The sequence below is a fragment of the Anabrus simplex genome, chromosome 4, assembly GCF_040414725.1.
Source record: "Anabrus simplex isolate iqAnaSimp1 chromosome 4, ASM4041472v1, whole genome shotgun sequence".
Lineage (NCBI taxonomy): Eukaryota > Metazoa > Arthropoda > Insecta > Orthoptera > Tettigoniidae > Anabrus > Anabrus simplex.
The window spans coordinates 139,616,295-139,676,446 of record NC_090268.1 but is presented as its reverse complement, the minus strand read 5'-3'; the positions used below and the strand labels follow the sequence as shown (position 1 = coordinate 139,676,446).

The 60,152-nt window shown below is 40.0% G+C and overlaps 1 protein-coding gene across 1 annotated transcript; it reads left to right on the top strand.

Annotated features, from left to right (window-relative positions):
• Positions 1-4,284: 4,284 nt before the first annotated feature.
• On the top strand, positions 4,285-56,003 carry morgue (modifier of rpr and grim, ubiquitously expressed). The gene is made up of 7 exons (XM_067145220.2): positions 4,285-4,681; positions 4,915-5,043; positions 16,231-16,453; positions 21,336-21,525; positions 31,545-31,654; positions 50,438-50,751; positions 55,764-56,003. The coding sequence occupies exons 1-7, from the start codon at positions 4,514-4,516 to the stop codon at positions 55,878-55,880; spliced, it is 1,251 nt and encodes a 416-aa protein (XP_067001321.2). The 5' UTR covers positions 4,285-4,513; the 3' UTR covers positions 55,881-56,003.
• Positions 56,004-60,152: the final 4,149 nt, after the last annotated feature.

The window sequence follows — 60,152 nt, the reverse complement described above, 5'->3', positions numbered from 1 at the left end:
CATATTACCTAGGCCCATACTCATTTTATATTTCAAAGTCATAAGTAATGTGGATTGGCCCTATAACATAATTCCTGTTCTAATCATTGTGATCTGTATGTAAAGGCCGGTCTCCACTGATTAACATTAACATTTCACAATAACATGTTAAATGTTAAAAGTGTTAAATGTTAACTGGTGACACCATCAACATGTTCAATGTTAAATGTTGAATACTGTTTCATTTAACATTGTGTCCACACTTAATAAACATGTTGAACTTGACTTTCTTTGTTTATATATAGGCCCTAAGTAGTTCATCATATTTGTGGTAATACATTTAGGTGGTGTCTAGTATTTTCATATATGGACAATGGACTCAGATGAAGAGGATTTAGCCCTTTGTTATTGGAATTGCTGTTTCTTGTTATGACTTAGAAATGCAGTTTTATTAGGCACATTTCTTCCCCTTATCCTGCTCATTGCTTCAAAAGCAAACCACTTTGAAGTATAAACTTCGTCCGCTCCCGCACCCAACTTCTGATTTTTTTGCAATATTCGACTGTACTGGGAGCGGAGGGACGCTAGGTTTTATCAATGCACTCGCGGGAGCAATTATAGATAATTTAGAGTTCCTGGAAACTGTCGGTTTTCTTCACTTCATCTCTATATTCCTTTGATGAGACATCCCACAAACAAGGCCTTTCTATTATATCATTAATTAAGTACAAAGTAATCTTGCTCCACTCCATTACTGACTATAAATTTTAGTATAGTGCAGAGAGAACGACACACGTGCGCGTGCCGGTACCGGTACTGTATTTGTAGCTTATAACAAAGAGAACGAGTGTTGCGGAGTCTTGTAACTATAATCCTACTTCACGAGGAGCACGTCATTTGCGTCGTTTGCCTATCTGTTGACATGGAAACGGCAAGGAATTTGCCGAAGCTGTGCCAACATCTCACGAACAACGAATTGACTTGACATGTTTTCCACTTGGAGCGGAAAACACGCCAACATGTTAAAAGTGTTAACCTCAACATTCTGAGTTAACATACAAAGTCAATTGGAAGACATAATCACAATATACATGTCAATTGTAACATGTTAAATTTAACATGATGGTGTTAAATGTTAATCAGTGGAGACCGGCCTTAAGCTACTGGACACTGAACTGCGTTACTTTTGTTTATGTGATACCAATAACATTGTTGGAGCATACTCCTTTCCAATCCACCGTTCAGCAAATTTGAAATTACCGCGTGGCAGATTACTCGTAAGTAATTCGGAGCTCCAAATTAAAACGCTCCAAACATTCGCTCCGGAAAAAAAACCACTCCGTTTCCAGCACTATTCCAGACATATTAACATCAACGACGCGAGTTTATATCTAACCTTCTTAATGCGGGCCACCAACTGCCATTAAATGTTTCGTTTTGTTGTACCATTCGAATTAACAGCCAATTTTTTAATTGCATGTAAGAACCAAGTATAACCCTTTCCTTTCAACCAGGTATGTACATTAACATCCCAATCCTGATTTGTAGTCCGGTCTAGTTCTATGTAGTAAGCCGTCGTGATGGATTTCACAGACTTACTTGTGTCCCATTGCTTTGTGTCCTGTCTTGATAAGGCATTCCTATTAACCTAAAAAGTGACTAATTTAATCATTTCTCGATGTGAAATAGTCCCATTAAAAAGGCATCTTCCCTTTTGTTGTGCACTTATTTAAGTTGGCACCTTTGATAGCATATGCTTAATCCCAACGAGCTAGAATAACATAGAGAGGCGTAAGCGCTGCCTGGGTGAACCTAATAGAATGAACGTCCGCCATGTTTCCTGTTGTCACACAAGCAAGGAGGCATGGCCTTTAAATGACGAAAAGTGTAGAAAATGCGCATTTTATAATCGCTGGGGGAGAATTAAAGTCCGTTGCCGAAAGCTTGAAGCATGAAAGCGAATACCGCCACTTCATCATATTGCGGCACGAGGCCAACATCACGATCAGCTGATTGTAGGGTAGTTCGAAATCATCGCACAGTGACATACGAATATTCCTCGAAATCGGAACAAGAGCGTTACCCTGCTTGGCTGTTGTGCTTAAGCGTAAATTAGAATAAAAACGATGGACATAAATATTTATGACAGGAAACCTTAAAATTTTAGGGACCTATAATAGGTTACAACCTCATTCTGTTAATATTTTTAAAATTATTGCATTCTCATGAGTACTGTGTTCCTTTCTTAATCTGTTTACCCTCCCGGGTTGGTTTTTCCCACGGACTCAGCGACGGATCCCACCTCTACCACTTCAAGGACAGTGTTCTGGAGCGTGAGACATTGGGTCGGGGGATACAACTGTGAGGGAGGGCTGCACCTGCTATGCTGAACAGGGGCCTTGTGGGGGGGAGAAGGAAGCGGCCGTGGCCTTAAGTTAGGTACCATCCCGGCATTTGCCTGGAGGAGAAGTGGGAAACCACGGAAAATCACTTCGAGGATGGCTGAGGTGGGAGTCGAACCCACTTCTACTCAGTTGACCTCCCCAGGCTGATAGAATCCCGTTACAGCCCTCATGCCCCTTTTCAAATTTCGTGGCGGAGCTGGGAATCGAACCCGGGCTTCCAGGGCTGGCAGCTGCTCACGCTAACCAGTGCACCGCAGAGGCGGCCCATGAATACTTTACCACAATAATCGTTTAGTGTAATTATTTATTATAATATAGAGGGGATATCATGTTTCACCCATTACCATATCATACTGGGATTACTAGCTTGAAAGTTGTCCATTATGAAGTGTGACGTAGTTTTAAAAACCAAGGCAACAGACATCTACAATAAAGGCTGTAAGTTATACATTTCAAAAATAGCAGTTATTAAATTAATTTCGTATGGCTATTTCTAGCCGGGTGGAGCCCTTGTAAGGCAGACCCTCTAATGAGGGTGGGCGGCATCTGCCATGTGTAGGTAACTGCGTGTTATTGTGGTGGAGGATAGTGTTATGTGTGGTGTGTGAGTTGCAGGGATGTTGGGGACAGCACAAACACCCAGCCCCCGAGCCACTGGAATTAACCAATTAAGGTTAAAATCCCCGACCCGGCCGAGAATCGAACCCGGGACCCTCTGAGCCGAAGGCCAGTACGCTGACCATTCAGCCAACGAGTCGGACAAAAATAGCAGTAAAATGCTGTATTTATCATACTTGGTGTACGTTTGAACGAAAAAAGTGATTTTTTTTTTTTGTGGTAACGTTTTCTTAGTGGTGGGGCATTCCATTTCCTTTATTTGTAAAGGTGAATGAAAATTAAATAGGGCTGGAAATGTACAGAGCATAAGCAACTGAATTGAGTGGGATACCATTTATCTCTTTTCGCCCTCACAACGCATTGTTCAGTTAATTCATTGTTCTTTAAACGAAATCTGAAACAAAATTCGACAAATAATTACCGTGGCTATCCGTACTTTCGCTAAGTAAACAATAAAATGGATTTAATTACAAACAGAAATTACAAAAAGGAATCTCGGCTATAATTCAGTAATACTTACTTAAAGTACGATATATCCTTGGTTTTATTACTCCGATTAGTACAACCATACGCTGAGCTTACGGCTGGCATTCTTGAAAGCGAGAATCTATCTTTTCACTTCTTAAAACTTAGGGAATTAAATTGGCATGCACGATCTCCCTGTCACCTCAACATATGCTCTCGCGCCAATTCGCTTTGTTTTGACAACCGTTAACATGGCTGCCCCTTATCAACTTGCTTCAAGGAGGGGAGCGCTGATGTCAGGTATACAGCCCCTCTATGATATTCTAGCTCGTTGCTTAATCCACTAACCTGTGACTGCTCATTCTATCCTCTTTGGACTGAACAGCCACTGCCTGCGCGATACGCACCCAACGGTGGCGCCATTTTGATGTAGATCGAGCAGGCTGTGCTAAAAACGATATATTTCTCTTAGATAATCCTTGCGTAGAAGACGAAGAAAATTAAGTACAAGGTGCGTGAAGATATAGTACCTTGTGTCCATGTGCTTACTCCTAAGTCCATTACCCTTACACCCACAAGATATAGATTTTCACCCATACCAATGATCTTTGTACTAAAGTACTTTCTGAATAATCCTATGGTTCCATCCATACATGATAATAAACAAGAGGTTCACAGTTTTCCCAGCTCTAACACCTGTGAGATGACGTGTTTATTAGTCACCATTACTGTTTCTGAGTGTTCGGAAGTGTTTAATTTATAAAGTATTGGAACTGTGTGTTAGTTAAATACAGAGCCCAACCAAATATTAAGAGGTAGAAGAAGAAGACAAGTTGCAGGTGTGTGTGTTGGATCATCGCTATTCGCTGTCTCCTGTGTTGTTGGAAGACGCCGAGTCACGGCATTCACTTTGCGTATGCTGGAATTTGATTGTGCGATTTTGTGAAACGTCAAAAAAGGATAATCCTTATATATATGACACTATCATTCGAAGTTATAATTTATATTCGTAAGATACAATTTCTGTGGTTATAGTACTAAAAAATATGGCAGCAAAATTAGTTTTGTCGGATGTTGCTATTGCTGGTGGTAGTGAAAATGCAGGTTACTTCCAGTCACATGGAGAAGACGAAGATGTAACAGCAGTCTGTCGTGCTCCATCTTGTGCCAACGTGAATGGATTAGAAACTTTCTCTGAAGATTTTGAATATACGGTAAGCTAAACCTTGTGTGCTAACCTTATAAGTTGTTTTAAAATTTCAGTGTCAGTAGTTAAAAATGTACGTGTGTTGAATGACATTATTAAAACAAATGGTAGCCTATTAACATTAATGCAAGGCCTTTCTTGACCAGGTGGGTTATGCGGTGTCCAGTTCGAGTTGACCGTGGGAATTGTTTGCATGGATCAGATTGTGTATAACTTTCACGTACTTCAATATTGTTTCAGCATTCATCATGTTACCTTTGCAATGGATATTATGGTCCTTGCTTTGAAGAACCTGTGTGTGCTACTTGCCATGCATTCCTGTTTCCAGAGGATCTCAGCTATACAGAAGCAGTGCCCCTATTTAGTGAGGTATTCTTTCCTTTTTGTTTTTTGGATGTTAGATTCTAGTGATGGGTAGCTCGTGAATGAGTCGTTCAAAATCAATGCTTCACTTCTATGAAGTGTGAACTAACCACTCAATTTCAATGAACTGGTAGTTCAAACAATTCAGAGTTCTCAAACTTCATATCATTCACAACTCATTAGATTCGTCGGTCGCTCGCTCACTCTCCCTCTTCCCTCCTCTGACTAGCTACGTTATTCATTTCGTCCTTTACTCCCAGTCCCATCCTACATGTCAACCGTGCAATTGCACCATTAAAGATATATACGAAGACACTGACAATCAGACAGAGTGAGCACAGCAGATATGCAAATAAAATGCTTGCTTTGTGAATCTGGAAGTAAAAAATGCGCTGAATCCACACCCAAAAGAGTATCTTCCTTGCAGGAGTGTTCATCTCTTACACAACACTTCATTAATTAAACAAAACTGCACTTGGGGAATAGACTAATTAAATAATAAATCAAAATGAACAGACTTAACATTTTTAAACACCTGAAGCTGGAATTGTCTCTCCTAGCGTGATTTAAGTACGACGATACAGCTCTTCCACTAGCTTCTCGGCCATCTGTTTCACATCACGGCGAATTTCAGAGTTATTGGCAAATCTGCAACACCATCTTTTCAATGACCGAATGAGGAGTATAACTTTTGACACAGTGACCAGTCTACCACTGCTCATTTTCTCAGTACAATCTTTGAAATCTTTCAACTCTGCGCAGGCTTGTAATGTCGTCTGCAGAAGCGGTTGTATTGAAAATGGATGGGTGGACTTGAATTAAAACCGAGAGCTACTTGTTAGTGACAGCACACTATATGAAAGGTGGTGGTGGTGGTGGTGATTATTGTTTTAAGAGGAAGTACAACTAGGCAACCATCCTCTATTAAAACTACTCATAGAGAAAAAACTGCAGGGATCCGACACTTCAAAAAATGAAGGTATCGGGCAAAGGAAAACAAAGGCCACGAAGGGCGTGAAAATGAAGGACTCCCTAGGGCTCGAGTGCTCTAATAACGTCGGGGTCGGAAAAGAACACGAGTAGACCAAGGGAGGTCGGATAGGGTAGATGAAAGTGAGGAGCCTGGCACAAGTAAGTGGAAGCAATGCCAGGACTCAGCTAAGGGCCCCATAGTCGCCAACCCACGCTACAAAGTTCAGAGCCCCTGGTGCCCCTTCTAGTCGCTTCTTACGACAGGCAGGGGGATACCGTGGGTGTTATTCTACCGCCCCCACCCACAGGATGATAACTATATAAAAGAATCATCAAGGTCGATAAATAGATATTTATGGCAGTGGTAGTCATATTCATTCTACGGTATTTCGGGTTGACTTTTAAGATGAAAAATGTTATGATATGATGAATAACGTTGGTAACCCTGGTGTTTTCTGCCAGAGTACAGCTAAAACAGGTATCACGTGGCAGATAAAGACACTGTCTTATAAATTGAACCGAATGGTTCACTTGTAAGTCCAGAAAACCTTCGTCCTCCAGGCAATCGTATGCCTTCCAACAATCACTGATGATGATAGTTCCTGGCAAAACCCATTCCTGAATGACTGCCAGCAAGCTATCCTTATCACGTCTTTGAACAGGCACAACAAAAAATGGGGTTGAATCCCATAAGTTAAGATTACAAAAATACAAAAACAAAATACGCATATGTAGGCCTACACATACCGGTATTTAAAAAGTTAAAATATTTAACACATGGAGTAATGGTCTTGTGGATTTGAGTTCCAAAAATGAGACTATAGCTGGTGACGGAATTCATGTAACGTGATATTTAAAGATAATTCAGTGTAGCTGCATTCATTTTAACACTTAATCAAATGAAAGTGACAAAATGTCATTATCTAATAATTTCGCAAGAGCTAAAATTAATTAATTGTTGAGGTACATGCCGACTACTGTATAAATAAATAAAGGGTTCAATTTTCTGTAAGTTATTATATGAAGGATATCCTGATGTTTTGAAAAGCAAGTTGCATCCATCCATAAGGGCGTTAATGGGGTATATGTAAAAGAAACAAAAAATAAATTTTAATACAAATTGATGTAAAAGTTATGGGAATGCAGGCAGAAAAAGAAAGGAAAACTTACCCTTCAAGGTTGCTGTGGGTACACCTAGCACAGCTGTCAGTGTCGACAGTAGCTTTGAACTTGTGGCATGGCAGAGAAGGAGAATGCGGGGGGAGCTGTGAGATTGAGGGAAGAGAGCGGGGAAAGTTAGAAGGGGAAGGAGAGGAAAGAGGGGGAACTGTTTGGAGGACCATTTGTATGGCCCGTATCCAAATTTTGGTATAGTGCTTATATTAGAACCCCTTTCATCTGAAATAAAGTGTGGGTGAAGCCACTTCGGTTGACACGCTTTTCGGATTACACATCCTGGTAAATACACTGACTGACAGAGCAAATGCAACACCAAGAAGGAGTGGTTCGAAAGGAATGAAAGTTGGGGAAAAAACAGAGACGGCACGGACGAATAATTGATGTTTATTTCAAACCGATATGCAGGTTACACAATGCGCACGGCATCGACTCAGTAGGATGTAGGACCACCGCGAGCGGCGATGCACGCAGAAACACGTCGAGTTACAGAGTCAATAAGAGTGCGGATGGTGTCCTGAGGGATGGTTCTCCATTCTCTGTCAACCATTTGCCACAGTTGGTCGTCCGTACGAGGCTGGGGCAGAGTTTGCAAACGGCGTCCAATGAGATCCCACACGTGTTCGACTGGTGAGAGATCCGGAGAGTACGCTGGCCACGGAAGCATCTGTACACCTCGTAGAGCCTGTTGGGAGATGCGAGCAGTGTGTGGGCGGGCATTATCGTGCTGAAACAGAGCATTGGGCAGCCCCTGAAGGTACGGGAGTGCCACCGGCCGCAGCACATGCTGCACGTCGCGGTGGGCATTTAACGTGCCTTGAATACGCACTAGAGGTGACGTGGAATCATACGCAGTAGCGCCCCAAACCATGATGCCGCGTTGTCTAGCGGTAGGGCGCCCCACAGTTACTGCCGGATTTGACCTTTCTCCACGCCGACGCCACACTCGTCTGCGGTGACTATCACTGACAGAACAGAAGCGTGACTCATCGGAGAACACGAACACGACGTTCCGCCATTCCCTCATCCAAGTCGCTCTAGCCCGGCACCATGCCAGGCGTGCACGTCTATGCTGTGGAGTCAATGGTAGTCTTCTGATCGGACGCCGGGAGTGCAGGCCTCCTTCAACCAATCGACGGGAAATTGTTCTGGTCAATATTGGAACAGCCAGGGTGTCTTGCACATGCTGAAGAATGGCGGTTGACGTGGCGTGCGGGGCTGCCACCGCTTGGCGGCGGATGCGCCGATCCTCGCGTGCTGACGTCGCTCGGGCTGCGCCTGGACCCCTCGCATGTGCCACATGTCCCTGCGCCAACCATCTTCGCCACAGGCGCTGCACCGTGGACACATCCCTATGGGTATCGGCTGCGATTTGACGAAGCGACCAACCTGCCCTTCTCAGCCCGATCACCATACCCCTCGTAAAGTCGTCTGTCTGCTGGAAATGCCTCCGTTGACGGCGGCCTGGCATTCTTAGCTATACACGTGTCCTGTGGCACATGACAACACGTTCTACAATGACTGTCGGCTGAGAAATCACGGTACTAAGTGGGCCATTCGCCAACGCCGTGTCCCATTTATCGTTCGCTACGTGCGCAGCACAGCGGCGCATTTCACATCATGAGCATACCTCAGTGACGTCAGTCTACCCTGCAATTGGCATAAAGTTCTGACCACTCTTTCTTGGTGTTGCATTTGCTCTGTCAGTCAGTGTATTTTCAGAAGTTAAATGTCGAAATAAAAATGCATAAACTTCGTTACGCAAAGGTGCATACTGTATATTAAAATGTTTACATAATGTCACTCATTGTATAAAATCAGTGATTTTCTTCTGAATTTTCTTGGTGCAGCGCTTCGTGCAGCTATGTCGCGCCACCATTTAATCAACAATACATCAGCTTGTGTAGATTCATATCTTTGTTCAACAAAGCGCAAAGCAATTTGAAATAATGAAATAATTTCTTTTGTTACTATCGAACTGAATACTGTATACAGTAATTTTATTACAGTACTGTTATTAAAGGGTTTGGTACTGTATTTTAATAAAAAAGCGAAATCAGTCTTACCTTCAATCTATTAAGTCCATCATCTGCTGTAACTTGATTCTCAGAACTGCTGTTGTCAAGGTCGGAGTTATCTGCTTCATTCCTTGGCAGTAACACGGAATCCACTATTTCTTGGTCTGTTAGATCAAGTTCAGCATTATCTGATTGTAACCACTCGTTCACCTCCTGCCGGTGAACATTCTCACACCCTGCAATTTGTTTCACCATCTCTTGCAGGTTTTCATCATTTTCCTTGTCTTCCAAAAATATCCCTTCATATAGTTTGTTCCACGAATTACAAAGAGTCACTGATGTAATCTTTTCCCAGGATTGGGCATACCAATAAATCACATGTTTCATGTTCATTAGATTTCAACAAATCCGCTAGACTTTTACCGGAAAATCCACAATCGCTCAGAAAAAATCATAGCAAAAACGCACAATAATGGTATTTGAATGCTTCTGGAACACCCTGATCCATGAGTTGAACTAAGCTTCTCGCTTTAGGGGGCAGAAACCGAACATCATCACCGCTTTCCAACTTCCCTGGGTGTGCTGGGGCATTGTCAATCAACATCAATGCTTTTCTGAGCAATCCTTTAGACTTAGAAAAATATTCAATGTTTGGTACAAACTTTCGAAAGAACCATTCTTTGAAAAGTTGCGACGACATCCGGGCACTTTTTTGAGCTCTATAATAAAGTGGTAAAGCATTGGTGGCAATATTTTTAAGAGCTCTAGGGTTTGCACCACCCAAGGTACACAGACAACAATGAACACACAAGGAATGGCAAAATGAACATAAGGCACAAATATACTTACGGTACCTTGGTGGCAGCAGTATAAAACATTCAACGTGGAGGACCCAGAAGATTAAGGAATAAAGGACTGTATCTTAAATACCACTTGAGAGGTTGCCAGGTCAATATCGCTAACTACCAAATAAGAGATAATTTAAAATGTAAATAAGATGTTTACTTAAAGAGAAAAAAATTCATAGTATTTATAATTAAATATTTCTTTTTTTTAAAGTAATAAATGAAGGATAAATAAGTTGCTTTCAAAATAATGACCTACTCAATAAATAAATGAATGAAATTCATAATAATTTACAGTGGAATTAAATTAAGGGACCAATAAAATAAATAAATAAATTATTAAATCGCTAAATTATACTAAGTTAAATCAGTTGCTTGAACTATAATGCAGAAAAGGTTTGCAAGCTTGTAAATATTTATTATGAACAGATACCCATTTAAAATATTTAATTTTAAGTTTTAAGGTATACCTTTGTTATTAAAATTCTGGCCGGTAACTATGAACCTGGTTAAACAAGGTTTCAACCTTCCTTAAGTCAATCTATAGACATTACCAACTCTCTGACCAATACACACAAACCCAAAATATGTCAGAATCAGTAGCAATATTACCAATAAATTGATAGATGAACCAAATGTTAATTAGCAATTAACAGAAAAATATTCCCCGAACCAATATAACAAAGATAAGAAGAAAACATATCTAGGTAAGAATAAGACATGTGAGCGTTGATCACAATCAAATTTAAGAACTGGCAAATAATATTCACTTCTATGAGCGAGGAGTTACCAAAAATAATAATTTTATTACATGAATGATAAGTTCAAATAATTAGATTTGACATTTCCTATGTGTAATAATTTTACAGCAGACCAGGATGGTCTTTATAAATTTAAATACGAGGTGGCCTTGGAATCACGACAATAACCGCGGAAGGACCGTCACGAAAGGAATTACATTTCAAAAAATCACAAGGTTGGAATATCACACGAAATATTCAACACAATAGGCAGATTGGGAAAATAGACGGGAAGAGAAACACTCCAAGAAAGAAAATAAAAATAACAATAATGCACGCTATAAATTAAATGACATTTCTCTCACATGAAAAATTTTCACGATACTGATTTAGTTTATCAGTCGGTTACTAAATTTTCAAATACCGGATAGAGAGTCTTGATTCAGTTTTCACAATATTGGCGAAAACCCAAGATAGGCCTAAAATTTGATTTTGTTACAAAAGTTGACTTGTAAAGTCTTGTCAATGTTGTTGAAAATTCCATAATGACGGTTGTAATTAATGTTTCTTCCGAATAATTAACTGAAATAGATGATGCTCCAAAACAATTTTGAATGAATATTTACTTACATGCCGGTGGTTTCATATCCGATTTAATGTAATCCACTTTCACACACTTACATAGTTGACATTTTAGTGGTAGTATGCCTGCTTGCACCACAGGCGGTGATGAAGACACTCACATGTAGAAACAAAAAATCACTTAAGTATAAAATTATCATCACTAGGAGAACTCAACCAAATTTAAAAAGTATTAAGGCATGGCCTCAGTCTCAATTTAGTCTATCCGGGACTATTTAACTCCATTCCGGCTGCCTTTCAAAATGTCTTCCAAGGAACACCGCTAGTTGCGTCCTTCTTTGTAGACGGCTACTTCACATCTCGCTCGCTGTGAGCAGAGAGCTGCACACCGCATAGTTCGAGAGAGATCTGCGTACGCGCGCACAATCGATTTGCTTATTGAGCGAATGAGGAAAGATCGAAGCTATTGACGTAATAATTGCAGCTTACACATTTAAATAGGCATAGTTCTGTCTCACAAATTAATGGCAATTCAAACAATAGATGATGGTTGGAGATGAAATGAAATGGCGTATGGCTTTTAGTGCCGGGAGTGTCCGAAGACATGTTCGGCTTGCCAGGTCTTTCGATTTGACTCCCGTAGGTGACGTGCGCGTCATGAGGAGGATGAAATGATGGTGAATACGACACATACACCCAGTCCCCGTGGCAGAGAAATTGACCAGTGGTGGTTAAAATTCTCGACCCTGCCGGGAATCGAACCCAGGACCCCTGTGACCAAAGGCCAGCACGCTAATCATTTAGGCATGGAGCCGGACATAGTTGGAGATAACCTCCCCATACACAATAAATATGTCCAATTATTTAGGGTAGCTTTAGTTCATGTAGCAGGTTGTTTTTATTTCCCTATGCACGGTAGTGGCAGCCTATGAATACGTGACGTATTAGAAAATTTTTTTGTGACCTGGTGCAGATTTTTCTTTTATTGATGCTAAGGATGTTTTTGGAAACATTTTAAATTATAACAGAGTTTCGTCAGCATTATATACCCAATCCTTTGCCAGTCCTTCACTGATCTTTTCAAATTCTGTTTTAAAAACAACAGCCAGCAGGTCCGCGGAAAGCTTATCGCCACTTAGATGTAATTGACATATGCCATATCTATTTTTAAATCTACATAGCCATCCTGAACTAGCCTTGAAGTCCTTTCCATCATCCCCTAACTTTGTAGCCAATAATTTAGCCTTATCTTGAATTATAGCACCGAATAACAGTATTCTTTTTTCACGTTGTTGTGTAAACCAAAGAAATACCGCTTCGTTTACCTTATCATACCCACCCTTTTTCATAGTTCTGCGGTTTGGTATCTTAGAAGAATGCTCAATTAATTCAGATTTTGTCTTTACCCAATCCACCACTGTTGACACACCAACTCCATAATCCGCAGTAACATTTTGCAATATCGCCCCATTTTCTATCTCTCTCACCGCTTTGATTTTTTTCGATGTTTACAACAACACATTTTCATTTAGTTGACATTATTCAATAAGTACGCATTTGCTGCTGTACTTTTAACACAACTGATTACTGTATACTCTACCTTGCTACTGCAATTTCCAAAGAACCCAGTCCAGATGCCTGGGACAGCGTTGGTAGGATAAGAATAATATAAGATACAGTATTGTTATGAGCAGGTAGTTCATGTTGCAGTGGGATAAGTAAAGCATTGGAACTACAGTATAGAACTGCAAGGCCAGTGGAACGATGTTGGGTGAAAGAAAAAATGGAGATGGGTCGCTGGAATTCCCTGGTTTCCTAACAGAAGCTGCAGTATAGTCTGAGCAGTAAACAAGATGAAACTCCCGCAACTGAAGCAACGTTAACCACAGTCTGCATAATCTCCATGACAATACAGTAATAATAATAATAATTGTTCCGAGGTATCTGTGGAACAGCAGAGGTGAAAGAAGGTGCGGGCTGGAATAGGTCTCAACTACAGAATTGAAGTTCATTTAAAACTTTAACAAAGGTTATATTTTCTTTTCAAAATCAACAAATAGCAGATAACAACATTCAACAATTTCCACTTGGTGAAATAACAACGAAAGGCAGGTACAAAATAATTTTTCCCGTTCAGGGGTTTTTTACCAGGTTTTGGGCTTCGAGCCCCATACTCACAATCTTTGAGCGATTAGCTCAACTTTACCAAGTTACCAAATGAACAAAGGGGCAGAAAATCCCATCGTGCCAAGGAGCACTAGCTCCTAATTACAATGTTAAGGAAAAGAGCGTACCCGCTCTCATTTTTACAAGCCTCTCAAAGGCCAGAACAAACTTCACTTCTATCTGCCCTCAAGGCACACAAGGAAACAGGGGTAATTAATACCCAACCTACGGGGCCTTCACATGAAAAAAACAAAACATCAGGTTAAGTTACTGGCCCGAAGCAAAGGGGATGGAGGCGTAATTTGCACTCCTACACAAAGTTTTTGTCTTAAAACCTATGTGGCGCTAGGCCGATAATACAGGGGCTAATCCCAAGCTAGGGAGGTGACCCGTATGAAAAAACTTTACTACATTAAAGGAGAGAAGAACGGTTATGAAAACGTAATCACCTCCATTTCAAAATGAAGGGGAGTTCGAGAGGGTGAAGCACTCTCTATCCCCGCTTTACAGTGAAAGATATTTGTAGAATTTACTTAGACAGAAAAGGAATTTACATTTTAAAAAGAAGGGTTACATATTAAAGGATTCGAACCTTCTCCGAGAGTTAAACTGCTGAGCTAGCAAGAAATAAAGATGTTAACAGGCCATTACCTTGTTGGAGATCTGTTGCCCGAAGAAAGAGGCGCTTCCCGCCCCCTGCTACATATCCACACACTAAGAAAGATGTTACTGAAGTGGCCCCGAGACAAGAAAATCAGCAGTTTTTATACCCTCGTGGAAAGTTCGAGACCTTTCATGAATGATAACAACCCGCCCACAAACTTTTATTGGATACAGAAAAAACTACTACACAAGACGAGGAAGAAATTGGAGGAAAATTAATTACAGAAATTCCTGATTGGCTACATTCAAAACAGGCAGAAAGAAAGGATTTATATTGCCAACCCACAAATGACAGAATAAAATTTAGTAAAGACAAAACTTATGAATACAAACTTTCTTCAGGAGAGTACATTCCTTTACACCAGAGTGCGTAATCATAGTTTTTGGTAGAGACATCTGTTAGAGAATGTCCAAACTTCTTGATACGGAGCAAACAAACAAATCGAAATAGACACAGTTCAGAACACTTCAAAATTACCAAATTTACAGTAGTGACGTCTTCCGAGAAACGTTGAGTTAATACAGTTTGTTAAAGTTCAGGCTTTCTCCTGTAGGGGAGTTTCAACTGGCGCAATATTTGAACTAGCGCGTTGAGGTGTACCGCCCGGTACAATAATAATACCTGCTTGTTGAAGAAAAATGGAGTATGGTTAAGAGGCAGGCACGCTACCCCTACACCATGGGGCTGGCACTTAAAAAGGGAATTTATAATTTTGAATGTGTCATCCAGAAAATTAGAGACAGTAAAATTGACTGTTCCCAATGCGTATGATACAATGATTCAACCAGTAAAAAGGTCATATGCAGATACATGCATCTCCAAGAAACTGGCAGCCAAGGAAATTTGCGATACAATTATTCTCCAGGCCGGGGAACATTTTCAATTCGCCAATCATCTTCTTGTGGCAAATTTTGTTTCATGCCAATAGTTCTGAAAAATATGAAAGGCAGTTCCCATTTGTTACCTTGAAGAAAGTGTGTGAAGTTTATCCTTTTGTTGAGCAAAATAAACTAAAAACAAAACTGGAAATTCAGTATATGGGAGTAGATTTTTGTTCTGTGTCCGGTGCTGTACACCTTCAATTTTTGCTTCAAAATAACGTAGGGACCACATTTAGTGAAATACTAAAATTACTGAAACTGATCATAACAGTGCCTATGACAACATCGGAAGCTGAACGTTGTTTTTCAACGTTGAAGGTGATAAAGACTTTCTTATGTAGTTCAATGAGTGAGGAAAGACTGACCGCTCTTGCAGTGCTCTCGATTGAGAAGGAATTATTGATATGGAGGGTTTGAATGAATCTGTCATAGACAAGTATGCTGCAATGAAAGACAGAAGAATGGACTTCATGTACAAGCAGTCTGCATAGGTATTGAAATTATTGTTGCATGATTTATAATGTAGTTTGTAGCTTTCTTGACTAGATCCATAAGCTGTGTTTTGATTTTCAATATAGAACCCCTTGAGTCGAAAGCCACCAGCCACCACTGGTAACAACGTACATAAATTAGGCCTTTACGCATAGTGGTTTGCAGGACATTCAGTTATGGAGAAGAAGAAAGCTAGACAGTTTATAGATGATAAAAAATTAAAGTTTATTGAGAAAGTGAATGCTAAACTACACATGAAATGTGTGCAAATCGCCCAGATGTTGGACTTATCTGCGACAACTTTAAACATAATTGTAAGCGATGTGTATAGTTCGCATTTGTAAGAACATTTTTCCATGATGTTTTACTATGTTGAGCTCTTAAAATGTATTATTTCTTCATTTCATTAATTATAACTGTAAACACTTGTTTCTTTGTTTTTGTTGTAATTATTTTTATGTTTAAACCTAACCTTAAATTTAACAGCAAATTTGCTTTTCATTTTGTAGCACATTCCCTCCTTATGACATTTTTTTCGGTCCGCACAAAAACGTCCTAACCAGTTTTTGCCGTATATCCTTCTGTATTATATTGCCTATACAGTAATAATAATTTGTATGGATTTTTAATACATCTGAACCTATTATTATATTTCAGAAAACAGATGACGGAGATTCAGGCAATGATGAACCAACGGATCTGTATTATGCTCTGGACCGTCGTCCTAGCCAACATCCTCCAGCACCTTCACGGCCACCACCGGCTCCTGTTCCTGCTCCACCTAGACTGGAGAGTTTGTCGCAAAGGCTTGAACTCCTGAGCAGTCCACGCCAGCCAGATGATGTAAATCCAGGAGTGGTGGAATGTTTACCTCCAGAAGGTGAGTTACTTTTTTTTCCTGTTCATTTTCAAGCTGCCAATGGGAAGCAGACTGCATAATTAATATGAGACTCCAACTCTCTCCCTAACTGGCATTGATGTAGTGAACTCTGAAACAGGTTTTATAGGCAGTAGATCATCTTGAACTTAGGATAGTGCAGATTTTTCATGACTATAGTCATTGTAGTTTTGATCACTGTGAAATTTACTATCAGGACTTTGTCCCATTCATCCTGCCTGTTGGAAGAGGCAACTAAAAGGAGTCCGAGATGCTCTTAACTTGGGGAGGTTGGTAAACATCGAGCCCTTGGTTGAGCCCCGACATTGCTTCCACTTACTTGTGCCAGGCTCCTCACTATCCTACCTCCCTTGGTCAACCCTTGTTCTTATCTGACCGCGACTGTATTGCAGTATTCAATGTCTATGGAGTCTTTCATTTTCACGCCTTTCGTGGCCCTTGTCTTTCTTTCCCTGATACTGGCATTTTTCAAAGTGTCGGATCCCTTCCGTAATTCTTTCTGATTGGTGTTAATAGAGGATGGTTGCCCTGCTGTACTTCATCTTAAAACAATAAGCACCACCACCACCATCATCACTATTAGTCTCATTACTTTTACTGTATTTACTCGCATATTAGACCTCTTTTTTCCTCACTTTTACAGACAAAAAAAAAAAAAAGAGAGGGGGGGGGGGTCCAATATGGGATAACCTCAAATTTTGTGCAGTGCACACATGACTTCTAGGCTATACTGGCTACTTTTGATGGAAGGCAGTATTTCTAAATGTAAAAAGACAATAAATGGATAATAATATTTTAGGCCTAGGCCTATAAAGTAAATAATTATAGTTATTTTTAATTACTATTATATCATGTCATTCGTTACATCTCATTAATTCCTCTGATGAGGTTGACGTCAGGAAGGGCATACGGTCGTAAAAACTTGCTACGAAAATTTGTCTTGCTTCATACTCAGGTCTGCAGAGAAAAGGGATGAGGGTTCGTATTATGCAATATTGATACAAAATAACTTAATAGCCAGTTATTTTTCTCTGTGAGTTGAGCAGTAGGCTCAGTAGGTGTTGAGGAAGAATAAGAACACCATTTAACTTCAATTTCTTTCATTCTTCTCTTATTCCACTATTCCTCTTCCTCTTAATTTATTCTATCTTTTCTTTAAAAAAACAAAAAACAAAACACCTTCATTTCGGTTCTTCTCATTCATACTCAACTCCTGCCTTGTGCCGATTTCGACTACTTCAATCAAGACCTGAGTTTTTTACGTTAAAAAAAATTGCGCACTGTGCATATACGTTTTCATTTGTTTCCGGTATTGCGCTTTTTACTATTTTTTCTCTTCACAATTGTTTTTTCACGTCAACTGTTCTAAGAATTCTATAGGAGTACAATTACTTACTCAATTATATTGAATTGTATTATATTTATCTATATACTTACTTTCCCGCGACCGAGGAAAATTACTGGACCGTCAAGCTATTCTCCATTTTATTTTGGGCATTTGAAACGACAGTGCCTGATATTAAATGCATCACGCTGATCACCGGGAGCTGGCAAGTTGCTTCAATGGATCTACTCATCTTCAACTCCTGCACGATTATGGATCTTCATACGTGTTCGATTGTGATGTGACTTTATGCCTGACAATATTTAAAAACTGGCTCATTTAACCGTTCTCCGCTATTCGTGAACATTGTGGGACTTTGCCTAGTGCTGCGTGTGCTATGCTACCGCTCAGAGAATTGTGCATTGTTTTCTTTTGAGTGATTTGCATTTTACTTCTTCCAAGTTTTACAGTATCTACCCCCATTTCATTTTTATATCGCCTCTTCTACTGATCCTATGCATTGTTTTTCGTCTTAATCGGCTGATGATGACCTAGACTAGGGTCGAAACCGGTAACATTTCTACCAATTATTAAATGGGAATGTAATAATTTCTTATTCTTTTGTATTGAATAGGTTGAATCTCTTTATCAATTATTTCAATTTTAACTGTAGTAGCATATTATGCATGTGTATATCACAGATATCTGTTCCTGAGATATCCTGGCTTTGTCTTTTTGCTAGCCAATGTCCCCCCACACCTCATCACCCCCCTCACCAAGGAAGCGGCGGAGAGTTTACCTTGCTGGGAGATGCATTTCAGACAAGTATCCAGTCATGGACTTTGCTCAGCTGGCATGATTTGAAAGTCGGTATGAGTTACCAAGAGCTTCGAGATTGATAAGGGACTCCAAAAATTAGGTAGTTTAATCTGATATAAGCCTGAGGTTGGAGGTTCATTGCTCCATTGCACTATACCAGAAACCGTTACTGTTTTATACTCTATACGGTCCAGAGGTTGTTTTACCACAGGACAAAGTGCATTGACATGCAGTACTAGATAGAAACATAATACTGTATGTTGCTTGTTGTATTAAGAGCAAAGTTTATCAAATTTAATTTTTGAAAAGTTCTGACATAGTTGTGGCCTAGAACCTGTAAATACTGTAGGATATTAACCTCATTACACCATTCTAGATAATAGGACAAAACATGCTCAACCTGTTCATCAAAATCATCATACTACTACTTCCTCTTCTTCCGTACACTTGATTGTCCACTTTATAATTTCTCCACATCCTGCTAAATTTCCATGTAATTTTTCAGTAACTTTCTCTTGTAAGTGCTGGAGAAGACAGATTCGAAACAGATTTTTTTTTCAACTAGCTTATTGATTCTGTTAAGCCATGCTTAGGGGAGAGAGATTTATTAAAGAAATAAATCGTCCGTCCTCCAGTGAGGGTGACCATTTGGATCCAGAATACAGTTTCAATTTCAGTGGAGTTTAAAAATATCAAGAAATGAAGATTTAATCGTTGAAGCTGTTATCTTCTTTTTTCCCGGGGTTAGTGGGGGAGAAATGTCAATCACGTTCACAGGTACAGATGGAAGTGAATGATTTGCAGAGAGTCCCTCAGTATCTGTATTACTATTTTTTCTAAGTCTCAGAATGGAACTTTCAAATTTTGTAGGAAGTTCGATGTCTGACTAGGGAGGGCGCCTCTTGCTCCGAATAGCAGGCCTCTGACAATCCACCGATTGATAGGTATTTTATACTTAGATGAAAGGTAAGGCAAGCATGGAATATAAATAGCTTGCTTTTCTAGGTCCACATCCTGAGCCTGATCCAGGTCCCTTTCAAAGCGAATGGTGGGATCTAAGACCATCGCTTTCATGTCCTCTCTGTTGATGGCTACGATGTCCGCCCTCTGATTAGAGCCATCGGTAGAGATGCAGTGAACCTCCTCGTGCACCTCCCATCCACGCTGTCTCAAGCCTTGAGCAATCGACGATCTTACGCGGTGGTGGCGGTGGTTGCGCATTAGTTCAGTGCTCTGGCAGAATCCCAGCACATGTCCAAGGGTTTCTGTCTCGTTGCAGCCATTTTGGCGGCAACGGGTTGTGTTGAATGACCTACCGGGAACCGACTTGACTGCGGTGGGGTTGCATGTCATCTTCACTGCATTCATGCATTCAGAGGAGGACAGAGGTGATTTATGAAGTCATCCAGGAGTTTGCTTTCGGGCAGTCTGAATATAACACTACTCCTTTTCCTTTATGTGGTAGTACCCTTTCTTTGTGGCTATATGATGCAACCAACATAAACCATCAGTGGTAGTTTTGTGCTTCATGGGCAAATTGGGGACATTGTCCATTGAACGTGGTTAAGGAGGTATATTAACCCTTCCAGTACATCTTGCCATCTTTTTCAAAGATCCCTTCTTTGGCAATTTGGCATTGATCTTACTACTTGAACTCACAAGTACAATTTGAAAATTACTGTTAGATTCAACTGTCTCTGTTTTCATTTTATCTTTGCTGCTCTGCAAGCTTTCCAATCTGGTGCAAGCATGTGCTGCATCTCTGAAAAAGCAGTTGCCCTCTCTTCTTCTGATGATGTTACAAACGTTCCGTTGCATCCATCTCTATTTATGCATCTCCATGACATACCTGTTGTAAGTTTTCTGTGTTTCATGATTATAAAACCCATATATATTATAACCGTTCCGCTTTAATGCTTGAAATAAATCATGGAATGTCACTTGTGATGTAAGTTGTGCGAAGTTGCTTAGGAAACATACAAATATTAGAAATACTACTCCTTTTAATGTCAGACTTGTTAATTTTGTGTGAAAGAATGTCCCAGTGACACATTTCTTTTGTGAGACAAATTGTTCCAGTAACATATTTTTTGTGTGTGATGAAACATCCGTGGTGTGAGTTTTCAGGTATGAAAAATCCAGAAACAGGTTATGATTGCTAAAGTTGTGTTTACCCTACTTTTATTATTTATGGATGATCAAACATGTACCCAGCCTTTTATACAAGAAAATTAAAATAGTAGCCTTTTGCCTTTCAGACTTGTATTTTATTTAATATTCAAGGTGTTACTTAATATTGTTAAAGACTAAAATATAGGACTAGTTTTAGATTATTTGGTCTGCTCATCGACTGAGCGAGTTGGGCGTGCGGTTAGGGGCAGGCAGCTTTGAGCTTGCATTTGGGAGATAGTTCGAACCCCACTGTCAACAGCCCATGGTTTTCAATTTTCTGACGAGGCAAATGCTGGGGTTGTACCTTATTAAGGCCACGGCCACTTCCTTTCCTATCCTATGGTCGCCGTAAGACCTATCTATTTTGGTGTGACATAAAGCTAATTATAAAAAAGAGTCTGCTCGTCATTTATTTTAGTTCATATTTATATCTAGTAATGTGAAGAATTAGAGTCAGGATCTTATTATATTTGCCATTTTGCATTGATTTCATTTCACATATGTTATCAGTGATAATCTTCTTTAATGAGCTTATATTATTTTTTCTAGTTCTGTTGGCGGTGTTCTCCTACCTAGATGACATATCACTGTGGAGTGTGGGGAATGTGTGCAAGCGGTGGAGGCACTTAGTCCGCACACATGTGGCCTGTGATCAATGGCGTACCTACACAGTGCAACGCTGGCCTCTGTTTAAGCCTCTCTGTGCAGTTTCTGACTGGTTCAAAATATATACACAATTGTAAGTGTGAATTACTATTACTAAATTCTTCTTGGTACAAATGGGCCTACTTTGGACCACACTTGTTCAACTGTTGGGCTGTGATCTTTGCCCAGTATTGGTGCATTTTCTGCCAGTGTAACTTCTTTCTTTCATCTATCCAGGGGGTACCTTTCTTCTGGGGATTTTCCTGAAATCCATGGGATTCTTTCAGGGTATGTCGTACAGACAGTCTATCTTGGAGATCTGATATTCCCAGTTCTTTAATGTCCTTCTCAGTTTTGTTACGTAGAAGTATATTTACTTGATATATCAAATACTGATTTACAGAAAATCCAGGCAATGTGTTAGTAATATATATACCAGGCCAAGCAGAGTGCAGCGAGGTGATTTGTAGGGAAAATTACACCAGCCAAGTCATACCGAAGGGGCGTACCACTCCCCCAACTTAAGCGATTAAGCAACACCAAGCAATTAGAATGAGTATCCAAGGCATCAGCAGAGCAACGCAGAGATAGTTTACTGGGCCTTTTTCCCAAGGGTATTGCGTGGTAGGTGCATATAAAACAAAAAAAAACAAAAAAAGGGAGGGGGGAGAGATACAAAAATGACAACCCAAACAAACAAGTTTTAAATAACAGGTTGTATTGTAGGAGCATTAAAAGTTAACATCTTTACAAATTGAAGAAAAATAATCTTTGGTATATTCATATGAAAGTAAAGATGGCAATGATAAACAATCGAAGTACAAGTCATAACATTGAACTTCAGAAAGGCAAAGGTTGGGAGATATTGAATGAAAATCCTAAAATACAGGGTGGAAATACCTAGAAATTTATAACAACGAAAATGTAACAATTAAAGAAGTAAGGTATGTCCGCAAAAACCTCAAGGTGGATACGTAGAAATGAGATAATCATAGAACAAGAGCCTATTCCGCTTAATAAACACTATTCCATTTGAGAGAAGCAACACGCAGACCGTTGCACAGGCAATGAGAAAAGGCACAATCCAACTCACAGACCACTTACAATTATGAAAGGCATATAAATTGGTATTAATAGTAAAAGGGGGAAAGGGGGGGACGACGACAGATAAGGAGGAAAATACCCAAGAGGAGGAAAAGGAAATAGAGAATATTAAAAAAAAAAAAAAAGGTGAGGATGAGAAAACAGGTAGAGATTAGGCTGCAATATCCATTTTCATATCGATGACATTTCACGCTCACTAACAACACGCAGACTAAGTTCCATATCACTTGTAAAGTTCGCCAATCCATGACTCCTTTTTCTTCACTATTAGATAAAAAACCACTAGATGTTGAAGTTTGTCCAACAAATTTCGTAGTGCCCAGACTGGGCGAAAGTTCAGAATCAATAACAACAGTAATGCCAGAGAGGCAAGAAAGTGAAGAAAATGAAAGGCATAATAACACGTCTGCTCACCTGGCTCGAAGAAAATATTGAGGTAGAACAGACAGGATAAAATCAGCACGGATCAGCCGTGTGAGGAAGTTCCTGTTCCCACTGTTTTTACAAACACAATCCACACCTGATCGCCGATCGAAAGGGAGCGGCGAGTTATATAGGCAAGCGAAGCACATGCTGGAAAGTACTAGAAACAGATGACGTAATGATGTGCCGGTGAGGGAGGCGAGAGAGCAAGCAGTACTGGATGGGGCGAGCAAGCAGACGGAACAATGGCGGACCAGTACGATGTTTAGAGCAGCTGGACAACGAAATATGCAAAAGGTAAGAGCAATGTCTGTCTGCCAAGTTGTACAAATCTTCTTGTACTGCCAGAAGATGAACAGGCAGTTGGCCAGTCTTTTGGGAGGCAGTTTTACTATATGGCCATAGAATGCTACTCTCCCTTTCCCAGCACAATCAGAGAGACTTTCTGTGTGTTAGTAGAGCTCGGAATTGTGCCGACTACGAAATTCTTCATCTTCCTTTACCGGACCTAAGATCTTCCTGAGAATTCTCCTCTCTCCGACTTCCAGTTTCTCCATCAGACTTCAGTTCAGTGATAGTCATTCCATGGCATACAGAGCTTCTGGTCGAATGACTGACATGTAGTGCTTCAGTTTCAGATTGTGTGGTAGACATTTTTTGTTATAAGTGTTCTCTGTCAGTCGATAGGCTAGTTCCAGCTTGTTGACTCTCATGCATAATGATGCTCTTTCTGAGAAATACGGTTCAATTCATTCACCGAGATACTTTGATTTATCAGTCGTCTCTATTTTCCCCCATTCAAGTAGTATCTTTCTCATAGCTTCTTTGATGTTGGTGAAGAACTCTGTTTTCTCCAATGACACTTGAAGATACACTTTGGCTGCCTGTCTTCTGAGGCAATTGGTCTGTATTGTTGCTGTATCCAGCGATTTGGCAATCGGTGCCATGTTGTCAGCAAAGGCCAGGCAATCTACAACCGGCCCTTCCTTATGACCCAGGTATATCCCACTCTGGATACCCAAGTTGGTCATTTCTTTGCGCCATTCTCTTGCAACCTTTTCAAGGACACAGTTGAAGAGAAGTGGGAAAGTCCAACCCATTGTCTCGGCCTGTTTTTATCTCGGAGCTTTCAGATACCACACCTCTAAATGTAACCTTGGAATGGGTATTAGTCAAGGTTTCTAGAATGAGCCTGTGGGTTTTGTTGTCTAATCCTGGTTCCTGGAGAATTTTATTAAGTGTATGTCTATCAGCGGAGTTGTAGGCCTTCCGAAAATCAACGAAGGTGACGACCACCTTGTGGTTTCTCATTTTGGAGTATGCAAGTACAGTTTTAAGGTTGAGGATGTTCCCAAAGCCTCCCTGATATTCTCTAAGTTGACTGTCCAGTTGACACTCTGCCTGTGTTAGTAACGCCTTGGAAAATATCTTGCATGTTACCGTGATGAGAGAAATCTCACAGTAGTTGTTGAGGTCAGTAAAGCCCTTTCTTTTGAAGGTGATGAATTAGAGCTGAGGTCCAATCAGGTGGTGATTTCTCTTTTTTCCAGATGTTCCGTATGATTTCAGTGAGCTTGCCCATGGCATTGCTTCCAGCACATTTCCAGAGTTCACCAACAATGGAGTCCTCTCCAGCTGCCTTATTATTCTTAAGAAGTTGAATGATTTCACAAACTTCTTACGGTAAAGGAGGCAGCAGGTCTGGGTTTGGTGTGGTTTGTTTGTAATCAAAATCTTTGCTGTGTGGATCACGATTAAGTTCTTAAAGTACTGGACAAAAAGGTGGCAGTTGTCCTTGTCGTGAAAGTCAGGTTGCCCTGTGAGTCTCTGAAATGAAGACTTGGTGGAGTGTATTTTCCAAGTGTCTGCTTGAAAGTTTTGGAGAAAACTGTATTTATTTTTAACGAAGCTCTCTTCGATTTACATTAGTTGGTTATGTGTGAAGGCCCATTGGGTTCCTCGGATTATCTTGGAAGTTTCCTTTGTTCTAGAAAGTCCCCCCAATTGTCCTTGGTCTTTTTGGAGCTCCATTTCATCCAGGCAGTCTGTCTTTGAGCTATTGTGTTGTCAGTCTTCAGTCCACTATGGATGTTACCTTCTTCTAGTAAGAAGGGCGAGCTCACTGGCCGCCATGACAAGACCTTCTTTTAGTGGTTCCCAATTGTTAAGATCTGCATTGTTCGGTCTTTGACCTCTTGATAGTTTTCAAGTCGCTCTAAATCAAATCTAACCCTCTTGGAGGTTCTGTGTAATCTATTGCTCCTAGGCTGAAGTCTCAGTATAATCTTCGAGAGGTAGTGGTCGGAGTCCAGATTGGCACTTCTTAATACCGTCATGTTTTGTATTTCCTTTTGGGATTTTCTTGAGATGGCCACATGACCTGGCTGGAATTCACCCAGGTTGGTGTTAAGAGAGATCCAAGTCTTCTGTTTTCTTGGCAGATGTTTAAAGGCTGTAGATTTCATGACCAATCCGAAAGTCCTGCACAATTCTGTCAGTTGTTCTCCGGTTCGTTTATGCGCCGGAAAGTTGCTGACTATGATTCTGTATTTTTTCTCTCTTCCCATTTGGGCATTGAAATTGCCAGGCAGTATGATGGTATGTTTATCTGGAATTTTGGAGAGAATATTTTCTAGGTCTTCCCAGTATTCGTCAATTCTGTCCAGGTAGTGCTTGTTATCCTCGTTGATTGGGGCATGTGCATTGACTAAAGTGTAGCCCTTGTTAGCACATTTGAGAATGGATACACGACTGCTTGGGGAGGTAAAATCAGTGACTGAATCCAGTGTTTCGTGGCTGATTATAAATTCTGTACCTAAGCGAGGTACATTCATTACCCGCTGATCCACTTTTCCTTTTAGGATTCTGTTCCATTCTTACTCTAAAGCACAGCGAATCTGGTTTCCTGTACTGCTGTCAGTATTATGTTATGCCGTGTTAGTGAGTTGGTCAGATGTTTCAGTGTACCTACTTTGGGCAGTGAATTAGCATCAAATGTTGCGAAGAAACTTTGCCGTCTTGCTCTGAATTTACATCCAAGGATTTCAGGATGCTCTGACTTATCCTTAAAGCATGTTGGTGCAGACTCTTCAGAATCCGAAGGTTTGCTAACGTCGCCATGGGCAATGGTGGATTGGTTGCCACCTGGGGTAATGCATTTAGCAAAATTTTCTTCTATGTTCGGTTGATCATTCTTCATGGGGCAGTGACAAATCACTGTTCAAGGTACTACCCACGTTGTTAGCTTGAGAGGCTTATTAGTCGGGGTTGTCACCCGTAGACAGGTTGCCTTTGCTGTGGTTAGGGAGCTCTGTCTACTCCACCTTCGCTAGGGGCTAACCTCTGAGCCTGAGGGATATAATTACTCAGCCTTAGTTGGGAAGGGCTGCCAGTTCTGCTGTACCAATGGTCGTTACCTCTGCCTTCACTGTAGTTGAGGTTTACACAGGCAATATTGTGGTAGTATGTAGAAAAAAGATGCTAGATAATAGGATATGGATGCATGCAGATGAAAGCAATACAAAACCATTACGCCCATTGTAATGCACCCAGAAGTATTAAAATTATTATTATTATTATTATTATTATTATTATTGTTATTATTATTATTATTATTATTTTAAATTATTATTATTATTAATCCATTTATCTTGCTAGTTTCTGCTGGGGTGGGATATTTATGGCACCATCTTCCGCTATCCAACCACCATTGTTCCAACTTAATTGTGTTCCAATTCACGTTTCCTCTAATTATACTATTCTTCATCGTTTCAGTCACTTTAGTCCGGGTCTCCCTCTTGCTCTTCCTCCTCCTCCTCCTCCTCCTCCTCCTCCTCCTCCTCCTCCTCCTCCTCCTCCTCCTATCTGGATCTTTGGCATTCTTCCCTCTTCTATCCTCTAAACATGTCCAAACCATGCAAGTTTATCCCTCTCCATTCTGTTGCAAAGTTTTTCCACTCAGATTTCCTTCCTGATGTCCTCATTTTTACTCCGTCATTTCTTGTCTTTCACTGGTCTGGATTTTATTCTCCTGTCTTTTTGTCAGTGTCCAGATCTCTGCTGCACATGCCAATATTGGGCAGTAGTATGTCTTATATCAGCACCTCTCTACACTTCGTTAATATTTCCTTCCTCCACACCATGTTTCTCACACTGGTAGAATGCATTTGCCTGTTGAATCCTTTTATGGATCTCCACTGTCCAGTCCTGCATCCTGAATCAGTTTGCCTCCCAAGTACTTGAAGCGTTCGTTACAGCATCATTTTACTGTATTACTCCTTTACTGCAGTAATTTGGCACTGATTTTTCTTTCCAAATAAGACCAACAGGTCCTGCTGCTTTATCATCTCCCCACACAATTCATCTGATCCATCTATCAACATTGTCAAGGTCATTTTTCTGTCGGTCACAATCCTGTATCTTCTTTATTACTGTACTCTATACAGTATAACATGTGCAAAAAGCTGTATCTGCGATTCCAGTTCTTTACCCTGTCATTTACATATGAATCGGTAGTTGCATAAAGAACATTAGTCCAAAAAGGTACATTTTACTAGAGAAGCATAAAACAATATGGCATCTAAATGGCAATTGTTAGAGTGCCTTCTGTTAGTTAAATAATAAGCTCCTGTATTTGGCTACTTTCTCCAAGAAGATCAACATGATATAGTTTACTATTGCTGTTTAACTTCTTCAATGTTTGTCCCACCTGGTAGCAGATTGACTACATCCTTGTGAGACAACGGAATCTCAAAGATGTTCTAGACACAAAAGTTGTTCTTTATGAAACTGTTGTAATGCAACATTGACCAGTTATCTGTAAGCTGCACATAAAGTTTCCAAGAGCTAAATACTTAGCCAGAATTGGACCAAAAGGAATCAAATGTTGGCTATTGCTGCTTTACAGATTGTTAAATTTATTGACTCATGTTGTTATTACAGGATATAAATTTTGATATGAACTTTTACACGGTTAATTTGCGATCATACAGAAAACCATCTTATTATCATTGTTCAGCTTTCTTAACAATAGTAGCTATTTACAAAATTTTAATTTGAATTGGAGTATATTTGAAAGATTTGTATAATAATGATAAATTAATGGAAGCAATGAAGCAGAAGTGTGCAGAAAATAAGAGAGTGGCAGGTTTATGTTTCAATTATGTGTAAAATATTCAGATTCCAAAGACAACAGTACAGAAAGCATTTTATCTATGCCAGTTCATGATTAGTGCATTCTGTCACAGACCTAAATAGTAATAAGTCAAAATTTCATGTATACCATGAAGGTACTGCCCACAAAGGGCCCAATGAAGTTTGCCTTGTTTTGTTTGTTGATTACTTCAAAACAGACATGCCAGAGTGTGAACTGAATTTATTCCTCATAGACGTTCTGTTCAGTAAGAATAATACCATTGCCAGGGTAATGAACTGTTTCATAAGTGTCAGGAGGTCTAGAGATGTTTCCTAACACTCTTCTATGCATGGACGTTCAGTTCTACCTTGCGACTGTACATTTGGAGGTGTCAGAAGGTTAATATGACAAAATAACAGAATATGTCATGTAGGGGTGTCCATTATAAATAGAACAACAAAAGTCCTATAATACAGTAGAACCTCAATAATTCAAAATCGGTTAATTCTAAATGCTGCCTAATTCGAAGTATCTCTCGTTCCCGGAAACACGAGGTACGGTTTTTCACGTTATTTAAAATGTTTAATTCAAAAGATGGATAATTCGTAATTCAAAGACCAGTGTCGGTCCCAGTATTGCAATTCAGACTTTTAATTCAAAACTGTCCTTCATTTTGTTAAAAATAATATCTTACAGTGTAATTTGAGTTAAAAATTCTCCGCGTCACGATAGAACGCATCTTCTAGAACATGTAGGGGTGTCATTCCGGACTTTGACTTTGGCATGCCTACAGCGTGCTTTGGTGAAATAATAGTTTTTTTGTTTTCTTGTAGTTACTCATTTTAAGTTTTAGTGTGCAGTTATAAACTTCAAAGTTATTATATTTTATTAATACTGTGTTTTAGTTTATTGCTACGGTATTTTAGTTTAGGGCATGTGTGTTCCTTTTTGTGTTGCGATGTGGCTAAGCGTCAGTGTTCTTCCAAGACACTGAGCGAGAAGATGAAAATTGTAAGGGAGGTCGACAAAGGACAAAACACGGAAACTGAAATAGCTAAAGGCTTGGGAATTCCTGTGTCCACGCTTTCAACGCTTTTGAAAAATCGAGAGAGCATAGAAGCTCAAGAAATTCAAGGTGTGAATACAGCAAAGCAAATGCGCATTCGAGGAGCTAAAAACTCTGATTTGGAAGTGGAACTGATGGAGTGGTTATGGCGTGTTTGAGCGAACAATATCCCTGTTGATGGCGAGATTGTTAAGGGAAAAGTGAATGAACTGGCGCTGAAGATGGGGATTGAGTTTCATTGTTCAAACGGGTGGCTTCTGCGTTTTAAGGAACAGCACAATATCACGTGGGTGGCAGCCAGTGTGCGGAGAAGCAGAATCAGTGTACACTAGCTATGCAGACAGTTGGCAAGAAAGCGTGGCTCACATAATCAATTCATATGCACCAAACAGTATCTTCAGTGCCAATGAGATTGCATTGTTTTTTAATGCCGAGTCCAAATGGACTTTCGGTTTTAAAGGAGAGAAGTGCCATGGCAGGGAAGTCTTACAAGGATAGGGTCACAGTCCTGTGTTGCAATGCAGACGGAAGCGGGAGTCTTCCTCCCCTCGTCGTACGCAAGTTCAAGAAGCATTGATGTTTTAAAGGCATCAGGCACTTTCCGTGCAATTACAAGTCATCTAAAAATTCCTGGATGATGGGCAAAATTTTTGAGGAGTGAGTGGCTGGTGTGCCTTGAGGGCAAAATGGCACGCCAGGACAGAAAAGTACTTCTGTTATTGGATCAGTGCACTGCAAACAAACATAATTTAATTTTAAAACGTGTGATTCTTCTTTTTCTGCCCGCCAACACTACGAGCTACTTGCAGCCCCTAGATTAAGGTATACTTTCATCTTTGAAACGTGCCTACAGAAAGCGACTGGTGCGTTACTTTCTCCATGAAACTACTAGAAATATTCTGGCGGGAGAAATACGCAAGTGGAACGTGATTGTTGCAGTGCGGAGTGTGACGGTTGCCAGGGACGCTATTCCTTCATTGACAGTCAAGAACTGCTACGTCAAGTGTAGTTTTGGTTTGTTAAATAAAGCAGAAGAAGACAATGAAGATGAATGGGAAGAGTTAATGGCAAATGTCCGATGTATAACTTTCGCCGAATACATCGCCATAGACCCTGCGGAGACTACTTCAGAAAAGAGGGATCCCGCCATGATGATCGGCTGTGATCATATTATGACGCCAGAGGGAGATGCAGCTATAGCTGATGTTGAACGCGACAAAGTTACGGCGCAGGCGGCAATTATTCCGTCAAAAAATTATGTACTCGCCACTCTAGCCATGGTTGATTCTGTGATAAGTGCAAGTGATGGTGACGACACTACAGTTAAAGCTATGGCCGATATGGAGCAGTTCATAGCTAGTTTTTATTTAAAAAATGAAGCAACCTCTCATACATTCTTTCTTTAAAGGCAATAAGCCTAGTGTGTGACAGAAAAACCCTACTGGACCATTAAACATTTGCAAACTTTTCAGGTACTGTACAAGGTTATTTATTATTCTAGATATTTGTGTAACATATATGTCTGGGTTTTTTAAAGTTTATATTGTTGGTGTCACGTGTTTCCAATTTGGACAGTCTTGTTGGCTCCCCTGTGCAAGTGCTTTATACTGTACTCAAATTGCGTCGTGCGTTTACATTAACTCACTCTTTGAATCATGTTTTATTTTTTCTGGGTGTGAGGTTACGTTTGATAGTGTATGGCATTATCCAAGAGCATTATTTCAATAAATGCACCTTGGAAACATTTCGGAAATACATTTTTTCCCCGTGGCATTTGACAGGTGTAAATGTGAACCAAGGTGATTGCATGCATTAAAGGATCTTAGAATATTTTGTGATGCAGCAAGGGTTGGCATTTCTGAATTTCGAGCTGGCAGTGGTTAATTTGAAATCACATAATTCAAATTCCGATTTGAGCTTCGCAGTGACTTCGAATTAACAAGGTTTTACTGTACTGCCTTGCAGAACTCTGCTCTTAATCATTACAGGATCAGATAGTTGATTTTGCTCATTGTGAATTGTAAGTTACTTCTCCTTGAGGTTGCATTGTATAAATGTGGCATTTTTACATTGTTGTTTATTTCTTCTGATCAGTAAACCTGGGAGGTTTTTTTTTTTCCCTCACTATAAAACTAAACATAAGCCTTTATTGCATGTTTAACAGCTATTACATCTGGGCAGTGGTACATCATATTCTATTTTAAAATATTTTTGACATGAATATGTCTTACGGCTTTGTGTAATGTAACGCAACAAAATGTGTGATGAAAGATATATTCATGATCATTAGCTTCATGCGAAGGAAAAAAAAAAAAAAAAGAATTGTTTATTAGATTTCAGTAATGGGGCTCTTTTCATCATACGTTGTGTTTTATTTTCCTCCTAGAATTGACAGCTGCCCATGCAAGATGTGCTTACAGCAGATGGCTTTACAGTCACAGCCCCCAGGAGAAGAAAATTCTTGGAGAAGAAATCGGCTTAGAAATGAATTGAAAAGTGAGTAGTAGTAGTAGTTGTTTTGTTTTGCATTGTATGCATGTGAAATGTAGGTGTGATAACACTGATAATGCATTTCAATTATTTTTTCTGCTACAAGGGAATATATTACTGATTCTTGTTAACCAAAGTGCCCTGAATGCATATCTGTGTTCAGATTTTCTGTATCACGTCAGCTTTTTTTTTTTTTTTTTTTTTTTTTTATAATTTTGAAAAGAAAATAGAAAAACATCAAAATTGGCAATAAAAAGATCATATAATTCAATAAGACAATATACCTGAGATGACTGCTTAGGTATTGAAGTATGTAGAATCAAAGTCTATATCCAGATTTTTCTCTATCATGCCCTGCTTTATGCAGTTTTCAGAAATAAGTACAAAAAACTTCAAAATTTTGAGCAATAATTTCAATAACGTCTAATTAGATATATTATTTCTTTAAACGTGTTTTAACATCACAATATAAAATTTGAATGTATAAAATTAACTATGAAACATTGAATTATATTAATAAAAAGTACTTACAGTCAGCCATTCAGTGTTCAATTATTTGGTCGAAATGTTACACCGTTTAGATGCCCTGCTATGACTTTGAGATGTACTCCTGTTCAAGCATCAGCAATAATCAGCTAACATTGCTTCATTCCACTTGCCCTAGTATCTTATTTCCATTTTTTGAATATCTTAATGAAATCTTTCTCCCTGCTCCTCACTCATTGCAACAATATGGTTGTGTAGAAAATGAAGTTTGACACTCGTGTTACAACTTGGCGATTTTAAGTTAGCTAACGTTTCTTCGTCAATTTCCTTGTAATTTTCAGATTTCTTATTACCTAGGAAGTTTTCTGTCAAACTTTTAAATGAATGCAGTGGAGGTTTTTGTTGTTGTTTGATTCATTGACGATTGAAAATTTTGATCCTTCATTAGGTTGCCTATCTATGGTCCGTCAAATACACAAGCTTTAATTTTTGCTCACCCTTTTTTTATCCCCCAGATATTTCAGTTTGAAATAAACAAAAGAACAACATATTTTCTGAACACTTACCTGTGCTGGGTATAGGACTCACTAAATGGATGCATAATTAAGGCTTATACCTGCCAGTTTCAAGGAGTGGCATTCACACTGTTCCGTGGTATTCTGTGGAACGCAGAGATGAAAGAAGGTGAGTGTTTCAATGGCTCTATCTAGGATAGTCAAAGATTACTGTATTTACTGTAGCGTATTTGACCCCCTTTTCCCCCCCACTTTTACAGCCAAAATTAGTAAAGAGGGGTCCAATACGCAATAACCTCAAAATTTTGTGCAGTGAACACATGACTTGTAGGCTATAAAGAGCTATAAATTGTACGTTTAAACATTCTATACTATTATAAAACAAACTTAGAATGAAGTTATACTGGCCACTTTTGTCAGAAGACAGTATTTCTAAACATAAAAACACAAATGGTGAACACGACTTTTAGACTAACGGTATATATAAAAGTCCGTTTTAGTTACTCATATCACGTCATTCGTTACATTTCATTAATTCCTCTGCTGAGGTTGACGTCAGGAAGGGCTTACGGCCGTAAAAGCTCGCTACGAAGATTCATCTCACTTCATACTTGACCCCGTAGAAAAAAGGGATAAGGGTATCGTGTTATCATATAATTAAATATTGATACAAAAGAACTTAATGGCCAGTTATTTGTTTCTGTCAATTCAGCAGTAGGCCTACCGCACAGTAAACCTGACCACTACTTTCATTTGAATTATCGCCTTGCGCCGCCAATTTCCCTAACCTGCTACCGGCGTGTCGGTCATCTTCACTGCCATCTCGTCAGTCGCGTCAGCCATGCTTCATTCTCTTTGAGCCATGCACTGCAATCGAGAGCATAGGAAGTCCCATCTTTTTTAACCTTTTAAAAAAATCATTTCGTTCCCGACTATAGCTTTTTTTTTTTTTTTTTTTTTGCTAGGGGCTTTACGTCGCACCGACACAGATAGGTCTTATGGCGACGATGGGATAGGAAAGGCTTAGGAGTTGGAAGGAAGCGGCCATGGCCTTAATTCCAGCATTTGCCTGGTGTGAAAATGGGAAACCACGGAAAACCATTTTCAGGGCTGCCGATAGTAGGATTCGAACCTACTATCTCCCAGATGCAAGCTCACAGCCGCGCGCCTCTACGCGCACTGCCAACTCGCCCGGTACTATAGAGTCTAAACAGTGTGAATCTATTCCCAAATGGTTTCTGGAAATGGTCCCTGATATTCCCTGTTGTTGTATATGTAGCAGAAGCCACTCCTTCCGAATAAAGCCGTGCTTTAGAAGGCATACCAAACCATCAGCTGATAACTAGTGTATGTTACGAGTTGTACTTTCGAATGTAACATAGTAACTGGAAACTTCTTTAGATAACTGCGGCTGCTGAAACATAGACCCTTATTTTTAAGTACATTTCATGCTTGTTCTCTACATTTGTCACATCAGGATTTTATAAACAGTTGTCCATCAGATAAAACAGACCACATTGTTTAGGTTAGGTATATTATCGCCCTGATAGTGCCAAAAATTCCTCGACGGAAAGAATAAAAATAAATAACATGAAAATATACCACATTTGTGGATATCTACAGGTGTGGCGGAAATCGTTTTATTAATTTTGTACATTCGTTGTCTCTTTTTTATTAACACATACCCTAGTGTGTTTTGTTTGGAGTCTCCGAAAATCTTTTAAAGTACGTGGGAACATTAAATTATTATTATTATTATTATTATTATTATTATTATTATTATTATTATTATTATTATTTGTTAGGTACGTTGGTGAATAAAACAATCGTTTTAGTTGGATAGCTTTTATCACGTGTTAAACTTACTTCTCTCCAAATATATACCTATATTGGCCCGAATTACGAGATATTAAATGACCACTTTTTTAATGATCTCGCCTGCTGTATAAATAGCAACAACCACGAATATTTCTCAACTAAAGTAAACTCGTTTCCTCATCCCGAGGTGGTGCAGCTCTTTTTTAGACACATCCCCACTGGAGGGAAGTTACATGTACCGCTTTTACCGCCTATCAACCTTCCTGCCATTCGTAAATCTCGGGCAGTACGGTACCGGGAATTGGTCAGACTCCCGAGAACAGCAACTAATTGTGCTAACCATTACGCTGGTGGACATTATTAACTAAAAACGCAGATAGCATGACTGATGCATGCTTGCAATGTATGGGTCAGACACGAAGCTAGGCCTATTCACCTATTTGTGCGACGTCGTCAGAGCTGCAGTAGATCTTCGCTGCAGAGGCGGATATTTCTTAACTATGAAACACAGATGTACCGCATGGATTCGACGTGTTTTCATTGAGTAGGTTGAACGGAAGGAACTATTCACAAATTAGTGTGATGTCATCGGAGCTGCAATAAGACTTGTACCCGCTTCGAAACAGAAGCGTTGTTCTTCTCTGATGAATTACATTGGGGGGGGGGGGTCTTATATGCGAGGTTTTTTTTTCATTTTCTTTGTCTCGAAAAGCCAGGGGGGGGGTCTCATTCGCGAGGGGGTCTCATACACAAGCAAATACGGTAATTTAAAACTTTAAAAGAAAGGTTATATTTCTTTTAAGATATAAAATTTTAGCAAACAACAAGATTTCAGGTACAGAGGTAGTTTTGTACAAAATAGAAAAGCAGAAAAACCAAGAATAGGTAAGTTACGATTTGAGCTTCAAGCTCATAATTTACAAAGATCCCAACATCACTAATGTTGCGTTTAGTTAGATAAGCAAGGTGACAAATCTCCCAATCAGTTTCACTGGATATTCAAAATCACAATTTTGAAGAGCACTTAGTTCCAAAGGTTACAAGATAGCGTCTTCCAAAGGCACCCATCAAAATCACACAAATATCTATTACATTACAAAAGAGCCTCCATAAATAGCAACAACCACGAATATTTCTCAACTAAAGTAAACTCATTTCCTCATCCCGAGGTGGTGCAGCTCTTTTTAGACACACCCCCACTGGAGGGGAGTTACATGTACCGCTTTTACCGCCTATCAACCTTCCTGCCATTCGTAAATAGATTCCACCAAGGAGACTGCGCTCCCAAACACTAACTGCCTACTCAAGGCAACTTTTACCGTTTACACTAGAGATTAGAGCGTCTATGCTCAATGAAATTACACTTTCAGGCCTCTCTAGGCAAAACCTACAATTTACAAAACCATATTGGCAGTATTTTCAGTTTACATGAAAGAAATACTACAGGGTTATTGAGTACCCATTCTACTGGGCCTGTGTGGAAAAGTACAGGTTACATTTACTGGCCCAAAAATCAAAATGTATGGAGGCTGAAACTTGCGCTCCTTGAAATCAAAGATTAAAACCCAACTTGGGCTAGTGGCCCGATGATGCAGAGGCTAATCCCACTCTACTGAGGTGACTAGATGGACAAATTAAGTTACAATTTACCAGCGAAACGGTTACAAAATCATAGTCACCTCAAGATCAGTTGAAGGGGAACTCGGGAGGGTAATGCACTTTCTATCACCGGTTTTCAGTTTAAGTACTTATGACTTACCTGAACTTTTGCATGTGAAGAAAGAGAAGTTTACATGTTAGGAAATTGACTGTTACCTAGTTAAAGGTAGGAACCTTCCCCTCGAGTCGGCTTGCGGAGATAACTACTGAGTTAGAAACTGGTGGCCATTACCTTATCTGAAGTGCTGCCTGCCGAAGAATGAGGCCCCCGCCTCCTCTCTTAACACACACGCACTAGACAAGTTAACTCGAAAAGGCATCAGCTTTTATACCCGAGAGGAAGGTTCGAGAAGGTTCTGGGCTAAAATCAGACACGCCCCCTTATTTTTATTGGACAGTCGAAAAGTTACAAGAAGCCTATGATTGGCAGAAAAATAAATACACAAACTTCTCTGTTGGTTGAGATCCTAAGTTGGCGGGATAAGTAAGAAGTGTTGCAACCCTTAAAGTATCAAAAACATGGAAGATCAGTTCAGTTCAAGAAACCTATGAACACAAAATTTCTTTAAATTTTAGTTATTCCACCTTGCACCAGAGTGCATGACATCAGTTCTTAAATAGAGACATCTATGGAGAAAAGTCAAACTTCTTGAAATAGTTGTTACAAACTGTGATACACCCCAAAAAACAAAAGAAATCCAGTCAGTTCAGGAAACCTTAAAATAACGCATTTCTCTATCACTTTAGTGGTGACATCTTTTGGTCAACGTCCCAACTTCTTGCACTAGTTGTTTCAATTTTTGTGTGCTAGGTAGCGTTCTTGAAGGCGCTTCATTTAAATGGACGGAGTTGAGGTGTACTTCCCGGTACACATACAAATGTAGAGATGAATTCAGTTTTTTTTGAGTGTCCTTGCAATATTAAGCAAGAAAAAATAATTATAGGATACTTTGTTCATAATTTTTAATTTCAGTTTTTTTTGTAAGATTTTAGTGATTCCATTATGTGAAAATCACCAGCGTTATCACATACGTACATTTAGTACATGTTGAAAAGATGTTAAGTACAGAACAAAAATGGCCAACCGGACACCAGTGGGATCCGAACCCACAACCTCCCGTTTTCGCGTCGGTTGCTCTACCAATTGAGCTATGGTGGCCTAGGCCATCTTTGTTCTGTTGGAAAGGATCTAAGCTACAGGTCTGGCACTACTGCCATCACACTGTAGAGTGCGTTTAAGTCTCTCGTTGAGTGCCAAGTCAATGAATATTGAATTTTCACGACTGCATTCTTAGAGAATTCTCGGCTATATTTTCAGAGCCTGTTTACAGACTGAGCTCACGTGACCCCACCACTCGTGTGTCCAACGCCACCGTGAAGCTCTTAAGGCAATCTTCAATTCCAAAAGAGGGGGCTAAACATCTGTCCCCGGGTGATGCAGTGCCATCTAGATTATATGGACTGTCTAAGATCCATAAAAAAGATATTCCCCTCAGACCTATTGTTAGTGCGATACGTTCTCCTACGTATGCTCTGGCTAAATACCTAAGCAAATTGCTTCAGCCACACATAGGCCGTACTGAATCATACGTCAGGGACTCTTGGTATTTCGTCAACAAGCTGTCAACCATAACCCTTCAACCTAATGCACTTTTGGTGAGTTTCGATGTGGAGTCCTTGTTCGCTGAAGTGCCAATTGACTCGGTCATGTCTCTCATTGAATACCTGTTCCCTGAGGACATTACCAAGCTATTTTACCACTGCATGACGTCCAGCTATTTCTTGTGGGCTGGGAATTTTTACGAACAGACGGGCGGAGTGGCTATGGGAAGTCCACTATCGCCTGTAGTGGCTAATTTCTTTATGGAGCATTTTGAGGAGGAGGCTATTGCTTCGGCGCCCATCAAGCCTATGATATGGTAGAGGTATGTTGATGATGCATTTGTGGTCAGGACAGAAGGTCCTGAGAAACTTCATCTATTCCTAAACCACCTAAATCAGCAACATCCGTTGATAAAATTCAGTATGGAGATGGAGTCGGACGGATGCCTTCCTTTCTTGCATGTTCTAGTGAGAAGGAAACCGGACGGCTCCCTACGACGCACCGTCTATTGTAAGCCTACCCACACAAATCACTACCTTAATGCAGATTCTCACCACCATCCAGCACAAAAACAAGGCATTCTCACTACACTTGCCAAGAGGGCAAGACGAATCTGTGAGCCATCACATATCCAGGTGGAGATGGACACTCTTAAAGTCGCGTTCAGGGGTAATGGTTATAGCGATCTGCAGATTCATAGAGCCCTACATCCCAGAGAAACGACCGAGCAAAGCTCACAGAAGGAAGAAGTGAAAGGAACTGCCTACTTGCCTTACATTCACAACAGCACAGATCGAATTGCCAGGGTCCTCCACAAACACAATATAAAAACCGTGTTCAGCACCGCCACTAAAATTGCTCACATTCTGAGTAAAACCAAGGACAAATTGTCCCCACTTTTATATCCTTGGGTATACGAAATTCCCTGTACTTGCGGTAAGGTATACATCGACCAAACATGCCAGTCCATTGGTACCCGTATCAAAGAACATAAACGTAATATTCGTCTCAACCAACGAGACGAATCGGCCATGTCTCTATCGTCAGGTCATGATGTCATGTTCCAAGATGCTTAAGCTCTTACCCACACTAGACACTACAGGTCCAGGATTATACGGGAAGCTGTGGAAGTACGTGGAAATCCTAACAATTTCAACAGGGACACTGGCTATCAATTAAGTAATACCTGGTTGCCAGCCATTAAGAATTTACGTAGGTAGTTCCCTTCCCGGTCCCTTCACTATTGTTATTTCGTCTCAGTGTTTTCCAAATTCGTACGTTCCTCGTCGCCAGATGTTTCATTCCAGGCTTGTGTCTATGCCATACACCTGTGAATGTCGTGTGTTACGCAAACACGTTATGTGAACCGCTTAGACTGATTGTGATGGTTCGACCAGGTTCCGCTTCGAATGCTAGCTTTGCCACATCCTGGGGGCCACCTGGTGGTAAATGAAGTACCGTTTTCCACTTCTATTATAACGTTCCAAATTTAAAGTGTCATTGTTTTACGAAGCCTTTCTCGTGGACAGTCGAGATTTCTTCTGAGGACACAGGGCACAGTTCCCTGCGAAACGTTCAGAATTTCACCTTATTTTCTTGACACGGCATAAGCCCAAAAGCTTATACAGTATCATGGCTCATGCAGGGTGTTTGGATTTGTGTCTGAGTTTAAAAAATATGACTAAAATTTATTAGGATCAACCTATTCAATACAAATAATATTTTTTAAACTGATGTACATTTCAATACGAACCAGACGTGAAATTTGTAACGTTCGTGTCTGAGCCACATCGAAAGTTTTATTTAGTCACATAACTGGGGAAATGGAAAAGTGCTCAGTCTCTCAGTATGATAATCATGTCATCACTCATCATTTCCAGCATTTGCACTCTGAAAATTCTTCGATGTTTGCAATCGTTTTCTGCGCAGCCACCAGTTTGTAGGATGGAACTTCAAATCCATATGCAGGATTCTCCTCATCGACTGTTCAGACGTGGTGCAGCATTGTGACAAGGGTGATGAACGTTCAGGGCCGTTCTGAAATGCTTTTCTCACTGTTTTAATATTCTCAGGAGTACTGGTGGTTCTTGACCTTCCTCTTGATTTCTGTTTAGATGCCCATGTTGGCCCACATTGAAATGTTGCCAGAATCTTTGCTGTGTAATGGTTACAGAGACAACTGTCTTAAAGAATGTCTCCACAGCAAACACCAGATGCATAGCATTCCAAGGCTCCATCACAAATAAAATGGCATGGAGAGTGAAGGTCATCCTCTCCTCCCCTGTCTGCACATGACTTTCTTAGCCAAGGCTACAGCCAGTGTAAAAGCATCAGATCTTTTTGCCAGACCCTATGTAACATTGGACAAACATAAGTTTCTATGATAATACAAGTTATTAAACCAAAGTTTCATACGACACCTCATTTTAAAACTAACTTGTTGTGATTCATGTTACATTAATGTCCCTAGGCTGTAATAATACCTGCTACATGCTGAAACGAATGTCCATGTGAATTAACAATTCTAGGCATGTTGAATACTTGGCATCATGCATAGTATATTTCGCCTGGACATAAAGGCCACTTCCAGTTGTCAGCTTGCTCCATTGTGCTTACACAGTGTATCTCAAATCCTTGGCCCTTATCTCTGTTGGGTCGGGTGTGAAGTGAGATTAATCTTCGCAGTGAGTTTTTATGACCAGATGCCCTTCCTGATATCAACGTCGTTAGAGGAATTAATGAGATGAAATGAATGACATGATATATGATAATAGGAAGAGAGAAGGTGAATCCTGGTGCTGCCACTTAGCCTACTCCTGTCGAATAGCACCAATGGTTCTTTCAAGGCTTAATGCTCCCTTCCAATGAACTAATTGTTTCATGCCAGCCCTCTGGTAGCTCCTTTCGGTACTTCCAGGAAGTAGCTGGTGACTCAGACGACCTGGAATCCCCAGCCGGCCTGTGGGGTGAGGCCGGCCTTTCTGTGTATTGTTCTCGGCGGCCGACTTACCTGTGAGTTCCTTGGGGATTCAATGGGAATGTTCTGCCTGTAGGACACCGTGAAATTTTCTGGATCAAATAACGCGAGCTATAAAAAGGGAGGCTAGCCGCGGACAGTCAGTGTTGGACTCGGAGTCAGTGTGGGACTCACAGTCAGAGTTGTTCTCTGTGGGGGGGGCGGGGGGTGTCATTGTGACATTCAGCAAGTTGGGGTTCGGTGGCTGGGCTGAGGGCGACATGTGTTGGCTGTTGCTAGTGTCCCACTGAGGTCTGAACCAGGAGCTGTTGTGGTATCGGAGAGACCAGTGTGTAGGTGAATATGGCAGAATGAAAGACTGTACTGTGTGTTTGTGTAATTCTGTGGACTGAGGATCGCCGTGAGCCAGCAAGGAAACTCGTGAGTGTGAGGATAAATGGTCCTTTGTTAATGTTCGCTGTTGTATCATCCTGCTGTTGAATACTGTTGAGCTGTTTAGTTGTTCATTGCATGGGACTGTGTGAAGTACATCTGTGGAGCCGAACCAACGAACAGTCAACGTGTGTCGAGTGGCCTGAAGCCTTTTTTTCAGATCCAGCTCTCTAGACACAGCTGCTGAATGAGGTGACTGGACTTTGGGAAAGTGAAAGTAAGGATTAAGCATTCGCAGGTATAGCAACTGCTGGGGCACCTGCAACGTCGTAAAAAGAGGGACTTGTGAATAGACTTGTAATTAGTAAGTGTAGCCATTCATGGTTAATTAAAATTTTGTATATATATATTATATATATATGTGTGTGTGTGTGTGTGGCATTTATTGGGTCATCCTCAAACTGGGGTAATGACATGAAACAGACGGGAGTTTTTTCGTTAACAAATTGGTGTCAGAAGTTAGAATAGACCCCATGTGCGGTACATCATTGCAATCAGCGTGAATCTGCGGACAAGATACTGTAGGTGTCGACCTCAATCAGAGAAATTCCAGAACATCAGTTTATAGTGAATGCACACTCATCTAAAGCTTTTTTGTTCATCTTTTGTTAATTACTGGATGCCAGTTGAGACCAGAGGCCACATGAAAGTGGAGCCGCAGTTAAATGCGCTCTTCGATATGATGGAGAAGGAGATGGAAGAAAATCAAAAGAAGATGGTGGAGAAGGTGGAAGACAATTGAAAGAAGATAAAAGAAGGCCAGAAAATGGCGGGGAAGCTGGAAGAAGGCCAGGAAAGGATAGTTGAAAGCCAAAAGCGGGTGATAAAGAAAATAAAAGACTACCAAGAGAAGACAAGAAGATAGTCAGAAGAAGATGGGAGATGACCAGAAAAGGACAGAAGAAGCTGGAAGACGACCGAAAGAAGGCTGAAGACGACTATAATAAAATATACTTCATACTATATTTCAATGCCTTTGCTGGCAGGACCTAGTGTTTACAGTGCGCTACGTCTTCTGGTATGGGCTAGAGCAATTTTGTTACTTTCACTGATCTGTCTCTGTCTTATCCTTGGCTTTGACAATATGAAAGTGACTGAGGTATGAGCGATGCTAGTAATGCCATTCCTTCTGCAGCCAGTCCCTGCTATGAATGGTGTGAAAATGTTGCTCATAGGGTCTGTTGGTGCATTTCAGTGGGCTTGGCAGACTGATATGTAATAGCAACTTCTGGCTCAGTGTGGAAAGCAACAAGGAAACTGCCTCACTCCTCATTTTCCTAGTATGCCCCTTCAGTGATGCCTAGGCCATCTATGACAGATGATGGCAGAGCTGTTGAGGATCCAACCAGCCTTAGGGCTGAAGACTGAACACACATACTATACTTGATGTTATTGATAGGAAACCACCAAAAAGAATAGAAATTGAATACAGGACTGGAGGAGGTTTATTCAGTCTCGGTAGACTTCGAGCCATGACCAAAAATCCACTACATCCATCATTGAACTTCAGTATGCTGACGGCGGTGTTCTTCTTGCAAACACAGAACAAGATTTACAAGCAATCTTAAATGCATTTGATGAAGCGTATACAAGTATTGGTCTAAACCTTAACATCCGGAAGATGCAGACCTTTCACCAGCCTGCACCCAACTCCACCTCTGTATGTCCTACAGTTGCAGTCCAAGGCAAAGTTCTGAAGAACATAGAACATTTCCCATACCTTGGCAGCCATCTCTCAGCAAATGCAAATATTGATCATGAGGTTAAAAACCGCCTCAAATGTGCTGGTATGGCTTTTGGTCGTCTTCGGGTAAGGGTCATTGATAATCATAGTATCAGCATTCAGACCAAGCTTTGTGTACAAAGCTGCTGTTGTACCATCTCTTGCATATGGATGCAAAATGTGGACTACCTACAGAAGTTGCATTCGATGCATGGAAAACTGCCATCAACTTTGCCTGAGAAGGGTCCAGTGGGTGATATGGCAAGATCGACGCACTAACATCAGTGTTCTGGAAGAAGCTAACTCCACTAGCATTGAGGCAATGATTATCAAGCACCGACTCCGCTGGACAGGCCACATCGTTCACATGCCTGAATATTGTCTCCCAAAACAAATTATGTACTCCCAGCTATATCTAAGGCTTATGAGGTGCAGTAACTGCACGTTTACATTACAATCGGTCTACGGCCGTATGGGGTTCTACATTTGAACTGAGAAACATAGTTCCTGTTTACATCTTAAGGAGTTATTTATATGTTTCCACCTCATAGGCCTTAGATATAGAAGAATTTTGCCATACTCAAATTTTATTCAGCAATATTCACGATTATTTTAAGATCACACTACAGTTTATGAACTGTAGTTGAATTAAGGTGTAAAAATGTTTTAAAACACAAGATATTTTATTATTGTAAATCACTCACCAAATTTATTGAGCTTACTGCTGTACGTCCACAGGGACATGAATCAACTTGAGAACTGTTATTCAGCAGTCTGTATATGTTTGACTCTCAAGTCTTTAACTTGTTCAATAAGGTTTTATTATCTGTCATTGTTTTAATGTAGATTTCATAGGGTTTTTATATCACGTACAATTCAATATCTATCATGAGTTTTATTTGCCTATTTTCGGATTTCTTTTTGCAGCTGAGGATGGTGCAGAAATGCATCGAAACTAGTAATGAATATAATTTGAATGTTGTAATTACATCTATAAACAACATTATTATTGTATTGAATAGGTGGACATTAAAAGTTTATTCATTGTAATCCATAATGTATGATCCAGTATGTCCTATGTGTGGCTGAAGCAATTTGCTTAGCTATTTAGCCATAGCATATGTAGGAGAACTTATCGCACTAGCAGTAGGTCTGAGTGGAACGTCTTCTTTATGGATCTTAGGAAGTCCATATAATCTAGGTGGCACTGCGTCCCCTGGGGACAGATGTTTAGCCTCCTCTTTTGGGATTTAAGATAGCCTTAAGAGCTTCACGGTGGCGTTGGACACACGAGTGGTAGGGTCACGTGAGCTCAGTCTGTAAACAGGCTCTGACAATATAACCGAGATCTTATTCTTATGCTCGTCAGTGTCCATAACCACCGTCGCATTACAGTTATCAGCCGAGAGAATGGTTAGTTCAGAATCATGTTCGAGTTCCTTCACGAGCTCTCCTCTCGTCTCTTGTTAAATTGGGCACGGGTACAACAGCGGACTTTATGATTCTCACACATTCCCGTCTTAACTGCTCAGCCTCATCCGTAGGTAGTTTGTGGATGGCTGCCTCAACGGAAGTAATTATCTCCTCAGTGGGAATTTTAGAGGGAGCCACAGCAAAATTAAGTCCCCTAGATAGAACTGCTGTTTGGTTTTTGTCCAAGGATTTCTTGTAAAGATCGACAACAATTTTACTAGCATCCGGGTTCGTACGAGAGACTGGCTGTTTCTGAGCTAGTCGCAAGAACTTAAGATTTCTGTCTGAGCGACACCTGGTTGAATAATGTAGATGTTGATTCCCATAGCGAACCTAAAATATTTGTCCTGAATGAGTAAATTTATAATACCAATATGGACATTATAAATTTTCCAGCTAACTCATTCTTGGTTGCCTGCGTTTCGCCCTCGTGTGCTAAGTTAGGCTCGTCAGTTGGGACTTAGCTCACCACCCAAGACGCAAGGCTAGTGCATACCGTGGAGGCCACTGCATAGGCTATTTGAAGCCACCAGCAGTGCCAATGCACTATGAGAGCTATGTCTCATTTCCAAAAATAGATGCCTGCCTGGCCATCAAATAACGTAGATGTTGATTCCCATAGGGAACCTAAAATATTTGTCCTGAATGAGTAAATTTATAATACCAATATAATGGTCCGTTATTGGACATTTCGAAAGACAGCCAGAGAGAGTGTTGCTTAACAGCAGGTGTAAACGAAACAACTCTTGGGAGACTAAGTCCAGTTCCTTTCGAGTGTAATGCACTCTCTTGATCACAAGAGCCTTGCTAACGCGTTGATATATTCTCCTGGCCTTCATAGTTTTTAACGTGTGCTTCAGCTTCACACACTTGGGAATGATATTATAGTCCCGGCATCTCAGCAGAAAGAAGAATAGATTTCTTCCTCCTTAATTTGCTGAATTTTGAAGCCTTCTTAAAAGTATCCTTCCCATAGAGGTTTTTAATGTTGCCATTGATGCTTTAACGGCCCGTGCTTATAGACATGATACAGGCTTTATGCCGTGTCAAGAAAATAAGGTGAAATTCTTTACTTTTCGCAGAGAACTTCGCTCTGCGTCTTCAGAAGAAAATATCGACTGTCCGCAAGAAAGGCTTCTCAAACAGTGAGGTGTTGTCTTAGAAGCGGAAGTGGTACGTTTATTCCTCACCAGATGGCTTGTAACCGTACAACAGGGTTGCAGATTCCATTCAGTATTTATTATTATTATTATTATTATTATTATTATTATTATTATTATTATTAACCCGATTCATGAGATTTTATATTCTGTTTCTCATCGTTTAGACTGTAATAATTAGGTATCACGTATATTATTGTATTTAATCATAGGTTAAGTGTAATTTGTTCGTAATTATTCTGTATTGTAGTAAGTGAGATTTGTTGGTTTCATATAGTCATGCTGAGGCTTGTAACTCTGGCCAGATGAGCTGGCATAGTATTTTGCAATCGAGGCTATGTTTAACTGAGAATGTTATGTGCAGGTAGGTTTTCCGGTGACTCATGCAGCATAGTCAACTGTAATCCGCTTGGGTACGCTTATACGACACATGACTGATGACATCAGTGCGTGGGCACGTGATTACGACCAAGTGTCAGTATTCGCCAGCTACAGTATGTTGAGGTAAAAGGGATGACCAGGGAGTAGGGATATGAGTAGTCATCACGAGGTTATAACAGTCGAGGCAACGGTGGTGAGACATATCAGATCATATGTATCAGTCAGATGTATCAAATGGAAGAAGTGGTCGTAGAGTGATGGTCAGAGCTAAGAGTTGTGTTTGAAGAGGTCTTGTAATAATCGAGGAGGTCTACAAGTGGTGGTTGTATCCGAGCAGAGACGGGTACTATGCTGATAAAGAAACATCATCTTCTTGTGAGGATGGACTTCACAAAATGTTTCAATAATATTTTCCAATTTCTTATAATATATTGAGTGGACGTAACTACATTGGAACTTACTACACGCGTACGTGGTATGTAGGTCGACTTCTGGTTACATAAGAAGATAACAGCAGACAGCTCCCGACTTCAGCTCATAGGTTTTTCCAGGAATTTTCAAGTTCAACAGCGGTGTATGCAGACATCAGGTAATTAAATCATCAGACATGTTATGCAGTAATAACATGAAGAAGAATGTAATCAGCGGCGATATCACATTTCACTTCAAGTTCATGCCAATAGCTTTCTTTGTTTAGATTTAATTATCTTTTAAAATATTACCGCAAATCTCACTATATATATTTTTTTGTTAAATTAAAAGACGTCAATGCTTGTTCATTGTGACGTAAATTATAGTCATAAACTCAGTTTTATTTTAATTATAATAAGTGATTCCAGTTCCATGTACAATCCTCAGTTGTGGAAATACAACCGTAATCTTCTATTGTCCTGATCCATATCCCTGTATATTGCCAGATATGTGAGTTTATCACCTCACGCCTTGAGATAATTGATATAAGACTTATGCTCTACCAAATTTTGTTGTTTTTTTTCTTAAAAAGCAACTGGCGCTCAAACAAATGTTATGTATATTGTGTGAAAGAGATGAAGGTATTAGAGTAGTGGTTGGAGTAGCTACAGGCACAACGGACGCGGTGCAGTGCTAGCGTTCGAAGCGGAAGCTGACGGAACCATCAGAATCGGTTTCAGAGGGTCACATAACATAACAGGTGTGCACACATATGAACGTATGACATTGGCACAAACCTGGAATGAAACATCTGGTGGTGAGGAACACACCAAAATGAAATAACAGTAGTGGAGAGAAAGGGAAGGGAACTACCTACGTAAATCCTTAATGGCTAGCAACCATGTATTAATTGATAGTCAGTGTTCCTGTTGAAATTGTTAGGATTTCTACGTTTTTTCACAGCTTCCTGTGTAATCCTGGACCTGTAGTGTCCAGTGTGGGTAAGAGCTCGAGCATCTTAGAACACATCATGACCCAGTGATAGAGCTTGCTCAGCTATTATTCACGTTTCAATAAATACAATTATGGACTATTATACAATATTAGCCTGATATAAATCTACTGTAGTTGAAGCAAGTATCAGCGCGTGGTAGGGTAGGCCTAATTGCACATTCACTGCTTCTGAAATAAGCAGAAAATACTGTTACGGGTATTCTTCTTGTAAAATTAAAAGTAGGTGCATTATTATTTGGGGAGAAAGTTTCAAAATAAAAATAAATTACATTTACCTCTTGTTACTTGTTTCCACTGATTCCATAACTCCTTACGTTTTCACTGCTTTAATTTGTAGCATTATGTGAGACACGCTATTGCCGCTATTCCTGGTTTCCTGTACCCACACCAACACCTCGTTATCTAATTCAGAATATTTACCTGTTTGCGGTCCTCAAAAAGATGTAATATTTTTTGCGACCGTTAGTTTTTCCAGTTGTTTTTGCCAATATCTGATCATGTTTGGTTGAACAGCGAATTCACAGACGGCGTCCCGCATGCCATTCGTATTGGCAAACAAACATTTAGTTTAAAAGAAGCAGAATAACTTTTACACTTACTGGTATTATCATTACCACTCATAGTACAAAGGGCACTAGGAAAGTTTTGCAATACGCAAAAGTGGTTGGCTGGATACCCCTCTCATGGTGAGGGATGAAAAGAGGGGTGAAAACCGGTCTAGAAGACAACAAGGCACGACCTTCACGCCAGTTGTTACCAAGCAGTGGGATTGAAAGCAAGTTAAGATGTCATTGTGGTCTAAAGGTGAATACCGCGCAATTATACGCTACAATTTTGCTCATGGATTAACTGTTGACCAGTGCCTGGAGGAAATGACTCCTGTGCTGGGGAAAGGCTGTCCACATCGGACAACAATTTTCCGCTGGTACAAAGAGTTCCAGAGGGGAAATTTTGGGGTTGAAGACGATCCTCGTTCTGGGCGACCGTCTGAATAAGTGACTAGGAAAACATTGAAGCTGTGATGAAAATGTTGCAGCAAGAGAGTTGGTTGACATATCGGCAGGTAGAAGAGACCCTCTACATCCCTGCACCAGCTATTCATTCATTTCTACCCAGCCATCTCCATGTTAGAAAGGTTTGTTCCCTTTGGGTGGCCCCATTCACTTTCAGAGGAACAAAGGGCACATCGATTGAAATGGTGCCGAAAAATGCTAAAGCAGTTTGAAAATGGGACTTTGCGTAACGTCAATAGCATCGTTACAGGTGACAAAACTTGGCTTTATTATTACAATGTTCCAACAAAATCCCAGAACAAGGTGTGGCTGTTTGAAGATGAGGTCAGTGAAGAAAAGGATGATTGCAGTAACTTATTCTTCACTAAATGGGGCATCCTGACTGGGGTTGTACTAGAAATACAAAGGACAGTTACTGCGAAGTGGTACAGTGAGACTTGTCTGCCTCAGGTCACCCAGGCTCTCAAGCAGCTCCGTCCAAGGTCACGGCTCAACAATTGGCTCTTGCGTCACGACAATGTTCCAGCACATCGTGCTAATGTAACAATGGATTTTCTTGCCAGATCAGGGTTGACTGTGCTTGATCACCCTCCATACAGTCCTGATCTTGCCCCATGTGACTTCACATTCTTCCCAGAAGTGAAGATGAAGTTGAAAGGGCGGCGTTTTGCATCCGACGAGGAGCTTCTGGCAGTATGGGATCAAGAGTGTGAAAATGTAACTGAAGAATAGTGGCAGAGTTGGTTCAGCGACTGGTTTCGACATATGGAGAAGTGTATTGAGTGTGGTGGAAATTATTTTGGAAAAGTCTAAAGCATTCACTCACATTGCAAAACTTTCCTAGTGCCCTTTGTAGTACACAGCTAATTCCAACTAATTTCCCTGACTACCAGTGGGTTACTGTGAACGACCTCTGCCTGGTAAAGCATATTGATGAAGGCAAGAGTGAGAAGGATGGCTCAAGGTGACTTGGGGCTTGGAAAGCAGCCTTGGGGCAGGGGTTTCAGAGTACTTTTTGTAACAGCGGCTAGCCACATCTCTCCCGGTTATGAAAGGATACAGTTTCTTAAACTGTCACCCACAAAGTAACTGCAATTCGTACCATACATTACTGATATTTATTGCAAGAATATCCATGGAATACTGTATTGAAAATAGCAATAAGCTGGTCATTTCCCATTGTACAATTCCTAGTAAAAGGAACTCTGTAGTAAAAACGCATCATTTGTTACCTGTACTTCGGGTCTAATATGCGAGGCAATAGTGTTTCTTTTTTTCTAGCCAGAAACATGGGGCTGGGTCTGATATGCGATGGTGTTTCATATGCAAGTAAATACGGTAACTTTGTTGGCTTCTGCAAAGAAAATTTGCGAGATATATCTATTTCTGAAGCTTGTGTGATATATTTTGATCTATTGCAAACATAATGGCATTACATATCAAGGTTGAAGAACGAAAGGGTTAAAACTGAAAAGCATTGTTGAGATTCTACCATCATTGTATAGCTTACTTCGACCTCCACAACTTCCGAAAGGGTTACAATACAAAATTCTAATGTATTCATGCCAGGAGGCACTTCTAACGGTTTTCAGTGTTCTGACATTAGTAACTTTGCTTAATCCAAAAGGGTTACATTTTGAGTTGTAACCCTTTTCTGGATTATAAGAAATTATGTAAGTAGCCGGGCTGAGTGGCTGAAGCAGTTGTGGCGCTGGCTTTCTGATCCCAGCTTGGCAGGTTCAATGCTGGCTCAGTCTGGTGGTATTTGAAAGGGCTCAGATATTTCAGCCTCGTGTCGGTAGTTTTACTGGGACGTAACTCATGCGGGGCTAAATTCCGGCACCTTGATGTCTCCGGAAACCGTGAAATGTAGTTATCGGGATGTAAAAATAGGTAACATTATTAAATTATGTAAGAATTTTCATAAAAATTGTGTGACAAGTGTATTTTTGGGAGGAACAACCATGGATGTTTAATTATTGTAATCCTTTCGTTCTCGACCATTGATATACTTCAGAATTACAAAATTTAAATATGTCCCACTTTTCATGGAGTGACCCAACAAGTAACTGTATATGGTATAGTTTTACCTAACCTTTACTGTAGTCACTGTTTTGTTTACAGGTCTTCGCACTGATCCACCAGAAGGTATTGAGGCTGCCCCTCTGGATCCAAAGTGTTGTCACTGGCAAGCTAGTATTACAGGCCCTGTGGGAAGCCCATATGAAGGTGGACTGTTTTTTCTCTATTTGCAAGTACCATACAGTTATCCAATGTGTCCTCCCATTGTACGATTTCTCACTCGCATTTTTCATCCGAACGTGTCTCGTCATGGAGATGTTGGTATAGACTCAATTCAGCACAACTGGAGTCTAGCTCTAACCATCAGCAAAGTGCTCATCTCGGTACAAAGTCTTCTCACTGATCCTTACTGTCAGGTATTGTATATATTCAATTTTTATATTCTGTTGGAATAGATCTTTATACTGAATTTAAAAAAAATTTATTATGTAATTTTGTCATTTGGTGGAAATTCCGATGAAGGATGTAGACTATTCAGAAATTGTCTAGAATTTGACTGCTTAGTTATATTTCAATTTTATCTGAATTGCTGGAGCTCATCTGCTGTTCTGTAACAGTATTTAGAGTACATTAGAAGTCCGCTATAGCGAGTATGGCACGGACTCCGTTATAATGGCAGTTTTTCCCTGTCCTCAGGATATGGCAGATGCATCACTGATATCAGGAGTGAGTTTAAATTTTCTTGCATCTAGTTAGATTTTGGAAAGGCTGTCCCCATGTAAATTTATAGCGAGCAGGTTATCATTTCTCTACTGGCGCTTGATATATGTTCTCATGATACATAAACTACCAGGGGGAAAAAAAATTAAACAAAACATGTATCATCCTCAAGGACTATTGTTCAGTTTTACCATGGTATAATATGTGCATACTGAAGGGTTGTTGTGATAGTGATTCATTTGTCGTGCACATCAGCGATCAGGTGGCGCTCAGGAGGCCTGTGGGAAGCTGGATGGACGTATCGACTGATTGTTACACTGGTTGGGCACAGTGTATTGGTGATGTGTCGCTGTTCTCAGCAGTGATCTGTGGAACATTCCCACACTCGTAGACCAGACTCCAGACGTCCGCGTAGTACAGACTCGTGTCAAGATCGACGCGTTGTGCAAGCAGCGGTGGCTGACCGAACATCATCCAGGAATGAAATCTGGTCACATGTTGCACCTGCTTTGTCACCAAGGATCATTGGGAACTGTCTGCTTACAGCAGGATTACAATCATGTGTGCCTCTGGCCAGGTTATCACAGGCATCACGACACTGCCATGCACGGCTACTCTGGTGTCGTGAAAGAGCCTACTGGGAGAGGGGAATGGCGCTCTGTCGTCTTCAGTGACGAGAGTAGGTTCTGTCTGTATGCAAGTCACCTTGTTCTTGAGGATGTTGCATGTCTTTTTTTTCTTCCGACAATGTGTATGGTTAAATTAGGTTAGGTGATGCTGTTTGACTAGAAAAACTGAAAAGTTTGTCATGGAAGCCTCTGGAGTGATACATTTTTCAGAATTGAATTGAACATGTGTGTTCATGTAGTATCGGAATTTGAAAAATAACTAACAAGTACGCTGTAGTGTGGTTATCAGCTGCAAAAATGCAAGTTTTGAACAAACCGTTATTTGCCATTCATATATTTTATAATCTTTGTGTATCTTTGTAAATTTTATGAAAAGTCAGATGTAACGACAATCTGCTATAGTGTGTAACTTTTGACATTATGAATTCTCGCTGTAACAGACTTCTACTCTAATTGAAATTAAATATAATAGCCTATCCTAATTAAATAGCCACTGAATTGAATCATATGAGATTAAGTAACCAGTCATAGTGTCAATTAACCACTTTTCCCAGTATTGACCAGATTTTTGTTTAGTTTCAAAGTGGAAAATATGTACATGAAAATCTAGTAAATGTCAGTAGGTCATATTCATAGAATAAGTGGGCCTACTAATATTCATCATTATCATTATACAGTTCCAGTTTCCCGGGTACTGTTAATGAGCCTCTTCCACTTCTTCCTGTCCATAGACAACTTGTCATGGGGAACATCATCCACTGTCCATCCTCCGGTAACTAGATCAACCTTGATCATGTCCATCCATCAGGTTTTAGGTCTTCTTGCAGGTCTTTTTCCCTCCGCCTGTCTTTCCAAATATATTCTGGCTGTTCTTGTATGCTCCATTCTCATCACATGCCCGTACCACCGTAGTCTGGATGTGCTGATTCGGTCTAATAGGGATGTCTTTATTCCGGCTTTTTTCCTCACCTCTTCATTTCTTATCTTGTCCATCTTGGTCTTCTGGATGGTGGATCTAAGAAATTTCATCTCCGATGCTTGCAGTCTTGATGAATGTCTTTTTTTGTGAGGGTGCACGCTTCAATTCCATAGGTTAATATTGGTATGAAATAGCTGTTAAACATCATCAGTTTGGTTGGTTTTGAAATCATGTCATCCCATAAAAGTGTTCTTACTTGTTGGCAGAATTCTGATCCCTTTTGCTCTCTGTTTGTAATTTCCTTTCTGACCAAATTATCACTGGAGATTACACTTCTAAGGTAAGGAAAACTGTCCACACACCCTAGCTGGTGGTCTCCTAGTTTTACACTTGCTGGACCCCCTTCTCTGTTGACTGCCATCACCACTGTCTTGGTCTCGCTGATGTTGAGGTTATATTCCTGGAACTGGGATTTCCATACATTGAGTCTGGTCTGTACTTCCTCTTCTGTTTCACCTAACGTTTCCTTGACGTTCATTATATTGTCCATAACAGTGATAAACATTAGTGGGGGCAGTGCACTTCCTTGCTGAACTCCACTCTTGGTCTCAAACCATGATGATCGACCTTCCCCAATTTGTACACAGCTAGTACAGTCTTTGTACAACATGTGAATTTTCCGTACCAGTCCTTCAGGCACATTTCTTTTCCTCAGACACTTCCAGATCTTATCTCTTATAACACTATCATAGTCCTATTTTTTTTATATCTAGGAATACAATGACCAGGTTCTTGCCTTTCTCCCAATACTTTTCCATCAGCATGTGGGTACAGTGAAGTGTAGCGAATATTTGTCATGTGGTACGGTAGCCTAAATCTGGATTAAGAACATAATCGTATGAAATTGACTAGTGTGGTGCATATTTCTGTGGCTTGGTTCTAAAAGGGCCAATGTCATTTTTTATCGAAATTGAGTTATTAACTGATACAATCGCGTTTTATCCTGGCTCGCAATATGTTAAAAGGGCCAATGTCTCTGTTAAGTATTAAACGAACAGTTACCGTTTAATTAAATAAGCCCTTGCCATTAATGTTAATTACCAATAAAGATTAGAGACCTGGCAATTTTTAAAGAATACGATAGAAAAAATTAGCGTTTAATAAGGTGACTTCCACAAAGAAAGTATAAAGTTATTTAAAGTTAGTTGTTGAAAAAAATAATTGGAAAACTATAAGCAAAACTTCAAATGCTCATAGCTCAAAAACAGGTTTTTTGACATTGGCCCTTTTATAACCAAGCCACAGATTTGTCTTGAGGTAGATTGGTTGTGGATACAGAAAATGTCGTGAAATTCCTTACTAATGAAGATAAAATTGAAATCTGTTACAAAGTGAATTGGGGTCCGCATCTCTAAGCGCGCAGACGTTGCAAATGTTGAACTCGTACCTTCGAGTTTCGACTCTATCACTTGACTGGATCGAAGTTCATTCGAATTGGCGGCCAATGTCATTCATCCTGGTCGCACAAAGTCAAGTGTAACGTCCAATTCAGTGTTGAGTGTGGCCAGAAAATAATGTTTAACCCTTAGCACCTACACAACGGGCCATGCCCGACAACGAGAATATCCCGCATAGATCCTATGTCGGGCAATGCCCGACACGATTTTCTTCCCTATATAGCTCCTTTGTCGGGTTACGCGTGCATGAATTACAGCTACAGTAAGCTACTGCAATCCTTCGATGACAATTTGAAACCATGTATAGCTATAATCTCTTTGAAATCAGGCTTTGCGTGCATTCTTTGAAGACCATGTGAGTTTGTAAACAAACATTGCTCAGCAACATGGCGTCGTTTGAGCTATATGAGAAAGAAATAGCCAGACTTTTAGGTGAATGTGACGTTGATTTCAGTGATAGTGAGAGAGATTTTCAATTACGTGGTGAGGAAGATATTACGGAACAAGATTGTGTTGATGAGTTGAGTGATGAAAATTGCGATAATGAGCAAATTATGCTAAATGGCAATGCTGGTACATCTGCTAATGGCTGGAGGAAATACGGTGACACTGACTTGGACTTCAAAAGTTCATTCACAGGTACGTCAGGTTATAAACCACCGCAAGGTTGAATGAACTTTACTTTTTCCAATTATTATTCATGACTGACGAGTTGTCGGAAATTGTGTGCGAGACTAACCGGTATGCTAGTGTAAACATTCAAAAGGTTACGCCCCTCACACGTGAGTTTATTAGAAGGTCGTGGATAGATGTTACTCTTCCTGAATTCAAAGCATTTTTAGGTGTAATCCTAAATATAGCAATGAACAATAAGCCTAAATTACGACGTGAGACTGTGTTTTTCAGCAATACTTGCAGAAAAAAGCCTGGATTACATCCCGGCGAGTGTTTTGGGAAGTTTCACACAATGCACTAATACAGAAAAAAGTGGCTGTCTGAGATATTTTCAGGATGAAAATGCTGAACATTGCATTTTAATACTATATTGTACTGGTATTATATTTATTTTGTGTTTGCTTTAGTTGATTTTTATAAATATGCTGTCAATATGTTTGTGCTGTCTGTTGTCCCTCTGCAAGCAGATTCTTAAATGGAGCTGGAGAGGCAGGAGTGTTCAGAAGAAAAGGAGGGATGAGGGTTAATAACCCACTGCTCCGAAATAAGACTTCTACTAACATTTGTTTTAAAAATGTGATCTGCAATACTATTTTGATATTTTTATTGGTCCCCGTGCATGTTTTCATACCTCCAATTCGGGTCTCAGAAATCTTTTAACCTAAAGGGCAAATTCTACCATGTCCAAAGAAGGAATTTAGATGCAAAAATGATGAATTTTCGCAATTTGTAAGTAATTATTAAATGCAAATATATTTGTTTGGTGTTTTCACACTTTTCAGTGCACTTATTTTATAAGCCCCAGCGGAAAATGTTTTTATATTTGTTCTCTCAGGTTTTTCACATCTTTTAATACTTTCCTATTAGCTTTAGAAAAATAGTTTTCCCCGTACCCGCAGATACATGACGTAAAAAGCCCTCATGTAAAAAAAAAAATTGTAGTGTTTACATATCCCTGTTGGATATCTACTTGTGAATTGGGTACTCTTTCCTCTTAATATTTGACTATGTTGCTCTCTTCATTTCAGGTGTGCATGGAGCCAGGTGCTGGAAAGTTGTATCTTAGTGATCGTCAAGCATTTGAAGATGTTGCAAGAGCGTGGACATGGCGTTATGCAATGCATGATGTAGTCAGCCCCTTGTGAATAAGCTACACCTATGAAGTATACGTCAACAGTACCTATATTATTATACTGTGTAAATAATGTAAATTCTGTGAAATGTGTCTTATACATTACTGCAATAAATGTTCCAAGTCATAATCATTACTCTATGTTAATTGGCTTTCCAAATTTGTTCTACAGTACACCAGAGTTAGGATGCTAAGTAATTATTTTTAAGAATGGAAAACTTATGTCCTAAAATATCAGGAATTTATGAAAAGATTCCATTTGAGTAGGAGAGAATATAATTGCCATTCTTTTTTTTTGCTAACTTTCTAAATTAATCTATAGTTTCATCATAAGGAAACAGGTTGAAACAAAAATGGCAACACTGTCATGTTTAAGAAACTGAGGGAATGTGGATGAAAGTTTGGTTTCATAAATTATCATACAGGGTGATAGCACACAAACTGAAGTAGCCCATGGAAGGGTTGTAATACGACAGTCTAAGATGAAGTTGTTCATCATGGCAAACCTGGGAATGTCAGCAGTAACATAATAGACTATATGGTGTATCTTTCTGAAATGCTCTACATTCTTAAAACAATTTGGAACTGACTATCAGTCAAGTGACCAAGCAAGTGCCTGTGTGGCTTGGTCACGTATCTGTCAGCTTGGATTTGGAAGACAGTTGGTTCAAACCCCCACTGTTGGCAGCCCTGAAGATGGTTTTACCATGGTTTCACATTTCCACACCAGACAAATGCTGGGGCTGTTTCTTCCTACTCCTGTAAGTCCTATATGTGTCAGTGTGACGTAAAGCAAATTGTAAAAAAAAAAAATAATGAAATGATACTGTAGAAGTTTGTTATAGTGAACATTCATAACTGAAAAGTTTACTTGCTATAATGGATTGTTATACCCACTTTTTGTAGTACAGAAAATATACTATAGAAAGCATTAAAAAATCTGTATAATGTGGGTTCAGAACTTTAAGTTTTCACGGATGATATCTGGACTGGGGCATACTTAGTAGTCATTTTCTAATTCTGATACTGTTTGAATGTTCAAGTTCAGTCTCATTCTTAAACATTGTAGTAGTACACTTCTGTGGTGTATGTTTCAGTTTTCTTACTCAAACAGTGTCACCTAACTTAACCATGAATGTATCATGAAAACGTGTTTCAAGCACCTGCAATGATAAAATGTTCGCTATGAATTTACGTGGGAACAGTCTTTCCGAAACTTAAACATGAGAATATATAACCTAATCTCTGTAATCAGTGATGCACACTGCTGTATCTTGAGAAATACCACATTCTTATTTAATTTCAGTGCCTACTATAAAAATATCCCGGGCTGAGTGGCTCAGATGATTAAGGCGCTGGCCTTCTGACCCCAACCTGGCGGGTTCGATACTGGCTCAGTCTGGTGGTATTTGAAGTTGCTCAAATATGTCAGCCTCATGTCGGTAGATTTAGAGGCACATAAATGAACTCCTGCAGGACAAAATTCTGGCACCTATTATTATTATTGGTATTAAAATTATGCGACTGTTGCTTCAGCCTTTACTGTTAATGAGTTGAAACCGTGTTCTGTCACATTTTGAACTTGAATGGAATATTTGTTTAAACTAGTTGGAGTCGTGAGTCAATGGGCATAACTGATTGGCTTTGACAGTACCTTTGAAAGTCAGCGAGGGTGCTCGCTGGTGCACTTAGCTGGAAATCGATTCGGAAGATGATTGACCATATTCATTATAAATGCTAAATTGTATAAATATCAATAAAGGAAAAGTAATACTCACCAAATCACTTGTAATAATGGATGAATTGCTAAAAAGTTTCTAGTTTTAACTGAAGGATATTACACAGGTGAATATAGGAATTTTTGAGATGGGGAAAAAAACCCTGAACTGTTGTTACAATATGCTGTACTCGCTATAGCAGACTTGTAGTCATTTATGCACACTGAAGTTGGACACTGAATGTTGCTTACAAAAGTAGTTCAAACTGTCACACTCCAGTTTCAATGTAGGCATCACTTTAATGTGTATGCAAGTGACTACCACTCAATTGACTTCTGTATCGTTTAGAAATGTAAAGAAAAATAAACCATTGTGCTCTTCCTGATGTTCTTAGGCTTGCCCTGAGGCAGAATATCTCCTTAGACTATACATTCCTGTTCGAAACCTGTTGTTCATTGACCCCTCTGTGGGCTACTTCAGTTTTTGTGTAACCCTGCGAATCACCCGGTATAATATTATAAGTATAGACATTTTTTGTGTCCTGATATAATCAAAATATATGAAGAACTTCTGTTGGAACCAGGAAATAACTCTTGCCCTCCCTTTTTTTAATACACTTTCCAATGTAGGCTATATTTCCTCAATAAGGAAAAAAATGAAACAAAAATGGCATCACAATCATGTTTAGAAAACTGAACGGATTTGGATTGAAGTTAATATTTTTGTGGCGTAGGGACGTGGCGCACCCATCGCCCAGTGGGAAACCACTGCAATCAGCCACCCGAGTACCGGCGGGAAAACCGAAGTGTAAGGCTAGGAGGAAATGCCAGCCTAAGTCGACCATCAATTTGCAGGAGTAAACCTGAAAATAAATCTGGCAGTCTGGAGGCCATATGGGAGCAGCCCTCCCACCATATAGCTTGTATAGGGCTGATAACCCAGAGAGTGAGATAACTTATTCATAGCAATAAAAGGAAGGATACGACCTGTGAGAAAAGAAACATGGAACATGGAATGTCATATCCCTCACGGCAAAAAAAGAGTCAAATAATTGAAGGAGTGACTAAATACATCATGGAATTACTGGGGATTGGTGAGAGGAAGGAAAAGGGAACTGGGAAGCAAATTATGGATAAGAACTGCTGTTTGTTTTATTCCAGGATAGACAAGAAATCTGGAGCAAAGGTAGGAGGGGCTATCATTTTGGATGGAAGTGTTTGAATGGAATCCAATTAGCCCATGCATAGTAGTGTGTATCAAAATGGAACTGGAAGAGAAGGTAGGATTATTCAGATTTATGCTCCTACAGAGGGTACTGGGGAATTTCAGAAAGATCACTTTTATAAAGATCTTCAACATGCTTCTGAACGAGCTAGGAAATATGCTAGACACCTAGTGATCATGGGAGATGTAGAATGCTCATAGGAAACACCATAGAGGAGGCTGACTTGGCAAGCATGGAATGGAAGCTGTCCTCAATAGGAAAGGTGAAAGAATGAATGAATTTTGTATTGATAGTGACTATTGATTGGGAATACTTGCACTCCCCACCAAATTACACTAGGTGAAGGAATGATTGAATTTTGTATTGATAATGAACTGTCGATTGGAAATGCTTTCATTCCCCACAAGGTAACCCACCAGATTACACTTGAAACAGAACATAGAGAAATTTTAAGTGTGATTAACTACATTAGGATGAGAACAACAACAAATGCTGTAATGGAGGTGAGGGTGTACAGAAATGTAGAGTTGAAACATAAGCTATTCATTGTGAAAACAAGATTCTGACCACTGTACATCACAAATGAGAGAATTTAAGATAAGAGTTAAAAGGGACTTCACTGCAAAAGGAAGAACTTATGAATGGTGACTGTGATAACTTGGAAGTTAGGTGGAGAATTCTGAAAGCCACCCCCCTGTGGGTGGGGGCAGTAGAATAACACCCATGGTATCCCCTGCCTGTCGTAAGAGGTGACTAAAAGGGGCCCCGGGGGCTCTTAACTTGCGAGCGTGGTTTGGCGACCACAGGGTGCTTAGCTGAGTCCTGGCATTGCTTCCACTTGTGCCAGGCTCTCAACCCTTGTCTTTCTTTGTCCATTACTGCATTTTTCGAAGTGACAGATCCGTTCCTTTTTCCTCTCAGATAAGTGTTATATAGCGGATGGTTGCCTTAGTTATACTTCCTCTTAAAACAATCACCATTAGCACCACCTCTGATTAGTGTTGTATAGAGGATGGTTGCTTAGTTGTACTACCTTTTAAACAATAATCACCACCACCTCCAGTTGTCTCTGATTTTTGGCAATCACTATCAGGTCATCTGTATACTTGATGGTGCTGATGAAGCGTCCTGTCCTGAAGTATATGCATCCTTTCAGAGCTGCTTTTGCCAGACATTCTCCACAGAGCCTGAAAAGACTCAATGATAGACAACATCCCTGAATGAAGAAGACAAATGGTGGAATGAGGCAGTAGAAACGAAAGTTAAACAGAAGAAGGAAGCAAGTAAACAACATGACCATAGAAAGGGATATATAGAATGAAGAAATGAAGTTAGGCAGGTG

What these genes read in the sequence shown, in the direction of transcription:
- morgue (XM_067145220.2), top strand. Translation starts at nt 4,514, where the DNA reads ATGGCAGCAAAATTAGTTTTGTCGGATGTTGCTATTGCTGGTGGTAGT. An exon ending in CAGTGCCCCTATTTAGTGAG is followed by an intron (nt 5,044 to 16,230) that starts GTATTCTTTCCT and finishes ATTATATTTCAG; the next exon opens with AAAACAGATGACGGAGATTC. An exon ending in TCACTGATCCTTACTGTCAG is followed by an intron (nt 50,752 to 55,763) that starts GTATTGTATATA and finishes TCTTCATTTCAG; the next exon opens with GTGTGCATGGAGCCAGGTGC.